The 72,089-nt window shown below is 43.2% G+C and overlaps 4 protein-coding genes and 1 long non-coding RNA gene across 5 annotated transcripts in view; 2 read left to right on the top strand and 3 right to left on the bottom strand.

Annotated features, from left to right (window-relative positions):
- Window positions 1-18,571, top strand: part of fbn1 (fibrillin 1) — a 189,769-nt gene extending 171,198 nt beyond the window's left edge. The window contains exons 61-66 of the mRNA XM_063188336.1: window positions 4,294-4,410; window positions 6,111-6,239; window positions 7,123-7,242; window positions 9,896-10,127; window positions 15,052-15,244; window positions 17,099-18,571. Of these exons, the coding sequence (XP_063044406.1) occupies window positions 4,294-4,410; window positions 6,111-6,239; window positions 7,123-7,242; window positions 9,896-10,127; window positions 15,052-15,244; window positions 17,099-17,473 (1,166 nt within the window). The 3' untranslated portion in view covers window positions 17,474-18,571. The remainder of the gene's footprint in view (window positions 1-4,293; window positions 4,411-6,110; window positions 6,240-7,122; window positions 7,243-9,895; window positions 10,128-15,051; window positions 15,245-17,098) is intronic.
- Window positions 18,572-25,497: 6,926 nt separating this feature from the next.
- dut (deoxyuridine triphosphatase) lies at window positions 25,498-29,330 on the bottom strand. The gene is made up of 6 exons (XM_063188380.1): window positions 28,976-29,330; window positions 28,766-28,857; window positions 28,585-28,629; window positions 26,144-26,218; window positions 25,973-26,043; window positions 25,498-25,641 (listed from the first exon to the last, which is right to left on the bottom strand). Exons 1-6 carry the CDS (start codon window positions 29,137-29,139, stop codon window positions 25,585-25,587), a joined length of 504 nt encoding a protein of 167 aa, XP_063044450.1. The 5' UTR covers window positions 29,140-29,330; the 3' UTR covers window positions 25,498-25,584.
- A 2,255-nt stretch (window positions 29,331-31,585) lies between these two features.
- slc12a1 (solute carrier family 12 member 1) lies at window positions 31,586-59,537 on the bottom strand. The gene is made up of 24 exons (XM_063188360.1): window positions 59,462-59,537; window positions 53,839-53,934; window positions 53,159-53,298; window positions 52,432-52,542; window positions 51,598-51,709; window positions 51,316-51,443; window positions 50,791-50,875; window positions 46,696-46,844; window positions 44,981-45,088; window positions 43,671-43,794; window positions 42,781-42,882; window positions 42,441-42,599; window positions 42,032-42,131; window positions 39,907-40,018; window positions 39,118-39,258; window positions 38,796-38,902; window positions 37,941-38,023; window positions 36,340-36,435; window positions 35,492-35,620; window positions 35,140-35,251; window positions 34,606-34,692; window positions 33,478-33,613; window positions 32,857-32,924; window positions 31,586-32,267 (listed from the first exon to the last, which is right to left on the bottom strand). Exons 1-24 carry the CDS (start codon window positions 59,526-59,528, stop codon window positions 32,132-32,134), a joined length of 2,688 nt encoding a protein of 895 aa, XP_063044430.1. The 5' UTR covers window positions 59,529-59,537; the 3' UTR covers window positions 31,586-32,131.
- Window positions 32,147-33,204, top strand: LOC134438754 (uncharacterized). Its single transcript, XR_010032642.1, has 3 exons — window positions 32,147-32,227; window positions 32,895-32,951; window positions 33,138-33,204. It is a non-coding gene; the product is annotated as an uncharacterized LOC134438754 (long non-coding RNA).
- A 9,499-nt stretch (window positions 59,538-69,036) lies between the features above and the next one.
- Window positions 69,037-69,282, bottom strand: ctxn2 (cortexin 2). Its single transcript, XM_063188385.1, has one exon. The coding sequence runs from the start codon at window positions 69,280-69,282 to the stop codon at window positions 69,037-69,039; it is 246 nt and encodes an 81-aa protein (XP_063044455.1).
- Between the last annotated feature and the right edge of the window lie 2,807 nt (window positions 69,283-72,089).

The following is a 72,089-nucleotide window of genomic DNA, read 5'->3' as shown; positions in this document are numbered from 1 at the left end:
TAGTGATAGTAGTTGGGATTTGGCTGTTATCAGAGTCATGTAACTATTATTCTCTCTATGTATAATGTATGTATATATGGCCTTTTGGGAAAGAGTTTTTCAAATACAGGGTAACAACATGTGGTTCAGCATATGTATTACGTTCATTGAGTTAACTGTTTAACTCAACACTTTAGATTTTCTTTAAAAATATATATATATTTTTTAGGGGCTTTTATGCCTTTGTTTGACAGGACAGTTGAAGATGGCAACAGGAAGCGAATGGGATAGAGAGACAGGGGAGGATCGGGAAATGACCCCGGCCGGACTCGAACCGGGGTCCCCGTGGGTGGGCATGTAAGCCCTAAGGTGGGGGGCTTAGCGCTGCGCCACAGCGCCCCCAACACTTTAGATTGTCTTTTACTTGAGACATGTATACCGTCGAAACATGTCAGATAAAAGATAAAACTCTTACATGTCTTAAGTAAAAGAAAATCTAAAGTGATGTGGTTTAGCATTTAATCAGACATTCACGGAGCAGCATAGCGGAGTGATATTGTAAATGCAGTACGGTGCGTCCATAGGCATATGATGAATACCAGAAAAGAGAAGCCAGTTCTAAAATTATCCCCTCCATTTCAAACATCTTCTGCTCCACTTGTGAATTTCATTTTAGACCACTCATTAGAAACAATTATCCAAACCAAGTGTTTCGCTCTGCTGTATTTCCCGAAACACCTCAAGGGCTGGCGTTATACAAGAGTTTTTTTACAGCCTTAATTAAAAATTTAAGACTCTGTGAACCTCCCTACTGTAGTGCTCTGCACTGCACTGTACGTAGTGCACAGGGCCGAATTAACGCACAGGCTACATATGGCTGCAGCTTAGGGGCCCCCACCTGCCAGGGGGCCCCTGATTAGCCAAAAGTAAAAAAAAAATGTAGAATTGTGACAAGATGCACTATTGAAAAATTCATCTGTCGTGTTGAGTACAGTGGGTAGACATGTTATGCTTAATTCCTAGCTCGTAATGAGGACTCTGTCTATATGTAAACTCCTGTCGTGAAATTTGCCTTCTGAGGGGGAGGCACAGCAACCTGTAGCGCAGGGGCCCCAATCCATCTTAATCCGGGCCTGGTAGTGCATGTTGTTCACATGCCGCTATAGGCACTGTTGAGTCTGTGAACTCCACAGGCCTTCCAGTTAACTAGAGTTCAGTGAGGGGTCCCTTCACTAGACGAAACCCCACATTCCCCCCCTCCCCTCCCCTCCCTCCCTCCTCCACATGCTTTCAAGGTCACCATTCGGCGGAGGTGGAACACTGCCTGGGCCCTTTGCCCAATATCCTGCTCAGGAGAGAGAGAGAGAGAGAGAAGAAGGAGAGAGAGGAGAGGAAAGAAGAAGGAGAAAGCTACACTATACTACACAATCACTCGCTTTCTCAGGGCTTCTGCACACCGGCTCCGACAAAGTGCGGCGCACTTTTGCTTCCGACAGAATTTGGACCCCCAAACCCAATTTCACCCGAACATTGCATTGATAGTCAATGGGCGGCGCCGACAAAATAGAACTTGACTCTAATTGCTATCCAACATCGGCGCCAGTGTGCGTGGTTCTATTGAAAACAATGGAATAGAATTTTAGCTGAGCAGTGCTCAGCACTTTGTCGGAGCCGGTGTGCGGAAGCCCTCACTCGCTCGAGCTGCGCCAAACCCCCCAACTGCTACAATACATACTAGCTTGCGTTACTCTCGGCCGCCTCTCCAACAACTGATCTAGAATCAGTATTCCCCAACCAACGAGTCGCTCTGTCTGCTGATTGCGAGTGAGACATGGACTACAGTTCCCACAGCAGCTGTTCCAACATGGAGAGTTATGGCACCCCATGGGAAACACGTGCCGTCCCGCCAACCCGCCGTCCCGCCAACCCGCCAAACCGCCATCCCGCACCCCTTCCTTCCACTGTTCCCTAGGTCCATCCTACCCCCAATCCCCACCTCCCTATTGGCCTGCGAGTCAAATCCCCCACCCCTATTGGCCGACAAGCCACACAGTCCATGCAGGCCGTTAGATCCCCTGCACTCTGCCAGAAAAGCTCTCTTTTTTCTCTCGCTATTAGCATTAGCATTAGCTCGTAAACAGACCTTAAACCACAGATCTTGCGCGGCCTGCAGTCATTATTTTGCTCACTGTTATTTACAGTGGCAGGCCGCAGAGGTCTGCAACCCTCACTCATTTCCGGGGGGATAGTTCAGGCGCAGGCCACGGCATTAGGGGAGTTATGTACAATTAACAATGACCCTCTGCCTATTAATCTGACAAACGCACACCCACGCATGTAGTACACACACGCGCACACACACGCACACACGCACGCACGCACGCACGCACGCACGCACGCACGCACACGCACACATACACACACATACACACACACACACACACACAGACACACAAACACACACACTCTCTCACACACACACACACACACACACACAAACGTGAATCATGTGAAGTGTTTGGGTTGTGAATCTGCCTGCCTGCAGAGTGGGGGACTGTGTGTTAGCTAAAGCAGACCAGCGCGCTTTGTGTTTCTTGGCAGCCTCACTCTCCCTCTTCCTGCAGTTCCAACCCCAGACAGTTGTTTCTCTGAGAGAAATTATCTATCTCTCTTTCTCTCTCTCTCTCTCGCTCTCTCTCTCTCTCTCTCTCTCTCTCTCTCTCTCTCTCTCTCTCTCTCTCTCTCAATATATCCCTCCCTGTCTCTTTTTATGTATCACTATATATCAATGTCCTCTTCTTTCTTTGTGGTTCTCACTGTCTTTCTGTCTGTAACTTTCCCTTTTTTATCTATCTCTCTATATCTATGTCTTTATGTCTTTTTCTGTCTCTGTCTCTCCCTATCTCCCTCCCTCTCTCCTCTCTCTCTCTCTCTCTCTCTCTCTCTCTCTCTTTCTTCTCATCCTCCTCCTCCTCTCTCTCTCTAAGGGGGATTCTGTGCCCGTGAGTGAATGAGTGCTCCCTGTTTCCTCTTGTGTGTTAGTATTGTTTTGTTTCTTCCAAAGGTAAAGTCTTTGTGTCCTGAGTTGTCTAATTGATAAGTCTAGGGTTGAAATAGATCTGAAAGAACACACCGTATGTCCCTGTTCTAGAGATCAGGACGACCTGATGTCTAAGATATGAAATGTGGACATATTTTCCTCCATAAAACTCCAACACAGGGCATAGCAGTTGGATATTAAAACTAGAAATGCACTCAGAGAGTGCAGACCTCTGCCAAGGAAGCTGTTTCATAGAACATTTAACTATGTTACACCCTACTTTTTTCAAGTACTTCTGGCTTGTTTTGTGGAGTTAGAAACTGGAATGTCAAAATTCGCCCTGTCCCGCCGGCAATGGTGAAGAATCTTTTTTTTTTTTTTTTTTAAATCCTGGATTCGGATCGTGATCCGGAAGCAATGGTCTTGCAAATGGCGTTACTTGAGTTACAGCACGTTTTATTCAAGAGACAGAACATCAAATGTAAAGTGTGGCTGAGTCACCAGGGCCCCATGTAACCGTATATAGGGGGCCCACATAGTGTCAGATTTATTGAGATGCAGTACATGGCTGGGGGTCCATTGGAACTGATGGTAAAACTTTATAATAATGTCTGCTTAGTAAAGACCTAGTAAATAACTTACTAATGATGAAGGGAACATTAACACATGTTTTTATCATTAACTAAGTTTTATTAATGCTTTATTAAATATCTACAAATAATAATACAAGATTTTACATACCTTAGAGTATTTTATTCATTTACAAGCAATTTGTAAATGTTTAATAAATATAAGATATTAGCATAACATTTCCTAGTCATTTACAAACATTTGTTAACATTTCCTAGTCATTTACAAACATTTGTTAACATTTCCTAGTCATTTACAAACATTTGTTAATGTTTTGTTCATCAATAGTTAATTATTTATTAAGTCTTTATAATGCTTTTTTTGCATCCATTATTATAAAGTGTTACCGAACTGATTGTACATAGGGCCTACAATGTGCAGCTACGCCCCTGTCTCTGACCTCTGACCTCTGTGCTCTGTGCTCTGTGTTCTATGTTCTGTGTTCTGTGTTCTGTGTTCTGTGTTCTGTGTTCTATGTTCTGTGCTCTGTACTCTGTGTTCTGTGCTCTGTGTTCTATGTTCTGTGTTCTGTGCTCTGTGTTCTGTGTACTCTGCTCTGATCTGATGTTTTCTACTCTGCTCTGATCTGATGTTTTCTACTCTACTCTGCTCTGCTCTGCTCTCTAATTTGGCCCGTATTGCAGACCTGGATGAGTGCTCAACCAAGCAGCACAACTGCCAGTTCCTGTGTGTCAACACCATCGGCGGCTTCACCTGCAAGTGCCCCCCTGGCTTCACACAGCACCACACCGCCTGCATCGGTAAAAAACACACCCGCACGCACACACACACACACACACACACACACACACACACACACACACACACACACACACACACACACACACACACACACACACACACACACACACACACACATGCGTGCACATGTGAGCGCACGCACACACACCTGCAGCAGCACACATTCACACACATGCCTGCATCAGTGAAAACATGTTTCTCTCTCACACACACATACGGGCATACATACAAGTCTACATATATACTACATACTGTATATACACACAAACACACATACCTGTACTCACACATCCACACACACACACACACACACACACAAGCTCACAGAAAACAGAGCACTCAACAAATGTTTATCTACCTAATACACACACACACACGCACACACACACACACACACACACACACACACACACACACACACACACACACACACACACACACACACACACACACACACACACACACACGCTATGCCTCTCTCAACAAGTGTTTATCTACCAAGCTCTCATCTCATCCCGCTCTCATGGCCGTTTTTTATGACTGTAGACTGTAGACTGTAGACTGGGATTAATGGATTTAGTGTGATGGCAGAAGAGGTCCAGGAAGGCTGGACTGATTTGTGGAGATGACAACCTAACAGAATCTTGTTGTGGAACATTCCGGAAGCCTATCGCCATGGATATGAGGAGTTCTGGCAGTGCCTACTCGAGCTCCCATGACCTTTTCCTAGAATGTTGGGGATTTTTTTTTTTTCGTAATCAAATATGACTTCTGTTTGTTGATATGGTGGTAGCATCTCTTGTGAAGGTCATTTCACAGACAAATAGCAAAAGGATAAACAACATCATACGTGGATCCTTACGTAAACAAGAAGATAGTATTGTGTACAGTGAATCGATGGGATTTTTTAAGTGGATATTTTCATTAATGTGATATTCTTTAGCTCATTCAAGAATAATCATCAAGAATAATGCTGATTATGTTCTGTAATGACAGAAAACCTTACAAGTTGTCATGATACACTTGGTAATCCTTACAACAAACTTGAAGTATATTATTGCCCTCCAAAATAATCATTCTGACTACTACTACTACACTACTTGTTACAAAAACAACATAAGAAAAAACTGTTGAGGTAATATAAAGATGCTAGAGACCAATGAGGGGGGGGGGGTACTTACAAATTGTGCAAATTACACACCTGAATAATGCAAAACTAAAAGTTTCAAAAAAAAGAATCACGGTTTCCTTCCAACACGGGTAGCTTATCTGAGTAGACCCGTGTACTTGTCTTACGTACGATCAGCTGACTCTGCGCTGGTTGGTTCATGTTTGTGGTGGGTTCTTGTTAGGTTTTAGTGTATTTCACTAAACACAACACAGTCTATCTACCTCATTAGGTGTAACATCTGTGCAATATCATGTGCTAGTCTTGTACTTACACCATGAATTTATTTGTACTTTTACTTTTGACACCTCTGCTGAATTATGTGTGCGATATCCGACAGAAAAGTGAGAAAAGGTCGCACCAGGCATAGATTTGTTTTATTATTACACAGACGCCGTTCTGCCTTCCTGAGTGTGCACACGTTTTCTCACTTTTCATTTTTACAATATTTTGGTCAGCACCCTAAAAAGGAGAACAACTTGTTGGGTGAAGCCTGCTCCAACCTTTATGAACTTTTGCGATTCCTGACAGACAATAACGAGTGTGCTACGGAACCGGGCCTCTGCGGCTCCAACGGTGTGTGTCAGAACAGCCCTGGGAGCTTCAACTGCGAGTGCCAGAGAGGGTTTGCCCTGGACCAGAACGGACAGAGCTGTGAAGGTCAGACAATCACCACGCATCACGCCACTACACCATGTGTGGGGAGCCTATGGCCCCTGAGGACATTTGATCTGGCCCCTGATATCTTTGAATGTTGTGCAGTTTAATCTGAAATATGACATTACTCTTTACATTACATTACACTTAGCTGGCGCTTTTCATCCGAAGTGACGGTATTGGTTACAGTCCCAGGAGCAATGTGGAATGTGAAATGAGGTGCCTTGCTAAACTGCACCCCAATCATCAGAGGCGATTCTAGGATCAGATGGGGCCCCAAGCAAAAATGCAAAAGAATGAACATTTGAACCAAAATCGCCACTACTGTGGTAAAGTGTGGGCTGTTATTCACTATCTAGGGGCTTGGGGGCCCCAAGCGGCTGCCTGCCTTGCCTGTTGGCAAGATGCGCCTCTGCCAATCATGAAGGATGGAAGGAAGGGGTCGGTAACCCTGCATAGTCCAGTCCAACCCCTAACCATTACACCACGGCTGTATTCTTTTAAACTAAACTCTGTGCTTTACCAGATTCTCAGACTATTTACAAACGAAAAGCTCTTTTCCAAAATGAGATATATCCATTTTATAGAATGTTGGGAAATTGACATTTTTGTATCGGGTATTCCATTGAATTGCATTGCAAAATGCATTTTATAGAGGTTTAAAAAGTATGTTCTCAAAACATTTGAATGGCAAGAATTCACACATAGATGATAGGACTTCTTAACAGTCAATTCCAATATTAAAATGCAAAAAGTCAAAAATGGTGGATATAGGGTTTTGGAAAAGAGCTCTTCAAACATACTTTCGATCTAAGCTTTTTTGTTACTCAACTGAAGCTTGACCCATTTTGTGTGTGCGTGTTCGTGTGTGTGCACTGTAACACAGACATGGATGAGTGTGATGGAAACCACCGGTGCCAACACGGCTGCCAGAACCTGGTGGGTGGGTACCGCTGTAGCTGTCCTCAAGGCTATCTGCAGCACTACCAGTGGAACCAGTGTGTAGGTGAGTAATACACGCACACACACACACACACATGCTATCTGACTTTGTGCGACAGACGCTCACACCCACACAAGCAGACTCAAAGACAAACACACACATACCTACACCTACACACACACCCTACAAACAACAGACATTACACACACACACACACACACACACACACACACACACACACACACACACACACACACACACACACACACACACACACACACACACACACACACACACACACACACACACACACACGTGTACACAACTGCAGACAGGCCCTCGACACCAAGATCCCCTTCCTCTCCTGTAAGCTCTTTGAGAGAGAGAGACAGAGACAGAGAGAGAGAGAGAGAGAGAGAGAGAGAGAGAGACAGAGACAGAGAGAGAGAGAGAGAGAGAGAGAGAGAGAGAGAGGCTTCCTTTTCCTGGAAGCCGAGCCTTTCCTCTCCAGATTACGCGGAGTTAAAAGGATGTCTAATCTCCGCACAGCGCTGACCTCACACTCCAACCTCCTCCTCCTGCGGTTTCCTACCAACATAGAAATACACTGGCCGCTTTACCAGAGAGAGTAGAGAGAGAGAGTTTCCATTGGCCCATTGTTTCCTGGTTCTATTATGGGCCCCCTTAGGCAGACCTAGGCAGACCTAAGGACTGTTCTATTCATTGTAGGAGCATTATGACACGCCCCTTTAGGCAGACCGGAACCTGGTCGCGTTAGGTGCCATAGAAACCTATTATGTTGGCATATCTCTATACTTAAAGAATCTCTGGCTTTACTGTTGACATGAACTCACACACGCGCCACTAATGTGATGCAAAATTAAAGAATTCTAAATGCGTGGAAAAATAACATAAAGTGCTACCCAGTGTTGTGAAAAATGTTTTTGGTCCTGGGTAACACTTCATTTCATTTTTCATGCAACAGCCTCTTACTGCAGATGGGCCCGTCGACAGGCCTATTTAAAAAAAAAAAAAAACATCTTTATTTATTCCCAAAAACATCCAAAAGGTTGTGCAACATCAGCAGATAACTAGCAAACAGCGACACCTTTTGGGAAAATATTTGCAGTAGGCCTATGTTAAGAAAGTTTTTAATGTAAGCAAAATCTGCCCCCAGTAGAATAGCTCAGATCTCGGAAAGGCTTGAGCTGAAAAATGCAGCGTCACCGGGTACGGACAAGTCAAAGGTAGTGTGAGCAATACAACAGCATATTGAAATTGACAGAACTGCTCCTTTAAGGAGTTGAAATTCTTTAATTTCAGTGGTGTGCAAGCTCATTTTGACTGGACTACTTTGTGGAATTTTACACACCCTTCAGGCCATAATTTGAAAGGCGCGACACCCTTTTGGTATATGCACAGGCTTACAGTTGAAAAATAAATATTTATGCAAAGAAACATTTGAAAGGGGGAAAGGGATAAGACTGAACAGATTTTGGGTGAAGTGAATACGACAGTGTAGAACACAGCGTGCTTGTGTGCACAATTGAGCCTGATAGGTCCTGGAACACCAACCAGTCTCATTCACAAAACCAGAGGACAGAGAAAAGTACTGCCCATTCACCCACCGGATTAAAAGTAAATTACATTATCTCATTTTGAGGGCGCTACTTTAAGTTTTTCGAGGTGTCAGAGACTACAGTTTGACAGCCGCAGTAATGAGCACTGACGTGAAGGAATGTGAGAGGAGAGGAGAGGAGAGGGGAGGAGAGGGGAAGAAAAGAGGGTAGGGGAGAAGAGAGCAGAGGAGAGGAGGGGAGGAGAGGAGAGGAGAGGAGAAGAGAAGAGGGTAGGGGAGAGGAGAGGAGAGGAGAGGAGAAGAGAAGAGGGTAGGGGAGAGGAGAGGAGGGGAGGAGAGGAGAGGAGAGGAGAAGAGAAGAGGGTAGGGGAGAGGAGAGGAGGGGAGGGGAGGAGAGGAGGGTAGGGGAGAGGAGAAAAGAGGAGAGGAGAGGAGAGGAGAGGAGAGGAGAGGAGAGGAGAGCTGAAGACAGTTGCTGTGCTGTGTGGATTATCTCACCCGATCTCCATTCTCTCCATTCTCTCCCCCTATATACCACACTGTTTATCAGTATTCTTCAACGAGGGCTCCAGGGGGTGTTAGGGACAGAACGTTTTGCAGTTTAGCATGTTTATTACTGTAAATTCAAAATGGCGGATTCTGAGAAGATTTTTATGTATGAAAAGTGTAATTTTCCCAGTCATAATCGATGCTTAGAAATTGACAGTGATGGTAAATATTCGTGAAAAAGTCAAAAGTGAAAATCAAAGTATCTCCAATCTCCTTTGTTCTCCTCTGCTCTTCTCTACTCTACTCTGCTAATACTTAACTCTACTCTACAATACTCTTTTCTATTGTATTCTCTTCTATTCTATTCCATTCTATTCTATTCTATTCTATTCTATTCTATTCTATTCTATTCTATTCATCTTCTATTCCATTCCATTCTATTCTATTCTATTCTATTCTATTCTATTCTATTCATCTTCTATTCCATTCTATTCTATTCTATTCTATTCTATTCTATTCTATTCTATTCATCTTCTATTCCATTCCATTTTCTTCTCTTCTCTTCTCTTCTCTTCTCTTCTCTTCTCTTCTCTTCTCTTCTCTTCTCTTCTCTTCTCTTCTCTTTGTCTTCTACCACTACTTTACTAGATGAGAACGAGTGCCAGAACAGCCAGGTGTGCGGCAGTGCCTCGTGCCACAACACGCTGGGCAGCTTCCGTTGCATCTGCCCCAACGGCTTCAACTTCGAGCAGATGAGTGGCGGCTGCGCGGACGTGAACGAGTGCTCGTCCTCAGCGAACCCCTGCAACTACGGCTGCTCCAACACGGACGGCGGATACCTGTGCGGTTGCCCGCCGGGCTACTTCAGGGCAGGGCAAGGGTGAGACACATCACATTGCATTGCATTGCATTACATTACATTACATTGCACTTCCTAAACTGGCTTACTGTTTTTACACACAAGAGATCATGGCCTCGGAGATACTTCAGGGCAGGAGAAGGGTGAGAGCCATCACATTACGTTACGTTGGGTTGCGTTGTGTTACGTTACATTCTGTTATGTTACGTTGCACTACACTTCCAGTTGCTGACGCTTTCATCCTTCAAGTTCAAGTCAAGTTTATTGTCAATTTCTTTACATGCACTGGTCATACAAAGAATTTGAAATTGCGTTTCTTGCTCTCCCATGCAGACATAGACTAATCTAGGTAAGGACATAGACAGTATAGACATAGACAGTACTCATACATGGACATAGACAGTATGGACGTAGACATTGCTCATACAGACATTTAAAGTGCAAGACTGGACAACAGAAGACTTGTAGAGAACATACATTAAGAGGAGGTATTTTGTTGTGCTTTTTCTAAAAGTCCTTTATAGCGTTCTGACATAGTAATAGTAGCATTTGAAGAAATAAATAATTAAAAAAAGGTTTTTATTAAATACACCAGCAGCAGTATGTGTGTGTGTGTGTGTGTTTGTATGTGTTTTGTGTGTGTGTGTGTGTGTGTGTGTGTGTGTGTGTGTGTGTGTGTGTGTGTGTTGTGTGAGTGTGAGTGTGTGTGTTTGTTTAGTGCAGGTAGAAAGTGCGGTGTGCGTCTGTGTGTGTGTACCTGTGTGTGTGTGTGTGTGTATGTGTGTGAGTATGAGTTGTGTGTCAGTGTGTGTATGTTTGGGTTTAGTGCAGAAGGTGCAGTGTGCTTGTGTGTGTGTGTGTGTGTGTGTGTGTGTGTGTGTGTGTGTGTGTGTGTGTGTGTGTGTGTGTGTGTGTGTGTGTGTATGTGTGTGTGCATGTGTATGTTTTTGAGTTAGTGCAGGTTGAAAGTTCAGTCACAGATGTAGTAGTGCAGGTGGAATGTTCAGTCGCAGATATGGTGGTGGGGATGAGGGGGGGGAGCGTTGTCAGTGCCCTGGCTGGCTAGAGGCTGACAGTGAAGGGAGAGTGGGTTGAGTGTTCAGTATCTTGATTGCTTGATGCATCGTGCTGCTTGCAAGCCTGGTGGTACGGGAACGGAGCGCCTGTACCTCTTTCCAGAGGGCAGGAGGCTGAACAGTTTGTGTGCAGGGTGGCTTGTGTCTTTGATGATCATCAGTGCTTTTCGGGTGAGGCGTGCGGTGTAAATGTCCTGCAGGGAGGGGAGTGGTACTCCAATGATCTTCTTCGCTGTGTTTCACAACACGCTGGAGTGTCTTCCTGTTTTTCTCCGTGCAGCTTCCTCCCCACACTGTGATGCAGCTGGACACGACGCTCTCTATGGTTCCTCTGTAGAATGTTGTCATGATGGAGGGTGTAGCACTTGCCTTCTTTAGTTTGCGCAAGAAGTAGACACGCTGATGGGCCTTCTTCGCCAGTGATGTAGTGTTGGTGGTCCAAGAGAGGTCGTCGCTGATGTGCACTCCAAGGAACTTGGTGCTGCTCACTCTCTCCACAGCATCACCGTCGATGGTCAGTGGTGTCAGTTGTTTTTGGACCCTCTGAAAGTTGACAACAATCTCCTTGGTCTTGTTGACATTCAGCAGGAGGTTGTTGTCTTTGCACCATCTGGCCAGCAGGTCTACTTCTTCTCTGTAGTGGGTCTCATCGCCCTTAGTGATGAGGCCCACCAGTGTTGTATCATCCGCAAACTTCCCTAGATGGTTAGTGCTGTGGGTCGTTGTGCAGTCATATGTCAGCAGCGTGAACAGCAGGGGGCGAAGCACACAGCCTTGCAAGGCCCCTGTGCTCAGGGTCAGGGTGCTTGAGGTGTTATTCCCTACACGTACAACTTGTGGTCTCTGCAACAGGAAGTCCAGCAGCCATTTTTAGAGGGAGCTACTGAATCCTAGCTTGTCCAGTTTTCTGATGAGTTGTTGTGGTATTATGGTATTGAATGCTGAACTGAAGTCAATGAACAGCATTCTCACATATGAGTCTTTATTGTCCAAGTGGGTGAGGGCTGGATGGAGGGCAGAGCAGATTGCATCCTCCGTGGATCGCTTGGCTCGGTATGCGAACTGGTAGGGGTCCAGGGTGGGGGGTAGGGTGGCTTTGATGATGTGTGACAGGATAGCCGTTCGAAGCACTTCATGATTATGGGCGTCAGTGCTACAGGACGGTAGTCATTTGAAGCATGATGGTGATGATTTCTTCGGCACGGGTATGATGGGTAGCAGCTTTGAAAAGTGATGGGATGACTGCTTGCTCCAGAGAGATGTTAAAGATGTCTGTGAAGACATCCTTCAGCTCTTCTGCACAATCCTTCAACACTCGGCCAGGTATGTTGTCTGGGCCAGCTGCTTTGCGTGGGTTGATGGTGGCCAGTGTCCTCTTCACACTGGCAGAGGACAGGTACAGGGGTTGATCATGGGGGGGAGGGGGAGTTTTCTGTGGATGAGTGTCATTTTGTGCTTCAAAACGGGCAAAGAAACTGTTCAGGTCGTTTAGCAGAGAGGTGTTGTTGTCACAGCTTCGTGGTGCGGGCTTATAGTCCGTGATGGCCTGTATGCCCTGCCACAGGCTCTGTGCATCTCTGCTGTCTTTGAAGTGTGTTGTTATTTTGTCCGAGTATTCCTTTTTTGCTTTCCTGATGCCCTGGGACAGGTTTGCCCTTGCTTAAGTGACTCACAGTTTTTACACACAAGAGATCGCGCCCATCGTGGTACTTCAGAGAGTGGTTACTTCATAACAATGTCATAACAGTGTCATGAACGAGTCATAAACATAATGCCAATGTCATAAACGTTTTATGACCATGAAAATTTGACATTGTTTGGCCTGTCTTTGTCATAACCAAATTTCACTTAAAGACAAAGTCATACAATGTTTATGACATTGACATAATGTTTGTGACTGCATTATGACTTCATTTGTGCGTTATGACAATGTTATGACACCGTTATGTCATACGGATGACGTCGGCGTCAAGTAAAGTGTTACCGATATGTCTTTAGGGGCCGTTTCTGGAATGAGCTTTAAAGGCAGAGCATGTACAGTAGGATGGTGGCCACCGTGCTGCAGATAGTGTGTGTGTGTGTGTGTGTGTGTGTGTGTGTGTGTGTGTGTGTGTGTGTGTGTGTGTGTGTGTGTGTGTGTGTGTGTGTGTGTGTGTGTGTGTGTGTGTGTGTGTGTGTGTGTGTGTGTGTGTGTGCTGTCCATTCCCAAATTTGATCTTTTCATGAACAGTTAAGAAGACGTAAACTAATATTTGCTGGTAAAATTTTAGATAAAAAAACTCTTTCATACCACCATTATAACATTTTAGATAAGTACAACCTACTGAGTTTTGACAATTTCTGTAAATTCTCCTATAGCTGTCTTTTTTTATAAAACTTTGCATGGCCTGGCGCCACCTTGTTTACAGGATTTTATAAAATATCGTCAAACACGAGTAACTCGAGCAGTGGTCAATAAAGATGTAGAGATTCCTTTCAGGAAAACCTCTTTCAGTCAAAATGCATTATATACTAAAGGTGGCACATTATGGAACTCTATTCCACTGCATATAAGGGTCTTTAGCCACCTTTAAGATGGAGTGTAAAAAGTGGCTTCGAGCCCAACAAACATGTTCACACTGATGGTCTGAGCCTCTACTCAGTGTACACGCACACACGCACACACACACTCACATAACACATGGCCCTATTTTGGGACCTTTTCTTTTCTCTTTTCCTTTTATTTACATGCATGCCTTTTGCTTCTGTGGTGGGTTTTATTTCTTTTGTTACTAACAGTCTGTTTTGGGATTTTAAATTCTATTGCTTGTAAACATCTAGCCTGCCTATTTTGGACACCAGATGGAAATTAGCCCTTGGGCTACAATCTGGCATATTTAAATACTGTATATATACATGTATGTATATGTTCATTAATGTGCAATGTCCTGAAGAAATAAAGTAAGTAAGTAAGTAAGTAAGTAAGTAAGTAAGTAAGTAAGTAAGTAAGTAAGTAAGGTATGACCAAAGTATATAGCCTGATAAACCAGCCTAAATGTGAGACCGGAGTAATTTAGTCTGGCCCCGATGAACGATACCTCGGGCGATTGCTGATGAGAACAACCTGTTGTTTTTTCAAACCGTGCCAGTGCTCTGACCAATCGGCGATCTTTGCCGTTGATGTGCTTTCCCAACGGTGTTGCGAGCTTCGTCGTCACTCCCTCAAATCCCCGCCCGCTTTGATTCAAAACAAATCACTGCGTTGTAATTGGTTTTGCCAGATTCAGGGCACAGCGTTCAAAACGTTCTCAGATCTGAGGCCAGACCACTCGCAGCTGAAAAATTTCGGCGCCCAGCAGATGGCACTGGTTTACCAGGCTACAAAGTATAGTAAGTTTTGCAGCTAAAGATGTCCATTACTGGAAATTCAAATTGTTAGACATGGACAAGATACACCTTTTTATGTATGAAAAATGTCTATACCAAATGTTATAAGGAATACTTGGAAATTGATGGTGGTGGAAAGATAACATTTGTAACGTAAACTACAAAGTAAATTACGAAGTAAACTACTAAAATTATTACATACTGTAGTACCTTTATCAGTATTGGATATGAATGATAATCGTCCCAGTTCCATCCCATGCCAATGGATGAATAGATGACTTCTGCATTTCAACCAGCATTTGTATTCATTATGCAGATCAAGTGATTTAACCTTACAGTATGGTTGAGTGGTTAACCTGTGCTCGTCCTTTGTGTTTGTGTGTGTGTGTGTGTGTGTGTGTGTGTGTGTGTGTGTGTGTGTGTGTGTGTGTGTGTGTGTGTGTGTGTGTGTGTGTGTGTGTGTGTGTGTGTGTGTGTCTCTGCGTCCGTGTATGTGTTTTCAGGCACTGTGTGTCTGGTGTTGGCTTTGGCACGGGGGTTCCACTAGCGCCGGGCCAGGGCCAGGCTGGAGAGGGGGATGACAACTCGCTGTCCCCGGAGGCCTGCTACGAGTGCAAGATCAACGGGTACCCCAAGAAGGGCAGGAAGCGCAGGAGCACCAACGGGACGCTTGATGAAGCTCTGGAAGAGTCGCAGGTAAATCCAGGCGCATTGTAAAATTTGTTGCAATATATGAAGAGTTCAGATGCAAAACCCCCTAACTCCATTTCTGAAGGCCTGCACTTCTATATTTTTAGAGAACCCCGTTGTTGGTTTGGTTTACATTCATGTACTTGATAATACACATAAATAGTTATATTACATAAATAAAATAACAAAATATGCAATTTTGATAACTTTGTATTAAATAAAAACGAATTAAGATTATTTTCTGAAATGGCACTTAGGGGTTTTTGCATCTGAACTCTTCACATATTTGTTCTGGATCGCCTTAACTAAGGCTGGTTTGGGAACCGTGGGATGTAAATATGATTCATTGCACTGTGTCGAAAGAGTTTAGTGAAGCTGTCTTGGAGCACAAAAATGAAGTGCGGTTGCTTAAAACGTCAGTCTTTTTCCTAACATGACCCGGATGAATGAGACTCGCACAAACATTATTTCAAGTGCTGGACAGGCTTTGAGCTCATTTGATGAACGAATTGTGACAAATTGTTTTAGCTTTTTCGACAAAACAAAACTGTGTATTTGAAGTGTGTGTGTGTGTGTGTGTGTGTGTGTGTGTGTGTGTGTGTGTGTGTGTGTGTGTGTGTGTGTGTGTGTGTGTGTGTGTGTGTGTGTGTGTGTTGGTCTAGCGTGTTTTTTGAGTATTTTCGGATTTTTGAAAATTCCCATTGCTAACTAGGCCAGTTTGACCATATGGATATCATCACCATATCATTGTAAACAGGCTGGGACAAATGTTTCAAAATTATTCACGTGTCAAAACAAGTGAAAAATTTATTCTTTCTTTGTCCAGCTGGTGTACTGGAAGTTAGTACCGCCCTTCTTGTTTAATCTGTGTTGCAAGTTGCATCATCAAAAACGATCTTTTCAACTTTTTTTTTTGAATGAATTATAACGCAGTAAACATCTCTTCAAAGTTTTACATCAGCTCATGTGATGCAAAAAAAAGGCATGGATCTGATAAACTGTCACAGAGCAGTATGTTAACTCATTGACGCCTAAGGCACCTGCAAAAAAGGGTGCTGAATGCCTGAGCCCTTTTTAAGAAAAGCTGCCCTCAGCCTATAAAAACCTAAATATCTCAGCTTCTGAAGCACATAAAGATATGTACTAAGTTGCATTTAAACGCTAAGACCCTCATCTTTCATTAGAATGTGGTCATTCATCTCAAATAAACAGAGATTTTTAATAAAGTTGTCTCAAATCTCATGAGACTGAATGTTGCGTAATGCAGCTCCAGGCGACAGGGCCAATGTTGCGCAACGCAACATCAGGCATCAATGGGTTAAAATTGACGATGTTTCAAAATACAAATGCATAGAAGCCCAGGTACCTGACTTACTGTCGGTCATCACCTGTATAAAGAATAAGATGCAGGCTTGTTGAGCTCAACACACTCACACACACTCAACATTTTTTTTAATACAGTTCAGACTGTGTGATTACTACAAGGTCGCTTACAGCTTTGGCTTGGCCAAGCACAATCATATGAAATTAAAGTTAATTTTTGAGATCAATAGAGTACTGTTTCTCTACTTTACTTCTGCCACCATACAAAAAGTATATATACTACTACTATACAACTACTATATTTTAGTGATCTTAGATTTTACATTACATCAGATTACCCTTTATTGTCTCTGTAGGAGAGACATTTTGTGTGGACATGAGAAGTTGTGACTTACAATGAACAACAATCAGACAAGACTTTAAGACCACAAAGAAACAAGCAAAACAATATATGTATATATATAATAATAAACAATGAAACATGTAGAATTAGACTTACATTTTAACACAAAACTTTAATCTGTGATGTGTTTTCAGGAAACGGTGAGCCTAGCCAGCGTGGACGTCGAAGACACCTTGGTGTTCAACCTGAACATCAGCGACATGAGGAGCAAAGACCACATCCTGGAGTTCATCCCGGCGCTCTCCACGCTCAACAACCACGTGCGCTACGGCATCGACTTTGGCAACGAGGAGGGCCTCTTCAAAATCAACCAGAAGGAGGGCATAAGCTATCTCCACTTAGCCAAGAAGAAGGCTCTGGTGCCCGGAGCCTACTTTTTACACGTCAGCAGTGTGCCTCTGTACAAGAAGAAAGAGCTGGCTCAGTTGGAGGAGAGCCATGACAAAGACTACCTCACGGGACAGTTGGGGGACACACTGAAAATGAAAGTACAGATAGTATTCCATTAACTTGGGACAAAAAAAAAAAAAAAAAAAAAACGACAGAAGGGCTTGACACCAAAGAAAAAAAAAAGATGAACGGGTGGGACTACTACAGTGATCGATATGATATCACCAAAGGGCGATTCCATATATCATAGGTACAATCTCTTAACATTCCAGTAAGAATTTTCAAACCTTAGTGCCTCTCTTGAAAGCGCTAGAAAGGGGATTCTGCTGACAAAACCACTTTACTTTTGATACGCATTGTATGAACAAAAAAAAAGAGAAAACGAATGTCTTCAAATAAGATTTTGTACTATGATATGTTGAATCTGGCAACGCGTAATGGGACAAGGAAGACTGCAGGAGGGCACTGATGCTGAGGGTTTTTTCATCGCTTGGCAATCAGAAGTGTTATTATTGTTCTGTTTTTGTTTTGTTTTGTTGTTTTTGTTTTGTTTTTGAAGAAAACAAGTTTGATGGACTACGCTTCATAATTATGCTTTCCCCCATCTTCTCTACTGACTACATCAGCACTAATCATATTTACTGGTGCTAGTAACATGACAACATAGATATAAGATGCACTGTAATACTCCACAGGCACAGTGGCCGTACCTATGCAGTCCCGGCTAGTAGCTAAGGGCCATTTCCCATCTCTTTTGCAACCCGATGCAGTTAGTTCAATTCAATAGCCTCTCTGTTCTCATTATATGCCTATGCTATGTGTAAATTAAGTGTGTTTATACTGTAATCATGCCACTTTTTAATCTTGGAAGCATTTGTAAAACTAGATGGAGCCCTTGAATTGAAAAGAGGGTGCCGTTATGGTGCTTATAATGACCAACTACTTTGTTTGTTTGTTTGTTTTTGTTTGTTTTTACAAAAAAAGAAAACTGTGTACACCATTCCGATGATGAATAATCTGTGACTTCAACCAAAAATGATGCACTGAGGTCCTCATGGCCACACACTTTTGCGCAAGTACAATCAGTGCTGTCATCCCCCACGATGACCACATCAAAACACCAACACCAACACCAACTAAAGTACCAGTTTCGTTTCTGTGTTCACATCAGTGAGGGGTATAGGTGTAAATTCACAATAAAAACTATTTTGGTTTTATGGGGGTTCCAGGAGTGGCTTTCCTTATTCACACAGCTGCATATTCGTGAAGAAACAACTCCAGAGTGGTTACAGCAAGAGATGCAGGACACAATGTGGAAGTGTACAATAAAGTGTCACACTAAAATTCAAAGTGAGAAGAAATCCAAATCTGGGACCAAGTCACGGGACAGACTCAATCTTTAATCAGAAATGAGATGGAATTGTGTATGCATGCGCTGGTAATACTGAAAGCTAGGCAAATTTCACAAACAGTCCCATATGGTAGTTCTAATGTGCCAGTACATTTTCTGTTGCACCGTATTTAGAGATGGGCAACCTGGTTTCAAAAGATACAGTTGAGTCCAGTGCTACAATCAGTAATGGGTAAGCGGTTAGGGCGTCAGACTTGTATCACAAAGCCAAAGGTTGCCGGTTCGACTCCCGACACGCCAAGTGGGTGAGGGAGTAATTAACTAATGCTCTCCCCCATCCTCCCCCATGACTGAGGTACCCTGAGCATGGTACCGTCCTGCCGCACTGCTCCCTTGGGGCGCCATTGGGGTCTGCCCCCTTGCACGGGTGAGGCATAAATGCAATTTCGTTGTGTGCAGTGTGCAGGGAACACTTGTGTGCCGTGGAGTGCTGTGTCACTATGACAATGCGAGTTGGAGTTTCCCAGTTGGGCTTTCACAATACGTAAACCAATAAGGACATTCGGAAGTTGTGGCACCAGATTTTGGATTGAATCCTGACTGCCCATGAATGGGAGATATCACATCTGATTAACTTATTTTTTTATATCACTGGTCTGGGCACTCTCCACAGTCCTGTGATGCACAACATGTCAAGTCATTGTAATAATATCAATGGTTTATGTGGGCCAGCTTTATATATCCAAAATGACGGGCTGCGGGCCTGATTTGGTGCCCGGGCCTTGAGTTTGACAGCTGTCTCTTAGGAGAGATGAATATGAATTCTAGAATGCTTCAATGAAATATGTTTCCAGTCTTTTCCACTGACCTTCTGCCTCGACGTCGCCCCTGCTCCGGTCGAGGGAATTGAGGAAGTTCTCTCAAAGCTTGTCATGGAGTGCGTCTTAATATGCGACCTTGCCTCCTCCACTTGCCTCCTCCACTTGCTTCTCGTCATGATGACATCACTGACAACAGCATTATATTTCAATATCTTGCAAAAGCTCAATTGTAGAGTCTTTTTCTCTTTTGCAATTGGGATGGTGAATGAAAAACAGTCCCTCAAAAGTTGTTGTGGCTAGGCTGACAGCTGGGAAACTTTATCATTTTCTCCACGGAGGAGGGGCCAGGAGGCGGGACGAGGAAACAAGCTAAAGTGGAGGAGGCAAGGTCGCATATTAAGACGCACTCATTGAATCACAAATGAACCACAGGACACCTGACACACTTTTAGATCTTCCACCTTCATCCTTCAGGCCATGTACCTGAGGACCTGATACAGAGGAAGCTTTGCTGATGACTTGAAGCATTGCTTCACATTACCCACACACTTCATCAAAAGAGACCAATCCTGTGTCCCAGAAGGTGCACTTGTGCACTACAGTCACAATGTTTTAGTGCTTAAAGGGACACTGTGCAGGAAATGGTCAAAAAAGGTACTACAACTATGCTGCTCATTGAAACTGGGCTGCCTATTGCCAAATTTGATCTTTACATGAAAGTTTACTAAGTAATAAACAAATATTTTCTAGTATGGTCCAAGTACAGTCATTTTTGCATGTATGAAAAGTGCAATTTTTCCAGTCATAATGAATATTTAGAATTTGATGGTAGTGGTAAGTATTCATGAAAAAGGTAACATTAGTGAATGGGCAGCATGAATTCTGGAAATAAACAACTAACAATCTCACACAGTGTCCCTTTAATGAATACGCCATATACAGTAAAACATGAACACTGAAGTGCACCATTTGAGATCTAGCACAAGTTATTTCAAATATAGAGTACAGTTTCTGATGCATTGTGGGATATGGACTGATCAAGGGACTGCATTTAAAGTGCATATGTTAAGAGCTTTTTCACTATAGGCTACTCAAAGTGCTTTACAATGTAGCCTTCATATTCACCCAGTCACACACCGGTGGCAGTGACTTCCACACAGTCTACTACCAGAGAGAGTAGAGAGAGAGAGGTTCCATTGGCCCATTGTTTCCGAGTTCTATTATTGGGGGGGAAATCCCCCTTTAGGCAGACCTGAGGACTGTTCTATTCAATGCAAGGAGCATTATGACACGTCCCTTTAGGCAGACCGGAACCTGGTCATGTTAGGTGCCCATAGAAACCTATTCTCTATACTTAAAAAATCTCTGCTACTACTCTGCCACTGGTAACAATTTGGGGCTAAGTATCTTGTTCAAGGACACATCAATAGAAAAGCAGAAGATCCCAGGCACTCAGAGGTGAATCAGTCCGAAGAAGGAGGTATATTAAAAAGCCTTTATTATCTGTGGCTACTCATAATTGAAATTAAAATACCAACATGTTTCGACCATCTAAACATGTTGGCGTTTTAATTTCAATTATGAGTAGCCACAGATAGTAAAGGCTTTTTAATATACCTCCTTCTTTGGACTGATTCACCTCTGAGTGCCTGGGATCTTCTGCTTTCCTAATTCTGGATTTCCCAACCCCAAGAGCACCATTTTGGACATTTTTTTTACACACCTGAGCGCCGGGTTGACTTCTCTCTTTTGACACATCAATAGAGTTAGGCAGAGAGGGCCTTGAGCCTGCGCCACCACCACTCTGGGATAAGATGAGTCTCTCAAGGGTGCTCCAGCAAAGGATGAAGATGTTGGATCCACACACTTTTTTCCTTCTGGTAAGGCATGCGAATATCTGACTCATTCAAACAACCTTCTGGTAAGGGATGTGAACCTCTGACTTATTCAAACAACTCTGGGAAGGACAAAGGGGACATTTGTTCCGGGCCCAGGGAGAGAGGAGCCCCAAAATTGGGTCGCCATTACATCAATAGTATTGGGTGGGGGTCCCTTTTTATATGACTTTTCCCTGGACCCAGCCAAAGCTGTCAGTGGCACTGGGCAGAATAATAAGGTACATTGTGGAAAAACACTTTTTCTTCTTTATTTTTATGTACAGACGCGTTTCGGCTTGTGCCTTCTATTCCTCAGTGCGCCCCCCTTTTCTTTGATTCTAAGTATTCTTTTGGGACAGCACCCTTAAAAGTTATCAAGAAACCTGAGTGAAGCCTGCTACCTACTTGATTTAGACACTTGAAGTAATCCTTGCCTTAAAAAGAAAACATTCTGTGTGCTTGTCATTTTCTCTTAATGCAAAAGTGTAATCAGGAAGTTATGCTTTATGCTATGCAGAATTCATCTAATGGGCTTTTGTTGCCATGCCATCACAACAGGTCTTTTCTAAACCAGCAAAAGGACACTGCATTTTAACAGCCCTTTGAAAAAAAAATGTATCAGAGCACTGCAAAGCGTTACACGGACCAAAACAGGTTGATAATGATAAAATCCATGTATCCATGTCAATGATGATGGGGGAAAAAAACAGGATGAAAAAATAACCATTGCTCTTGGTAAATGACACATGATCGTACTGATATGTCTGCTGCATCTGCCAAATGACTTTAATAACGTTTAATACAGACACATGTGCCGTGATGTGACCTCAACTCGAATAAATGCAAAGCTCATCCACATCCAACATTAATGTGAGTTGACACATAGTATTTTGCTGTGCGTGCTCATTAGTGTGTATTTATTCTAGACACAGTGCACAGGAGGGAGGGATAGAACAAGCAGGCAAGCGGACAAAGGGGTCAGTTGTCTCGGGCCTAAGGAGATGGTGGGGCCATAATTGGACCCTGATTTCATTTAATGTATTGGGTGGGGGGCCCTTTCAGATGACTTTGTCTAGGGCCCAGCCAAAGCTGTTAGCGGCCCTGAGAACAAGTCTATATCTTGCTGCTTAACATTGTCTAAATACCACTAGAGATGCACCGGATCCTGATTTTTAGGATCCTGCCGGATACAGGATCCACTGCTAAAGATCCTGCCAGATCCGGAACCGGATACCGGATCCTACGAAAGGGTTGAAACACATAGCCAACTTGCACACGTAGGCCCTTTTTATTACGTTGGCTCTAACTGTTTTTAAGACTCATTGGCTTACTGCCGCACTGCCTTCAATGACCGCTTCCAAAGGGCTTTCACTCCATACAGCGATTGGGGTTGTGAAAGACTGACTGAAAAGCCTAGGCTAAGTAAATAGTAGAGATGCCCCAGATCCTGATTTTTAGGTAACTGTCGGATACCGGATCCACTGCTTAAGATCCTGCCGGATCCGGATAGTCTGAAAAACCCTATTATCCTGCCGGATCCGGAACCGGATCTTGGATCCTGTGCATTTCTAAATACCACAGAACACTGTGCCTAATGTGGGATGCATCATTTTATATATTACACATATGGGATAGAAGTACCGGTACTGTATGTATGTTACCAGTGTTGAGAAGGTTACTACAAGGTTACTACAGCACCCCTGAGGAAGGTCAGTCGACCGAAAGCTTGACAAATTCAAGAACACAAAGAAAATGTAAGTGTGCAGACATTCGTCTTTCATTTAGTTTTAGTCTATGTTTGGCTCCTTTTTCAATTATTCAATCTATCCGAGAAGCGTAATCTGAATACTTTGGATAGCCTACTATGTGATAACTTGATATACATTTGTGTTCAAAATAATAGCAGTGTATTTAAAAATGTGTAAATGTCAAAAATCTACAAATAAATTGTACTATAATGAACACGTGCAATTTGTGTGCATTGAAAGCACACAGATGATGGGAAAAAAGTAATAACATTTTACAATATTTCACAGAAAGTGAGGTGTATGGAGTTGACCAACTTCTGGTAGTGGCCAACGGGTATTGTAGCACAGTACAGCTCCTCTGCGTTTCTTGGTTTTGCCACATGAACAGCATTTTCTGTCAGCCCACAAGTGGATTAAGGTCTAGGGCAGGGTTTCCCAAACTGGGGTGCGTGGCCTGCCACAAGGGGGTGCGCGAGCTGAATTAAGAAATGGCGGATACGTGTGTTTTTATACAGCATTAATGAAAATTAAGTCGTTTTTTATTTAATGGTGCATTGTATGCTTGAAGAAACATCAAGTCTATTGGAAATGATGATTTCCTAAATGACTCTGCATAATGTACAATGATTTGTGCACTGAAGCTATATTTGAGTGGCCATAAGTACACCAAAGCATTCGCTTAGGGGGTGCGCGAACCACATTGAAATGTACAAGGGGGTGCGCGAGGAAAAAAGTTTGGGAACCACTGGTCAAGGGAATGTGCTGGCCACTCCATTAGTTGGATGCTGTTGGACCATGCACCATGGATTTTGCTCACTTGCTGATGTGTTTGGGGTCATTGTCTTCTTGAAACATCCACTTCAAAAGTAAATTCCTCTTGAGCATATGGCAGTATGACTTCAAACTGATCCGTGATCCCTGGTATGCAGTAAATAGGACCAACACCATCATTCAAAAATATCTCCATATATCATGATCACCATGCTAAACCGTCTTCACTGTGCACTTCTGTGTTTGCAACCTGTGACCCTTAGACCAAAAAAAGAACCACCTTATCTAATGGTGGTGTAAGCATCATGATATAGAGATGTTTTTCATACAAAAGTGTGGGTCCTATTTACTGCAACTGTGTATATGTCAGAAAACATCTGGTGGTTTGCATCAGACAAGGAAATTGACACCAGGAAGCTTACGCTGCAAACATGAAGGCCAAGCCCACAAACCATCAGGGAATTGAAACATGATATTTTGGCTCCCCTTTGTGGCCAGTTTTAGTACTGAACTGTTGGGATTCCTGTATTTACATTAACTTCTGCTGATGTATCCATCGTCATCAACTTAGTTACAGCAGGGTATTGGTTACTGCCCCTGGAGTCATGCGGGTTAGGTGTCAAACTAAAAGGCCACTTCAGCAATGAATGAGAGGGTGCAGGAACACACATTCTACCTACTGTACTGGTAAAGCAGTGGTGGGGAACCTTTTTCATTTGAGGGGCCACTTCAAATTCCACCAAGGGCCGTAGTATGAATGCAAACCAGGATTTCCCCCTGCACTTTAGGCTTATGTTGAAGGCGGCCGAATGTAAAACAGACCCCACCCTCTCCTGGTCCCCTGACTCAACTGCATTGAAAGTGTAATTTATGATTCCTTTCCGAAATATTTCATATTTCATGTGAAGCTGCATAGGTATAGACATATACATAGGTTCCCCACCCGTGCTGTAAACCCTTGATCCAAACACCACCTACGCTTTAGGCCAGTGTTTCTCAAAGTGGGGCGTAAGCCCCCCTGGGAGGGCGCAGAAGCATCTCAGGGGGGGGGCTTGTGACATCTGATTTTGGGTTTTTTCCCCAAGGAAATGATTTCCTGTCTCGCCAATAAGTGTATACGTTTAAAGCCCTCACCAACATATTAATTCTCATGAATTTGAATAGCATAGGAAATGAACACACATCTGCATTCAACTGCAGTCCCTCTTTGTTTAACCTTTCCTTTGATTCTGCGCAGTGATCACAAAATCAGTCTGCAGGAGTACTGCTGTTGCTTGGGGATGGGGGGGGGGCTTGGAAGCATTCAGACCCTCTGAAGGGGGGAATGATGGAAAAAGTTTGAGAACCACTGCTTTAGGCCACGCTGTGCGTATACACAATACTTCTACCATCATAACAGATGACACAAAAGCATAATTAAACAGCTGCTATGCCTCCACTTAAAATTTGTGATATATGCCATTTTCTATTGGCATTTATTTTCAATGTTTTTCCTTCCAAACTCATCCAGGGCATCATTTAACTACACCTGATTAAATGATTGTTTAGCTGCATTTTAAAATCAAGTGGCAAAAATACATTTCCAAAATATGACCTTTATTATTGCTTCACAAATACAGTACATAACATTACATTCAAGTATAAAAACATAAAGAGTGCCAGTTAGTTGCGCCCAGTTGAGCCGAATCCACCTTCACCGCGCTGAGTCTCATCCAGTGACTAAAAGTAAACAAAAGACAAAACACATTCAATGAAATCTTAGAACAATCTTAGGTGTGTCAATTGTTTGCCCTTTATACAAGAAGTACATTTTCCAATGGCGTCAACACTGACAGTATCTAACAGGGATTGTTAAGTGACAAACTATAATTTCATCAGCTAAAATCTAATTAGGTCTCCTAGTTAAATTCGCCTTGCACAACAAAGCCAAAGGGCTCTCTTGTTTTGAAAGTTTTGCCACTGTGACAATCTGCTAGACTTACCATTCTCATTTACACAGGTCAGTGACTTACGGTAAACATGCTTTATGAACAATCATTGTGAGACATACCTCGAGTTCTTCCAGATCTGGATAGCAGATCCTCTCGCAGATCAGTTGAGCTATCCGGTCCCCCTTCTTAACTGAAGAACAAAATACAAAGGAAGTCTAGCGTCATTCTCTGGAACATAACATGCAAATTGCCATTAGTCAACCTAAGGACAAGACTTGAAAGTGACATACCTTCAAACGTCTCTTTGCTGAAGTTGAAGAGCACAACCCCAACATTCCCTCGGTAGTCCTCGTCCACAACACCAGCTACAACAAGACAAACAGTTTGAGACACATTTCATTCAGGGGCGGAGCCATTAGGGAGGGCGAGCAGGGCATTTGGCCCAGGGCACTTTTGTATTGGTTGTTTCGGGCCCTATTGTGACCTTGGCAGGCCGCAGGCCTATGGGGGCCTTATAATTAAGGGTCTTGCCCTGGGGCCCTGTGTGCAATTGTTCTGCCACTGATTTCATTAGAAGACAGGACACAGATGCAAATTCTTTGCACGCCTCATTTTTAACATGTGTGTAAAATCCCATCCCATCACTTTTCAAAGCTGCTACCATCATACCTGTGCCGAAGAAATCATCACCATCATGCTTCAATGACTACCGTCCTGTAGCACTGACGCCCATAATCATGAAGTGCTTCGAACGGCTAGTCCTGTCACACATCAAAGCCACCCTACCCCCCACCCTAGACCCCTACCAGTTCGCATACCGAGCCAAGCGATCCACGGAGGATGCAATTTGCTCTGCCCTCCATCCAGCCCTCACCCACTTGGACAATAAGACTCATATGTGAGAATGCTGTTCATTGACTTCAGTTCAGCATTCAATACCATAATACCACAACAACTCATCAGAAAACTGGACAAACTAGGTTTCAGCACCTCCCTCTGCAACTGGCTGCTGACTTCCTGAAGCAAAGACCACAAGCAGTACGGGTAGGGAACAACACCTCGAGCACCCTGACCCTGAGCACGGGGCTCCGCAAGGTTGTGTTCTCAGCCCCCTGCTGTTCACGCTGCTGACACACGACTGCACAACGACCCACAGCACTAACCATCTAGTGAAATTTGCGGATGATACAACACTGGTGGGCCTCATCACCAAGGGCGATGAGACTCACTACAGAGAAGAAGTAGACCTGCTGGCCAGATGGTGCAAAGACAACAACCTCCTGCTGAATGTCAACAAGACCAAGGAGATTGTTGTCAACTTCTCAAAGGGTCCAAAAACAAACTGCCACCACTGACCATCGACGGCGATGCTGTGGAGAGAGTGAGAGCAGCACCAAGTTTCCTTGAGTGCACATCAGCGACGACCTCTCTTGGACCACCAACACTACATCACTGGCGAAGAAGGCCCATCAGCGTCTCTACTTCCTGCGCAAACTAAAGAAGGCAAGTGCTACACCCTCCATCATGACAACATTCTACAGAGGAACCATAGAGAGCGTCGTGTCCAACTGCATCACAGTGTGGGGAGGAAGCTGCACGGAGAAAAACAGGAAGACACTCCAGCGTGTTTGTGAACACAGCGAAGAAGATCCATTGGAGTACCACTCCCCTCCCTGCAGGACATTTACACCACACGCCTCACCCGGAAAGCACTGATGATCATCAAAGACACAAGCCACCCTGCACACAAACTGTTCAGCCTCCTGCCCTCTGGAAAGAGGTACAGGCGCCTCCGTTCCCGTACCACCCGGCTGGCGAGCAGCACAATGCACCAAGCGATCAAGATGCTGAACACTCAACCCACTCTCCCTCCACTGTCAGCCTCTAGCCAGCAAGGCCACTGACAACCCCCCCCCCCCCCCACTGTCAGCCTCTAGCCAGCAAGGCCCCTGACAACCCCCCCCCCCCCATCCCCCACCACCATATCTGCGACTGAACATTCCACCTGCACTACTATACTTGTGACTGAACTTTCAACCTGCACTAACTCAAAACATGCACACACACACACACACACACACACACACACACACACAAAGCACACTGCACTTTCTGCACTAAACCCAAACATACACACACTGACACACACACACACACACACACACACACACACACACACACACACACATACACGCACACAACACAGCACGCACGCACACCGCACCTTCTACCTGCACTAAACACATACACACACACACACACACACACACACGCTTGTGCGCACACACACACACACACACACACGCACACACACACACACACTGCTGCTGGGTGTACTTGAAACAGACCTTTTATATTTATTTTCTTCAAAATGCTACTATTACCATTTCAGAACGCTATAAAGGACTTTTTTTAGGAAAAGCACAAAAACACAACAAAATACCTCTTAATGTATGTCCTCTACAAGTCTTCTGTTGTCCAGTCTTGCACTTTAAATGTCTGTATGAGCACTGTCTATGTCCATACTGTCCATACTGTCTTAAGTCCATGTATAAGTACTGTCTATGTCTATACTGTCTATGTCCTTACCTTAATTAGTCTATGTCTGTATTGGGAAAGCAAGAAATGTAATTTCAAATTCTTTGTATGACCAGTGCATGTAAAGAAATTGACAATAAAACCTACTTGACTTGACTTGACTTGAAAATGCAATATTGTGCAGTCAACTTACCCCCAACATCTATGAAGTGCTTTGCTGCCAGTCCGGAGCGAGGGGCTATGGACAAAGACAAAACAAAACACGGTTAGACAAGGCATAGGCCACCTGCTTGACAAGACCAAACTGGCGCCATTTGCGTCACTATTTTCACAAGCAGAATATGGTTGTTTGCAAAAAGGCGGTCATTACTTACCTACTCTTCCATAGCATCCATGGGGGATTGCAATTTGAATGTCAGTTTTCACAATGGCTTTATCCATGGGCCCAATGGAGCAGTCGTAGGCACTGTGTGGATTAAAATGTATGGCATTGTCAAGATTGCCCCATTTAAACGTCAAAAAGTGCCACCAGAAACGTAACATTTGTTGGGTCTTTCTGTAAGAAAATAAACATATTCAGTTACCTGTACAAATCATAACCAGCAGCTTTGGCGGATCCCCGAGTAGGAACAGTCGCATGTTCGGTCAACTTTGCAAACTTCAGGACAGGTCTTGAGAGGTCCGTCAGTAACTCAGTTCTGCTCTTCTTGGACGGAGACACGGCTTCTGCAACCTCTGAGCAAGGCATATTTGTGATTGAATATCAAAATATATTCAGTGAAATGGGACTTCCAATACGAAATATAGCTAAGCCCCAAACTAGACCTGCTCCACGTTACTGATAGACTGTCTATACCGACTAAGCCACTGTGCAAACTGCTTTCTTGCTGCCTGCAGCAAACATCCAGCCTGCAAAATACCAAATTACCCGCCAAAAGATTCCCGCCATGCCCAAACCGGAATATCCGGTCTAAGCGAATTGGAATTGTTGCCTTTTATATTCTTAAACACATAATTGCATGTCCTACATGCAATACAGCATATACACAACTTCACAGTTTGGTTGATAATACATTTAAAATATTTGTATTAACAACTACTGTCGCGCGCGAGACGTCTCCTCTCGCGGTACTGTGTTACACCAAAACAATCCCGTGCAGAAACATTGCACAACCGAATTCCAATGTTAGGCTACATTGTAACACAAAGCATTAATAACATTGATGTAACATGTTAATTGTCCCTGGTTACAATGTCTCGAACACCACCATTTAGCCTATTGTTTAATCTGATGAACGTAAAATGGCAAGAATCACGTTCTTGTAAGTAGCCTAACCTTTGCAAGTCGATCCAAAGTTCCTGGCAAAGTGTGTTTGTCCTCTATTTAAAGAAAGTGCTGCTGTTCTGTTGACGTTGACATTTAAATGCCGAATAGTTCTACGAACAATGTGTGCCATTTCCTCCTATCTTGATGGCTATCTACTTGGTTGACTCAATGTGCAAGGCATTTGACGAGGAGGCGTCGCAGAAACTCAATGCTTTAAGCCTGGTTTATTCTCAGAAACAAATTCGTCTCCTTGATGCTTAGCTACTAGTCGGTGATTTTATACCTAGGTTGTAGGCCTACATAGCCTAGCCTACTGCATACAAGCTATAATTCTTGTTTCTCGCTGCTACTAGCCAGACACCTACAGTTTATCATCCACATGTTGACAGTAGACCGATAGCCATAATCTCTATTATGATTCAGCACGGGCAGTCTGACATTTCCGCCCGCACGTCTGACGTTGCAGCACATACACGCCCATCAGACAGATAGGCCTATTGGTTTGTTATGTGGGACAGTCTGTCCAGTCGTCAGTGTCCATAACAGAGGCTCTATTCTTGCGATTGCAGGACGTCTGAATTGCTTGTGTAGTTAGGCTGTAATTACATAATTAGGCCTACCTTCCATTGATATTGATCTTTGTCCATTCCCAAATCACAGATTCATAGCTATTAACCCACGAGAATCATGTTAGCTCCCACACAAGCAAAGCTATCACTGTAGCTCAAGGTCTATGGTTTATGTAACCGCTGAGCCTACATCACAGAGCTTAAAGTGACAGCACATGCAGGTGCACTTTCTATTGGTTCATGATGCGGTCACTGTGTGACACTGCATTGGCTTTTACAGTTTACAATAGTAGGCCTATCAGATGGGCAGTCATGGGCAAGCAGTTAGGGTCTTAGACTTGTAGCCCAAAGGTTGCCGGTTCGACTCCCGATCCGCCAGCTTGGTGGGGAGAATAACTAACCAGTGCTCTCCCCCATCCACCTTCATGACTGAGGTACTGTCCTGCCGCACTGCTCCCTCAGGGTGCCATTGGGGCTGCCCCCTTGCACAGGTGGGGCATAAATGCAATTGACGTGTGCAGTGGACACTTGTGTGCTGTGGGGTACTGTGCACAATGATAATGGGAATTGGAGTTTCTCAGGTCGGCCTTCACGGCTTTCTTTCATGGTGCAACCTGTCCGTGGCAAACGTTTTGCAACAGCATCTCACAGAATTGATGGAACTGCATCTGTTGCATGTGTAGCCTACTAGGCTGCCTATGCCATGAATCCAGCTGTGTCTATTTATCCCCAAACCGTTGTCCTCCTATAAGCATCCAAAGTGATCATCTGTAAATCGAAGAGGTCTAGAGCCTAATATGTAGGCTATACGTAGGAGGCCTATGAGGCTACTTGAAAGTTTGCAATTCAGGAAATGAACTACAAAAGCCTACAAAATAAGTCATTTAAGACTACAGATAAACCATATATTTTTGCAACAAAGGGCACTGAAGGCAGTGTTCCCTTCTGTAATGACATTGTTATAGATATATTGTCTAGGCCTATACTTCAGAGAAGCTGAACCATTAAAAGTAGGCCTTTACAGCATATGAAGGCCATTATTCAGTCTGAAAATGTTGTTACGTAGGTTATACGTTGTGTCGATGCATATACAATAGCAACCAGCAGAAAACAAATTGCTGTTATTAAGTTAGTTAAATGAAACTTGATATATTGAAACTAGTGAGACAATTATGGCTTGGGTCACCTTACTCATTTGGAACCTACAGCCCTTTGGCAAGCGTCACGCATGACTAGGCAGTAACACAGATTCAAAACAACAAGCACATGGTTAAATTCATTTCTGATTTATTCCTTACACAAATTAAAGCAGTAGTAACAATGTTAAATAGAAAATATACAGAGAAGCATCCAAACTTCATACAGTAGATAAAACTAACAAACCTTAAAACAACAAATGTACCATCACCAAAAACAAAGAATTTCACAAAATGTACAGATTCTCAGAATTTGGCTACTTCAAGATATATACTGAGGGAGATATTGTCCCTTCATTAAAAATACTAATTAGCTTATTGGCTATTTTTCTTTACAATCTCTAGGCTATCTACATTTCACTTGTTCATTTCTGCCCCAACAAGAGGCCTTGTAACTTGGTGTTAACTTGGTTGCCTTCGCTATCTATGGATCTTACAACTGACCCCAAGAATATTTACACTGACTGAAATTTTCCACTGCCAACACCAACACTTGTCTTGTGTTTTCTCCCTAGATCCATAGGACAGTCTGCATCCACCCTACAGGGGGCAGCACAGCTGTTGATTGTGTTACTGCTCTAGTCCTTGTTGAATGAACACACAAGGGTTCTGTTGGTGAAACGGAAGGCCATGTTGCCGTTCCTTGTTCTAAGAATAGAAGGTCAGCACACTCTTGTGGTTCCCTCGGATGAGCAGGGTTGGTGGAAGGTTTTTCGACAGGATGTCCAGCCAGGCCATGTAGAGGTAGTCAGAGATGGATCCTTTGCGGGCAATAGGCAAACTCCTGCAATAGAGAAGACCCCTGGTTAGCTGCGCGGAAGTCTGCTGCCAAATCTGCCAAAGTCGTTGTCCCTCTTCATCGCAGTTTATGATTTTGACATGATAATGTGCATTAAAGGGACAGTTGGGTCAATTTCAACATGCAGTTGTAATGCTCACACTACCCTGGACTTGTCAGTGCCTGAGATTTTTTTTTCTTCTTCTTCAGCTGTTTCCGAGATCCTGGTCATTGTAATGGGGGCAGCTCTTTGTTTACATTTCAAAAAAACATTTTTATTTATTCCCAAAACCATCCAAAAGGTTATAAAACATCAGCAGACAACTAGCAAACAGCAGTACCTTTTGGGAAAATATTTGGAGTTGGCCTATGTTTCATTTTTTAAAAATGTAAACAAACGCTGCCCCCATTAGAATTGCTCATATCTCGGAAAGGGCTGAGCCAAAAAATGTGGCACAAGTCAAGGGTAGCGTGAGCAATACAACTGCATGTTCAAATTGACCAAACTGTCCCTTTAAACTATAGCCTATTTCAAAATGTACTTATCATGATTTGACTTTGATGACTGATAACAAATACATATCAAGGGACTTACACAATGATGAGTTTGGCTGTTTTTGATTTCTCTTGTAGGAGTTCATTCAGGCGGATCTGGAGATTTGTCTGGAACAAAGCAAGGGAAAGACACATGTAGGTAAACTACAATTTACAGACAATACAAGAAAAACAAATCTACTTTTATTTGCTCTCTAGGTTTAGTCATCAGTTGTCAGATGGAAGAACGTAACGCTGCTTATTTACAATTCATCAGTTTATTTTTTGGTCTGCTGGCGTTTAGTCCTTCTTCAGAGTAACCCAATATTTGTTGTACGGCAGGTGTCACCAACGTTGTGCCCGCCAGCGCCAGGTAGCCCTCTAGGAGCTTCTGAGGTCCCCACCAAGGATGTTAATAAACAGTGACGACTACCAGATTTTAGTCACAGTTAATGCTTTTCTTGATTTAAATGTGAGATTATTTATTCTTTACAACCTATAAACAAATTATCTTTCAATAATAGCATAATTTGAGAATGATGCCAAGACATCAGTAGAGGATTTTGAACAAAAGTAGCCCTCGTGTAGCCCTTGGTAGCCCTCAGGCCTAAAAAAGTTGGGGACCCCTGTTGTACGGTATATATACAGTATGTAATAGGCTATTTGGTCATCTTCACTATACCTTTTCCCGGAACGACTCCAGCTCAGTGTCTGAGATCTTCCATGGGTTCTCCTTCCTCATGGCCTCTGCCTGGGCGGAGCCCGTGTTGCCCTCGTTCAGACGGAAAGGTGCGATCATGTCATCAAACGCCTTCAGGCTAAAGCAGCGGAGAGGACCAAGATCAGAGATGCAAGCTTACATCAAACCTTACACCTTCTATACAATGGCTACGTTTACATGAGACATTTAATTCAGACTTAACTCACTTTAATTCTGAATAAAGCTTAATTCCGATTTGAAAACGGTATGTAAACACTTCACAATTCAGAATTAAATGAAAGATCAAAGTAAACTTGACAGAACTATTTAATTCGGAATTATTAATTCGGAATAAAAAATGTCATGTAAACGTAGCCAATGACTACTTCCTAGTTAAGCAGCCCTTTCATTCACTGTTTGCTGTAAAAGCTTAACTACATCATAACAACATTACTATGTCATGAAGTCTCTTGAGCAGCAGAGACATGGGCATTGCTAGCCAGGTCACACCCTCCTAGTGGCGCAAAAACTTTGGGTTGCTTTTAGTCAGGCCAAGAGCAATGCAAATATCATTTCCGTTCTCCGGAAAAAATCGGGAACTCCACCCACTTTGTCGGAAACCAGTCAACCAGTAGCAAACCTAGGGAGGCGGGTCAACCATGCCGTCTGGGAAAACGTTAATTGTTTTGCTCTTGGTCAGACCAAGTCTTGAAGAGATCTGATAATCAGGCAAGGGGGCATTGCCCTTTTGGTGACAAGTTATAGGCTGTGCGTGAAAGGGTTACGGTCAGGAGCGGATCTAGCCAATGCGGGAACCTAGGCGAAACATCAACATGGGGCCCTCAAACGTCATTATAAAGACATACAAATCTGTATTTTGGTGCAAATTCGGTGTTTTGTCTCATATATACTGTATCTTCGATTAGATACGGTGAGTGCATAAGTGATAAAGGCTTTTGTTTGTTTACTGCAAATTATGTGACAGTTGGGGGCCCCTATGGTGGACAGATTTATTCAGGGCACAAGGCAATTGCCTAGGTTTGCCTAATGGAAAGTCCGCCTCTGGTTACGGTCAAACAGACACAGACAGACAGATGTCTTTGAACTTACCTGGTAGATTCAGGTGTGGCATTCATGTCAGGAATGACATGGATATCTGTACACATGATCCTGAACTTCTTGAGGAGCATTTCCATCCTGGAAGTGGGAAAGGAAGTTGGTTTATGTATTTATCAATCTTTGTGGGGGGTTTTGTGAACAGTACATGTTTTACACAGATCACATGGCTTTATTGGTACACAGAGCAATTTTGAAAAATGTTGCTTGGCAACAACACTGGCTGGCTCCTAATTTTGTGATGGAGTTTTTAATTTTTGCTGCTGATCCAAGTACTCTTCATAAAGCTGTTATAATAGTGATAAGACAGGTTTTACCAAAAAAGCAGAACCTACTCTTCTGGGGGGCGCTGTGGTGCAGCGCGCTAACTAAGCCCCCCACATTAGGGCTTGCATGCCCATGGGGTCATTTCCCAGCCCTACCCCGTATCTCTCTCCTGCTCATTTCCTGTCTCCTCTCACACTGTCCTGTCATAATGAAGGCCCAAAAAAAGCCCCTTAAACATACGTTTTAAAAAAAAGAACCTACTCTTCTTTGTCTTGCTGCAGTCGTCCTGGCAGGCCGGCGATGAAGATGCGCAGCTTGCAGTCCTTGAACTTCTTGCGTGTGGTGAGGATGTAGGGGAGCAGCAGGGTCAGGCCTGTCAACCACAACAAAGACTCCATTTCAGCCCTTTAGTCACCACACAACATGTAGCAGTATACTATATATGTATAACATTGTGTGTGTGTGTGTGTGTGTGTGTGTGTGTGTGTGTGTGTGTGTGTGTGTGTGTGTGTGTGTGTGTGTGTGTGTGTGTGTGTGTGTGTGTGTGTGTGTGTGTGTGTGTGTGTGTGTGTGTGTGTGTGTGTGTAGGGTCTTTTATCAGTGGATTAGTTACCTCCATCGTCAAACAGCCACCACACGTCAATAGTGCCTTTGCCCATTTTCCCGGTGAACATTTTGCTTGCAGCCATCAGTTCCTGGTTCTTCTTTGCGTCTTCAGGAGACTGTGTGACATTCAAAGACACTGGGCAGAAGAAAAGGATTCTTTAGACAAGACTCAAGTCAATACACAATTGATAGTTGTAGCTGTGACGCCACAGTCTTATGATACTATATTATGTCATATTTGGTTAAATATATTATTACAGTGAAATTCTGTTTCTGAATGAAGTTTCTGAATGATGTGAGGTGTAATAGGAGAAGAGAGGCTCTAATTTGGCATTCTGAGCTCCGGGGACACTGCATTTCCTGATGCGGCTACGTAGATAGGCTTCCTAGCTCCCCCAGAGAATGAAAGTGACTACATTATATTGGATTACATCTTCACAATGCTGTTTATGGGGAACATTTGATTACTTTTTATTGTGACTGTGAGTGTGTGTGTGTTTGGGGGGGGCTCCTATTCTGTGTGTGTGCGTGTGTGTGCGTGTTTGTGGGGGAGGGGGGGGGGGGGTTGTACGCGTGCATATGTTTTACAAAGCTTTAAAAAATAAGTGTGTGCCATGTTTTTTCATCTCTTTCACGTCTTTGGGGCTGATAACACTCTGTCTACTGTGCACTCTGTATTCAGGAAGTTGAGTCTTTGGCACATTGAAAATGTGTTATGTGCCAAAGACTTACAATGGCTGATTACCACAAATGTCACAGAAAATGATATGAAATATATGTTTTGGCATATGCACATGCGATAGATAATATACATATACTATGTGGTTAATACATGGGGATGAGACATGAAAGCACCTCGTGTTGTGAGCACTTGGTCGGATGATTTCTTGGATTTCTTGGAAATGCCTCGGCCTCCATTTTGGATCGGCTCTGCCTGTTGCTGCATTCCTTCTGAGGGTGCACAGAGTCATCGCATTGTTGTAAACACTAATCATTGCATTACATTACACTTACGCAACTCAATCTATCCCCTGATACTTTTGTCCAAAGCAACATACTGGCTATAGTTCTTCAATAGTTATTACATGGTATTGGTTATGGTTTCTGTAATGTGGAGTTGGTTAGGTGCCTTGCTCAAGGGTGGGATACACCAGCCCTGTCATCTAAAGCAGTGGTTCTCAAACTTTTTGTGTGAAGTACCACCTGAGAATATATTGACCTCTCTGAGTACCACCTTGACAAACAATAGAATATCACAGTAAAGGCCTTCCATATTCACTTTTGCCAGTCAATACAGGAGAGGTTCATAATGGCATCAACTGCTACGGTCACATTCAATGCAAGATTGTTTTTAAATTTCTTGCTTGCCTAGTATTATTCTGCATTATGTTTTCAGATTCATACAATTCAATATTACAAAATGTGAGACCAAAGAGACATTTTCAACAGCAACAACTTGATCAGCCTTCAAATCAATGCACAAAAAAAAAAAATCTTCCAAGTACCACCAGAGATGTCTCAAGTAGAGATGCACAGGATCCAAGATCCGGTTCCGGATCCGGCAGGATAATAGGGTTTTTCACAGGATCCGGTATCCGGCAGTTACCTAAAAATCAGGATCTGGTGCATCTCAAGCCTAGGTTTTTCAGTCAGTCTTTCACAACCCCAATCGCTACATGGAGTGAAAGCCCTTTGGAAGCGGCCAGTGCAGCCAGTGTGGCAGTAAGCCAATGAGTCTAAAAAATAGTTTGAGCCAACGTAATAAAAAGGGCCCACGTGTGCGAGTAGGCTGTATGTTTCAACCCTTTCGTAGGATCTGGTATCCGGTTCCGGATCCGGCAGGATCTTAAGCAGTGGATCCGATATCCGGCAGGATCCTAAAAATCAGGATCCGGTGCATCTCTAGTCTCAAGTACCACCAGTGGTACCACGACTTACCACAGTTTGAGCATCACTGATCTAAAGACCACTTCTATAACCAGCAGGCCCCATCTGCCACTAAACTATTACCTTGCGTTACTGTAATACCTGCATATCATACAACTTGAGAGTCCATCAGCTTGACACAGCATTTTCATATGCTGTTGTCATTTCTTGACAGCTTCTCACTGTGCAACTATATGCACCAAATATAATCTGTCAAATCGTCTTTGCATATTGAGCTGAAACAATATAAATGTTATTTTGGTGATGTCGGTCAATAGGACTTTGGTTTTAGTCACTTAGCAGCTGACCTTTGTTTCAAGTGTTTATCATGTCACTGATATAGCCTTTATCTATACACACCTGAATATTGATTATTAACAGTTGATTGATAATTAGGAGGAGTGTATACAACTTTGGACCATCGCACGAGGTTTTTATATCTACGGTATACATGTGCTTTCATTTACAGAGCTCTCGTGTCCATCTAAAAAATGTAATGAATTTTGCGCACAACTCTGAAGAAAACTTACCATTACCCATAAGGATGTGAGAGATATCAAGACCCGGGGCGATCCTCAGAAGCACATTTCCATACTCAAGGTCAAAGGAGTCGCTGAAGGGGAAAAACAAGACAGTCGAGTTACTGACTTCTCACAGTTTAGAATGTCATGTTGGCTAATTGTTTCCTTGCATAGTAAGAATACCAGTGCTAGCCTAACGCTTTAAAGAGTTGACATTAACTTTTCACATACATTAACATTAACATTAACAATTCACATAGCATGTGGTCCCTCTCCAAAAAATAGTGTTCATTTTATTTTTTTCTCAGTGTGACATTTTCACAGTTTTTTCTACTCAATTTTGTGTAAGAGCTGTAGAATTGTAATTACTCTGGCAATCTTTAGAATTTTACACTGTCTTTTGACTCAACTGTTATTTGACTCTCTACAGTGTTGTAAATACTCTATTTGGATTCATACAGGGTAAGCTTACTTTGAAATATTGTGCTTTATTCATGATGAGTGTGGATTTACTAGCCTAGGAAACTAGCCCCACCCGCCAGCGGCAAACATTATTTTTGCCTGCAAGTGGGTCTAGCCTCAGACAATGCCACAGACAATGCCCCATGCCCTGAAACTGGCTGACCAATCACAACACAGGATATTTGTTTTGATTTGTTTTGAATCTTTGGATGCAAAGCGGAAGGGGTTTTGAGGGAGAGACGACAAAGCCTTGGCCAATAGGCACAGATACAGTTTGAAAAACAACGGGTTGTTCTCATCAACAATCTTCTGATGTGTCATTGATCAGGGCCAGACTAAATATTCACATTTTTCTCACATTTATTCTGGCTTGTCAGGCTATGGATTTACAGCAGGACTTACTGAAACACCCCGACATAGTTGTTGACATCCTGTCTGTCGACTGTCTTCCAGTCACTCTTGAAGCCCATGATGAGAGTATTGGGCTTCAGGCGGCCAAGCCCTGCAGCCTGTGAAACGGACGGCACAACCCAATGACAATGTTTATGACCTGACCTGAGGGTAGTTACTGAGGTACTAAAAAACAATACGTCGATCTGTTTGAAAAGCGTAAACATCTGATGGAACATCCTTATCACTACCTCGGTGATAGCGGAGCCATAATCTTGCCGCTGCACCGGTTTGTCATTAACTTGACAGTTTTCTTGTCACCGACCGCACTCACCTGCAGTAAAGTCGCAGCTCCCGCACGGAAGTTGTTGTCCACCACTAAGTTGTAGAAGGCCTTGCGCTTTTTCTTCTTGATCCATCCGAGGTTGCGTTCAATGGTGCTATTTATCTCCTCTAGGTTGTCAACTCTCGATCCCTGCATGGGTTGGGAAGGTGATGAGTAGAGTAGAGTAGAGTAGAGTCAGTGGATAATCATGTTGTTCACCTCGGCGGGTCTCTTAACTCTTTACTGAAAAGACTCAACTGCTACAACATAACATGTGATTTGATACAGAGAGCCTTAACCAATAGTTTAAAACTTGGTTATTACACTTTTGGGTGTGAGTAAGGTCATAACAAAGGCTCTGCACAAAGGGCCTACAGCATGCTTACAGTAGTCTATGTGAGAAACATTGATGAACAAAGCATGGGAAAGTCCTACTACATGTTCCCTTCTGCTTGTGTTTTTGACTCATTTGATTTCTCTACGTAGCTTGACTATCTGGCTGAAGAACTGAGCCAGCCCACTAGGAGGGAGCAAATTGGCTGGAACAACCACGTGGTAGAACGATTATTTCTAATGTGAGAACATGCATCTTTGATGAGGAGGAACGGGTAAAAGGATAAATCTTGTATTTAGCACTTTTATCCCATTTTCTGAGTTGCCTTGTCTGCAATGTAATAATAGACTGGTTCAAACTAAAGTGTTTTAGGTTTGCTGCTGTCAGCCAATTTGGATTTGTCTCGACAACATGCATTCGCAATCATCTGGTCCGTAGTAGGGGGGGAAAAGAGAACCTCTCACCTTAAACACTTCGCCTGCAACACAGAGGCCAAAGTTTTTGGAGAGGCAATGGGCTATAGCCAGGAGAGAAGGCCTGTGCATCGGCGAGCCTGTCATCACCAGACACTGAGGCCTAGGGAGGAGAGGTAGAACAAGGTGCCATTAGACAGATTCATTATCGGAAGCTATCCATGATCAAATGCTCTTGTAGACCCTTAATGCACACCGTAGTACATCAGTGGCACGCTGTAATAGTCATTGAAAAGTGAACTACAAACCCCAACTCCGATGAAGTTGGGACGTTTGGTAAACAGTGAATAAAATCAAAATGCTATCATTTTCAAAACATTTAATCTATTCATTAGATGGAGAATAGTGAAAAGACAACATATTAAGTGCTAAAACCGATAAAAAAATATTGTTTTGGGGGACATATGTACTCATTTCTAATTTGATAAATCCAACACGTCTCAAAAGAGTTGGGACGGGGACAATAAATGGCAGCAAATGTCGAGGAAGACTAAAAACAAAACAAAAGACAATACTTAACAGTTAAATACATTAACCGATGAGATGATTTTATATAAAAAAAACCATGTTAATTCCTATCTTGGACATGAATTCACCAGCTTAAATGGTGGGTGTATTCCTTGTCATGTTTTGCAATGTTTTCCTTTCCGTAGTGCTTACAGTGTGACAGGTCTTGACCAAAAACCCACCATTTTATCACCTGCTGGTCCTTATGATGGAGCCAAACTGTTAAAACATAGTAGAGAATGCAATTTGACCTTACTATGTGGCAGTAATCGAAGATCTCCCTTCAAAATATAATGCATGAGTGGCTTTTCATGCTGTTTAAAACCCATTTATACCATTCAGCACTGTATTTAACTCTACAGATGAGTGAGAACATCTTAACCAATGCACTACTGCACCCGCATGTCATCATGGAGGCTGACTTTTGAAGCTAGCACTAACACAAGTGGGATGGTCCATTTTCACTGTAGCACAGGATGTGCAATGCTCTATTATTGTCAAAAAGAATGGACTTCTACAACTTCTGCTGACTTCTGTAAGCAAAGGACAGTTTCCCATGTCGTCTGGGTCTATTTCAAGTGAGCTCAGGTGCTTAGGAGAATGTTACACCCCTGTATCATTTTCATGCATTAAGCATTCTTAATATGGTCAATTTTCAATAGCTCTAATTCCTGGAGTGCTAGAGAGAGACTACAGCCAATATATATTTCATGATGTCATGAACCTATACAATGATTTTATTAACAAAAATATGTCTTATATACACTCAATCGTGGTAAATCAAAGGGAATTCAAAAATGTATGTAATAACTATGGTAATTATTCCCTTTGCATCTTTAATTCTGAGTGACTCAGCCTCTCTGTGATGATCTTATACCTGGACACCTATATTGTCCGTCAGTACAATTCATTTTGAAATGTTCTTCTTTGTTGTTTTATCTTATTTGGATGTTTACTAAATTTCACTGATCCCCGTCCCAACTCTTTTGAGACGTGTTGGATTTATCAAATTAGAAATGAGTACATATGTCCCCCAAAACAATATTTTTTCTCGGTTTTAAACACTTATATGTTGTCTTTTCACTATTCTCCATCTAATGAATAGATTGAATGTTTTGAAAATGATAGCATTTTGATTTTATTCACTGTTTACCAAACGTCCCAACTTCATCGGAGTTGGGGTTTGTACCATTGTACTGAAATACTATGACAAAACACAGGGCCTTTAGTAATGCACTGCGACTTGGTAATTGCCATTCTGGTAACAGCAAATTTATTACGCTGTGTCTTAACGGGTGAAATTAGATATCCCATAGAGTTTAGTGGATAGGGCAGTGAAGAAGTGGCAGAAAACAAGTGGGAGAGATACAGAGGCATGACCCCCCCCCACACACACACACACACACACACACACACTCATGGATAGGTGCAAAGCAAATCAGGTAAAAAAAAATCAGGTAAAAAAGGTATCATCTCGCTCTGTTGATAAATCACTGAAATCATTTTTGAAACACTGCTTCAAGTTTGAACAGTAAAAAAACAAAGTAAAACAAAACAAAAATACTTTGTGTTGTTGTTTTAAGAGAATGCCGAGTTCTTTTGTGCCCACCTGAAGTTCTTTACGTGGTCGTCCACACCAGCCAATGAAAGGGCACCGTTCACTGCACTGACAAACTGCACAGCCTGTGTTGAGGAGCCCCAGTTGACGTCTGTGGAAGAGAGAGAGCACCTGCCTTAGAATGCATTCTACCACAGGCAGATATCATTGGTACACAAGAAAGACCCTGTTTGCACGCACATGGATATTTCTGTAAATGCTTGAGTTTGGCCTTGTACACGTAAATGGAGTATCAGAAACCTCTTCTTAAAACTTAAAAAAATATCTGTTTTAGCAAGCTAAAACACACGTCACAATGGAGTTTTCAATTTTAACCACATGCCATGTTTAGAAGTAACCAGCTCAAAAACATCCACCAATGTGTAACCAAGGCCTTAGTATCACAGGGGTTGTTTCTTACCTGGCTTCCTAATATACGTCACGTAGATGAAGAGGATGATTTCTATTCCATATGTAAGAAGCGCAGCCCACCAGTTGATGACGAACATCACAGCACAGCACAGCACGGCTCCAAATAGGGATAGCCACATGTTGTAGTACTTATAGGCAGGCCGCCATCCTATTGAAAAGAATTGATGTATTCAAGTTGTATATGTAATATTTAACAAGGAGAGTTCACTCTCCTCACCAAAATTAGTAATTGTATAATTTTTGTATTTGTGTTTTCATATAATTCTATTTCATTAAATTAGCCTATTTATTTATTTATTTTTTTATTTGAGCATTTGTGTACAACTTACCCGGCGACTTGGCGATTGAGGCGTGGAAGCATGAGAAATTGATGAGAGCATAGGAGGCCAAGAAGAAGTTGGAGATGATGGGAGCAATAACATTCAGTTCAGCTGGAAAAAAAACCCATAAAATGCATATTTTATATACAGTGTATATACATATATATATATATATATATATATATATATATATATATACATATATATATATATATATATTGTCTTATTTGTGACTTTATATTATGACAAGACACTGAAGGAGTGACATGAAACGAATGGGCGAGAGACCCGAGCCGGAATCGAACCCGGGTCGCCGGCACAGCGGTCCAGTGCCCTACCGTACGTCTAGCCACGGTTGGGCCAAAATGCAATTTGTAATGTACAATAACATAACATCACAACACAATGTAATGTGATGTAATGTAATGTGATGTTATTGTATATTACAAATTGCATTTTGTACACAGGCATCATTTAGTTAAGAAAATGAGAACTCCAGGCTCTTCTATTAGGTATTAGATTTACCACTACCAGAAGGTTAACTTAACCTGGTTTACTCCTAAACCAGGGGCCTGTACTAAGAAACTTTTTCAGGAGTAAACCAGCTTAAGAGGTACATCTTCTTAAGAAAATGAGAACTCCTGGCTCTTCTATGAGATGATTTATCTCTTAACCTAACCTGATTTACTCCTGAACCAGCTTCTTGGTGTACCCCTCTCGTTTATTAATGAACCAGCTTCTTATCATACCATCTCATCTCAAGACAAAAATCTGAACACTAGCATCTACGCCTATCTATGCATTTTAAAAATGACAACACATTGTAATTCATTGCATAGGCCTACAATAAATTGCATTACAGTACTGTATATGAATAATACAATAATAACAACACCTACCGATGATGATGAAGGCCACAGAGATGATGAAGGTGAGGACGTAGCCTGGAATGGGCTCATTGTTTTTGCCATAACCTTTGGCAAACATGCCCAGGCCTGGGTAGATCTTGTCTTTGCACAGAGCCTGCAACAGCAACAAAAAAAACAATTCAGGGCACGTTTGAAATCTGTGAATCCTGCATGGTGTGCTTATTTTGTTGTTGAAAAGAATATATGAAGAGCTCTTTTCCAAAACGCTATATTCACCATTTTTTTAAAAAAAAATTAATATTTTAATTTACTGTTAAGAAGTCCTATCATCTATGTGTGAATTCTTGCCATTCAAATGTTTGAAGAACATACTTTTTAAACCTCTATAAAATGCATTTTACAATGCAATTCAATGGAATGCCCAATACAAAAATGTCAATTTCCCAACATTCTATAAAATGGATATATCTCATTTTGGAAAAGAGCTCCTCATATTATTATTATTATGTGTCTTTAGCAGATTGTAAGGCATGGCCCCGTAAGACTTGTTGTTTCCAGAATGGCTCTAAATGTGCAGATGTGCTGAGGTGCTTAGGTCTCCATATGGTGCTCCCCCATCATTGTAAGGCATGAGACTTTCCTCCCTCACCTCTCCTTATGTTGTTATTATGCTTCCTTAATGCCACTTTTTTTTTTTACCATTGTCCATGTCTACGCGCCCCACCCTTCCCTCGTCTTACTGTATTGATTCAAGATTCAAGATTCAAGATTCAAGATTCAAGATTTTTATTTGTCACGTGCTTCCTTGTGCAAGCACAATTGGCAGTGAAATGGGGATTGCAACTGCTCTGTGCTGTGTTGGATGGTAAAAAATAAAAATAATAAAATAAAATAAAATAAAAAATAATTAAAAATAGTTATTGTCTTAATTCAAAAAGCGGATGGCTTGAGGAAAAAAACTCTTACGCAGTCTCTCTGTTCTACATCTTATGGAACGTAGTCGTTTCCCTGAGGGCAGCCTTTCGAACATGGAGTGACTAGGATGGAATGTGTCTTTCATAATCCTTTGTGCTCGTGTCTTTGCCCTTCTTGCATATATATCTTGCAGCCCTGGAAGGATGGCGCCAGTGATTTTTTCTGCAGCATGCACTACTCTGTGCAGGGCTAGCTTATATTGTGCATATGTAATGTAGAGTTGGGCTGACAGGTCTGTTGGGTTGACAGGTCATGACTAGGCAGGCGCATGCTCAAGCACACATGCACGTGCACCCGCCTGCCCGCATGCATGCGCGCGCGGCGCACACACACTACTAATACACAGCCCTATGATGGAAACCCACCTGGAAGACTTTGGGTGCGCTGACAAGAGAGGCGAGAGCGGAGGACAGAGTGGCTGAGAAGGTTCCAGCGATGATGAGAGGACCAAAGCCGGACACCATGGTCATGACCTGGCAGAGTACAATGGGACAGTTCAGTTGTAATAAGGGGGAGATGCTGAGCGCTCTTCTTTGTTAGACAGTATACTCCAATGCTGGTGCTCTTGAAGTTAAACGACAAAGTCCATTCTGAAAAAATTTGTTGGCCGTTGGGCCTACTTCAGGCGACTCTTGCATAGAGACAAGGAGTTGTATGGTGTTTAGTAATTTAAAAACCCTTTATTGGTCACGCCCTGATGAAGACCCTGTGAGGTTGAAATCGGTTGGCGTTTTTAGTTATGTACCCCAGTTAAAATAAAGGGTTTTTAAATTACTAAACACCATACTACTCCTTGTCTCTATGCAAGAGTCGCCTGAAGTAGGCCCAACGGCCAACAAGTTTTGAAGTTCAGTTGTAATACTTGACTAAAAAGAAACTGATGTTGTACCATCTAATTATGCCCCAACTTGTAGAAGTAGGCTACTAGTGGAATATTACGTTTTTGATAGCCAGCTGGATATCTTTGTGATTCATTCTAGGGACTGGGCTCAATTCAATGAGTTAGTTCGCTCCTGTTGTCACGGAGGTGAATTGACGTCATCGACGTCGTTGAACTCTCGGCGGGGGAAAAAAACACCACGCCCTTTCCTGCATTCACACGCAGGACGACTGAGGAATATACCCCCCGCTGACAGTACGTCTATGCTTTACCCCAGGTCTGCACAGTATGACTATGTATCCCCCTTGAGTCTGCATTGAACTATACTACTGCACATTTGACTTGTTACTTTGACAGGGGCGGGGTAGCAGTGAATTTTGGGGTGTGCACACTAGAGCATGACACGGGAGTGGGTTTTCACTCCTGTCCCATCCCGGTCCCAGAAAAAAAATCCCATCCCGTCCCATCCCGGACTGGAGTAAAAGAAACAAATCCCATCCCGTCCACTCCTGAAAAGAATGTTTCCCAATCCTGCCCACTCCCACTCAAAATCAATCCCACTCCCGTTTCGTCAAAAAACAAGGCTTTTTTAATGAAAAAATAAGCCAGCATTCCAGCTCCCTTTCATTTGTATTCCCGCTCCTGCCCGCTCCCATTCATCTTTATTCCTGCTCCTGCTCGCTCCCGTTCATCTTTAAAATTTTGACTCCCATCCCGCGGGAATCCCGCAGGACCCGCGGGACCCACGGGAATTCCCAAAAAATGTCATCCTCTAGTGCACACCTTACCCCCAATGCGTGTGTCTCTGATAACTCTGCTCCTCCAACCCCCCCCCCCCCCCTCCTTTCAGTGTATTATTACACTATTTATATTATTAAGCCTATTTGTTATATCACATTATTATTTATTACTATATTGTTTATATCTTATACATTTACATCATTTGAATGGCAGGTATGTATGATAATGTGCTAAACAAATCCTACTGCTACATTACATTTTGTACAGCCAGGTGACATAAACAAGCTAGGCCTACTACACAGGACCACAGAGAAACATGAAGGCATAGCTGCAAAGAAAGTGTTGGCGAGTCAATGTTTGGTTTGTTAGGAAGAGGTAGGCCTATACAGTACCAACATGTTGGCGTGTACTCCCTGTCATGCATGTGTATATAAATATGTGTGACAAACCAGTCATTACCTGGAAGTTGTTCATCAAGCCATATTTGCACTTCGTAGTTGCACATACTGAAAAGTCATATCCAAATTCACACGCTGTGCTGAAGTTACAGAACTCCCCTGGTCCCAAGGTGACATTGAAGCCAGTTGCATCACGAACGGTAGTGGCGGCTGAATGGGGAACACAAAAGGGGCAGCATATTTAGTGAAAGTGAAAGCCCATTGGGAAACTTCAACTCCCATTGTCATTGTGACACAGCACTCCACAGCACACAAGTGAACAATGCACGTAACAAAATTGCATTTATGCCTCACCCGTGCAAGGGGGCAGCCCTCAATGGCACCCCTGGGGAGCAGTGCGGCAAGATGGTACCATGCTCAGGGTACCTCAGGCAAGGAGGAGGATGGGGGAGAGCACTGGTTGATTACTACCCCCACCAACCTGGCGGGTCGTCGGGAGTCGAACCGGCAACCTTTGGGCTACAAGTCTGACGCCCTAACCGCTTACCGATGACTGCCATGAATGTGCTTTTGAACATTTTATAAAACAAATGAATTCTACAACAATTCTATAGAACTTTCATTGTCTGAACAGTGTCTGTCAATGATTAGTTGCAAAATAGCAATGATATGATGACAATGTGATATTACTATTTAATGCATTGAGGTACACGTCAGGTCCGTACTCGTATTAAATGTGTCCATGTCCAGGCCTATTGTGATATTACTATGTAGATTTGTTACGGAGGGATATATTGTGTTAGTTGCATGTAGACTAGTCAGCACACTACCACATCCACACCACATGGGGGCACTGACTGGCTCTGTGCCTTTAAGAACAGTGGAAGCCATCTTGAAAGGGGAGCGGGAGAACCATAGAGGTAGAAAATAACACTAGAGAGGACCCCGCCCCCCTTTTTACGGCAATCTGTAGCGGCCATTATCTGTAGGTAGATCAGAGAAATGGAAATTAACGGAGAACGAGGCTCACCTCTGTCAAAAATGGCTTAATCATGTGAAAATGTCCATCAACACACTGTACAAGGACAATAGTTGAAGTGTGTTGCTAACTATGTTCATAAAAGATATTATTTGATTTTTAAATGTATTTTATCGACTCATATGATTTAAGCAGATATTTAGCCTGACATTTCAAATCTGGTCTTTGATTAAAGTGTTACTTCATATTTACACAGTTTTAGTTAATTTCTTGACAGGGGTGGGCGTGTTCTCCATTGACTTGCATTGCCTGAAAGTACCTACACTACCTACGGAAGTTGGGAAGCTCCAGCTGCCATTTCCCAGTGCTGTCGCAAATTGCTGTGTCCTCTCTAGTGTTATTTTCTACCTCTATGGGGAGAACACCTGGGAAGTTTGCTAGTGAACTGGTGAGCAAGAGGCATCTGCTCGCACGCGGAAGCTGTTTGGCCAGCGTTGGAGCTACCCTGCTCAGAAAGCTCGCAGAGATATGGACCCTGAACGTGTTGGGACATTTGAACATTTGACATTTGAAGATCGTGGGGTTTCCCTCACAATGATGAACGCTGGAGGAGAGCCAGCTGGAGAATGGCTCTGAGGATTGAGCTGGCCATCAATGAAGACATGTGTTTGTGTTTGCCCGAGGCTCAGAGAAGGTATGTTTGGTTGCCCTTTCACCACATCCATGCACTTAGTATCTTACATACTGACGTACACGTTTTAATGCACACATAATGTTAGGAGAGTTAACAGGGATAGAGTTAACTATCATAATAGATTGTATATATTATGATTGGGCCTTTTATGAGCCCTGGTATTTATTAGTTTTTAAAAGGCACAGTGAGGCTTTGCAGAAATCCTGTGGTAAAGTAGCATGTGTAAAATATGGATCTATCTATCTATCAGAGTATGGGCTGGACTGGGGAAGCAATAGGGCCCGTGCACTTTTGGCTTAAAGGGGACCTTCATAATTAGCAGCACAGAACTGACTCACTAGTGGACCCCACACTTACATTTGAGGAGTTCAGATGCAAAACCCCCTAAGTGCCTTTTCAGAAAATAATTTTAATTCATTTTTGTTTAATACAAAGCTATCAACATTGCATATTCTTTTATTTTATTTATGTAATACAACTATTTATATGTATTGTCAAGTACATGAATGTAAACCAAACCAACAACGGGGTTCTCTAAAAATATAGAAGTGCAGGCCTTCAGAGATGGAGTTAGGGGGTTTTGCATTTGAGCTCTTCGTTTACATTTTACATGAAAATAGGAGCCCACGAGGGTGAAGGGCCCACCGGGAAATGCCCGGTATGCCAGATGGCCAGTGGAGCCCTGCAGAGTACCCTGATGTAGAGTGAAACTAAAGTACAGTAAGGTCGCCAAATTCCGCCCACTTCACTGATCACTTCACTGAAAACGTGATAATGTCACTATTTCAAATACTATTTAATTATGCTATCGTATATTTTTGGATAGCGGCAACTGTGTAGATGAGGTAATGAGCAATATTAGCTAACATTGGTAGCCCTTTCTATCGTAATTTGGCGATAACGTCCAGCATGTCCAAAATCTAGTTTCAGCACAATTCACTGGCGAAAGGCTCCCAATTCCGACCGCTTGATTTCAAGTCACGTCGGTATTTCCGTTACTGTTTATTATTCCTTCATGCTATTGTGCTGATTTCGTTCACACTTGTAGTCCTGGCTTTACCGATGCAGGAACTGTGATTAGTTTGGTCGTTACTGTGGAAACGGTTGAATAATTTTGGTCCTAAAGCGAAACAGGGAAGCGGCCAGGGCGAGTTTTTAGCCAGAATGTCGTCGTGAAATTAAAGTTCCATGCTGCCGTTATGACACCCTTCATTACAATGCTGTTTATGGCCGTTTGACTCGGTTTTAAATGTCATCACAGTCTCAAATTGTAAGCATACAAACTCTGTATCATGCCGATATCCATTCCTGACTTAAACAGTGGATAGATAATTAACTATCATCACTTATAAGTAGGCGGGCGGAATTGGGGGACGGGCGGAATTAGGCGACTTGGCTATAAGTCCGCTCCAAATAGGGTTGCCAACCGTCCCTTGAAATATGGAATCGTTCCGTATTTAGAGATAAAAGTACGGGTTCCGTATTGAACAGAAACGGGACACGGGACGTTAAAATGCGTTAAAATGCCGGAAATTACATCTAAAGGGGGATTCATACTTGGCGTGACTGGTGTAAGTCTCCTTCATACTTCACTCGCGACCTCACTCGCGCCATCACGTGACCCAAAATGACGTCACACGCCGTGGCGCGAGCTGCCGTGTCGCGACGTCGTGCACCCCACATTTTTTGTAACATGTCGTGCGCCACCAGCGACCATGCAGGTAGGCAGACAAAGCAGGAGTTGCGAAGAGAGGCTACAACTACTGTAGGCTACTACAGAATGGATCCTGCACCATTTTAAGGATAATAAAATGTCATAGAGAGTTATTTTATCTTCTCTCTTAAATGTTGTTCAGTGAAACAATTGTTTACTTTGTTCAGAAGCACGTTGTGTTCGGCGATCTATTTATAAATTCTGCCGCCAGAACAATGCTCTCACATGGTCTTGGAATGATCAGGCAATAGGCTACAACAAAAAATATATGTTTCAATGTGGTAAGTCACAAGTCAGATGTTCAGTAGCCCTACAGCAGCCGTGTTTGGCTTTCTATTTTATACATCCATAGAACTCACGCTGCGAGTTGCGAAAGATACTGCCGTTCACAGACCTGTATTGCCGTTTCTCTCATGAACAGCAGAGGGCACTTCCGACAATGCGAGCAAGGCGCTTTTGAAGTATGAATAGTCTGTCGCAAGTGATGACGTCATTAATGGTTCTCGCGCCACTCGCGACAAACTGCGCACGTGAAGTATGCAGAGCCCTTAAGACATGCTACATTTTCTGGGGGAGGACCCCCCAGACCCCCGCCACGATGACGTGCCCCGTAATTTTTTCACTGACAGTTGGCAACCCTAACTCCAAATAATCTATTTGAAGGCAATTACGCAGATGGCTGAAATGAAATGCACATGCATGTGTAGAGGGAAAAAGGATTGACACTGTTCTGTTTCATTTTGCGTAAGGAAGAAAGAGATATGCTTACCTACACAAAGTGCCACACCCAGGTATGTTATTCCAGTGATTATAATGGCCAACAGTGTGCCTTTAGGAAGAGCTTCATTGGCATCCTGAAAGGACAGATGAAGATTATGGACAGGAATTTACAACACAGAACACGGAACGACAATTAAAACAGAAAAATCAATAGTAAAAAGAAGGGACGCAAAATAGAAGGCACAGTTGTAGAAGGCAAGAAAAAAAACAAGATTATTTTGATTTGATTACACTCTATACACTCTCTTATTAAAAATGATTGTTAACTCCATGGGTTAAATCTGGGATGCTTAGCAACACTGGCATCAATTCTGACCTGACTTTGTATGAGTGCCTAAACAAGTGAAATCCATATAGGCTACTGGATCTCAAATGGTGCACTTGGGCACTTTGGGCACTATGTTTTAGTGCATCACCAATACGCCATTCGCTCTGAAACATGAACACTGAAGTGCACAAGTGCACCATTTGAGATTCAGACACAGAATCATGATAGGGAAATAGATTTCTATACCCTAAGATCTCCAGATATGTTGGCTCCTGCCAAAATTCCTGTGGCAGCTGGGAAAAAGATGGCAAACACCGAAAAGAAGTTCTCGTTGTCCCGGAAGTCAGGCATGAAGTTTTCTTTCAGAATGGATACTGTGAGGAAAAAGAGGGTGGATCACAATTTAGTAATATACTAGTTTGGTTGAACAAAAGCCATTTTCTGTGTTTCACAGCAGTAAAACTGAAGTGGTATTATTAATTATTATTATATATAATAAATTATAAATTATTAAATGATGCTACCCACAATGGTAATTGAAAAATCCTTGTGACTGTTTGCTTGGAGTTGCGGGAATGAACGTGCCGACAAACACGTTGACGATAGCAACCAGTAGGATCACCAGCAGGACAAGCTGGGCCTGAGCAAAAAAAAAATAAACGAAAAGAAAGAAAGAAAGTTAGTCCTGACACAAGCTATATGTCCATGTTGAACAGGGTGCTATTTGGGTGTGCCCCCCTTCTGGTCTTCCTCTACATTATTTGTCCCATATGGAAAGGATATTGTAAAATCAAACACAAGTTTTACAAGGTTTTTATGAATCTAAAAGATTTTTGGTTAATTTACTCCTGAAAATGGCCCCTTTTGGTGTGAAACTTGTGAAACTTACTTTCTTTGTATCCTCCACACATATAATACATAATAACATGGCTGGACTGGCCACCTGGCATAGTGGGAATATCCCGGTGGGACCTGCACCCTTGTGGGCCCCTATTTTCAGAAATGTTAAAAAAAAAAAACTTTTCCCCCCACATTTCTGAAAATAGGGGCCCACGAGGGTGTAGGGCCCACCGGTGAGTCAGTTCTGCACCCCTAATTTTGAGGGGACCCTTAAGCCAAAAGTGCCCAGGCCCTATTTCTCCCCCAGGCCCCCAGTCTGTGTAATAATTCTGCATGTCATTAAGCAATCTAAAGATAGATAAAGCGTAACATGTACATTTCAGTACGTTACAATACGTTTCAATAGGCCTTGTATCATCAAATACAGTATATCGAAATATGCCTGCCCTGCCCAATGTATTCTGCTGTGTACTGAAGGAGTGAGCGTACTGTACGTGGAGCTTGGTCATGGTCCCGCCTTACCTTGGCCTCCCACTCCATGCCTGCCACCGAGATCAACAGAAGTGCCACCACAGTGATGCAGCCGATGATGCGGATGTCATTGACCTCGTCTACCATCAGGGCATCATAGTCCTGTAGAAGAAGCTGCTTTCAGTACATGCAAGAATAGCATACTGTATGTCGTGTCATGTGTATATGTGTAATGCAAAATGTATGTTGTAGACTATGTAAGTACATATGAAGAGTTCAGATGCAAAACCCCATAAGAGCCTTTTCAGAAAATAATCTTAATTCATTTTTATTTAATACAAAGCTATCAAAATTGCATATTTTTTTTAATTTATGTAATATAACTATGTATTATCAAGTACATGAATGCAAATCAAACCAGCAACGGGGTTCTCTTAAAAATATAGAAGTGCAGGTCTTCAGAAATGGAGTTAGGGGGTTTTGCATCTGAACTCTTCATATGTATGATGCAAAACGTTGGTGGCTGCCAGAGGTCCCTGTAGGGGCCATGACAAATTGAACTCTCTCACTCCACACCCTCAGCCCAACACACACGTGTGAGGCATAAATGCAATTTCGTTGTGTGCAGTGTTCACTTGCGTGCTGTGGAGTGCTGTGTCACAATGACCAACCCCAATTAAGATTGCTAGAGTTAGCAGCCCCATCACTCTACTTATGGTTGCTTTTTTTACCACCAGGGGCACTCTATTCATATTGGTTGAGGCGGTTCATATCTTACCACAAGAAGGTCTCTGACTGTCTCAGCAAAGCCGACCACATACATGGCCACGGCCACCGCGTTGGCAAAGGCAAAGATGAGACCGATAGAACCGCCAAACTCAGGTCCTAAACTGCGGGAGATCAGGTAGTATGCCCCTCCTAAAAAAAGAAAAAAAAAATCAAGTCAATGTTTGGCTGTCGCCTGCAACTCACAGCAATATCTTTGGCAATATACTGTATATAGGCCTACATAGCCTACATAGTCCGTAATCCATAATTCTTATGGTAGTTATCAGTAGCCTGGCATTATGTCATTTAATTAGACTAATCATCAATTGAAGATAGAACAAGTTATGATGTTTGTAGAGGATTTTAAACCATTGATGCCTACAGCACTTACAAAAAAGGCTGCTGAATGCCTAAGCCCTTTTCAAGAAAAGTTGCCCTCAGCCTATAAAAAGATTTTAAAAAATCTCAGCCTCTGAAGCACATAAAAAGATGCCATGAGTTGCTTTTAAATGCGAAGACCATCCTCTTGAATTAGAATGTGTTCATTCAGCATTAACGTACTAAGAATTTTAATAAAATTGTCTTAAATCTCATGAGCCAGAATGTTTCGTCATGCAGCTCCAGGCGCCAGGGCCAATGTTGCGCAAAGCAACATCCAGCACCAATGGGTTAATATGTTTGTCTCCTCACCTCCTCTGACGACTCCGTTGGTGCAGATGGCGGACATGGACAGACACGTGATGATGGTCACCACCATGCTCAGCAGAATGATGCCGCAGCCCAGACCTAAGACAACACAACATTACACAACACCAGTCAGGCACACGGAGCTGAGATTTAGATGTGCTAACTGCATGAAAAAGTGTGGTGTTGTAAGAAGCATTAAATGGTCCTGACAAAAAGGGACACTGTGCAGGAAATGGTCAAAAAAAGTACTGCAACTATGCTGCTCATTGAAACTGGGCTGCATATTGCCAAATTTGATCTTTACATGAAAGTTTACTAAGTAATAAACAAATATATCCTAGTATGGTCCAAGTAGAGTCATTTTAGCAGCTAAAAATGGCAATTTTTTTTATTCAAAATGGCGGACCATGGAGAAGATCCCCCTTTTCATGTATGAAAAGTGCATTTTTTCCAGTCATAATGAATACTTAGAATTTGATGGTGGTGGTAAGTATTCATGAAAAAGGTAACATTAGTGAATGGGCAGCATGAATTCTGGAAATAAACAACTAAAAATCTCACACAGTGTCCCTTTAAGAAAATGTGTCAAATTTAAATAGGCAGCAATAATACAACCAAAATCTTCACATTAAAAAAAAATATATTTCATAGCATGAATATACTCCATAACCATAGACATAACATAGTTCGTGTGTCTGTACATCAACTGTATACGTAGTACTGTACATACGTAGATGTAGTGGTTTGAATTCGACTGCAATACTAGTTTTGGCCTCAACCCTTCATGCAGCGCTATAGTATCACAGAATGAAGAATGAATGAAGGGCTCTGACTGACACACTGTGAGAGAAGAAAGGTCATAACGAACAACCAGAGACGTGCGGTCAGGGTAGGCAGGGTAGGCAGTGCCTACCCTGGGATAAATGTCTTAAAAATAAAAACTAACACGTGTTTAAAAAAAAATTCTTCAGAGTTCACATAGGCCTACACAACAATAACATTGATTCAGCATAAATTATGAGCTGTTTAAAGTACAGTATACACAGGACAACGATCAAAAACCTAAGTAATCGCACGAAGCAAAGCGCTCAGGCTTGGGCAGGTTGCCGTGGCAACGCGCAGTCCCGGCTGGTAGCAGAGACAGGCTGAAAGCAGAGCTTTCGAATGCCAGCCAGGCAGCCCGGTAAGGCTCGCTTTTCCTCTGCCTACCCTGCCTTCAATGCTGTCAATGTAGAAGTTTGCGCATGCGTATTAAGTTGTCACATAGCTTGTCAATGGGACTAAAAGCAGAGCCTTTACTCTGTGGCGGGAGTATGTGAGCCAATCACAGCGCCCAAAATGAAAAATTGTTACAATTCAGGTAGTAGCCAATTTCTGCCCTACAGGCAGCTATGATAGCAACAACTAGCAAGGCAAGGCTTGTTCAAATCTCTAGCCGTATCGGAAAGGAAAAACATGGCAGTCTTTGGCTTTTTGTCTTTATTATTTTAAAAATGCCGAGAAGTAGCAAGAAAGACGGTTCAAGTGACAGACAGCTGAGCCGTTTGCAATCGCTGCATTGTGGAAATATTCAACATCAGATGGGTAGCAGCTTCAAGTAGTTTGCCCTGGGACAAAATGTCTTCATCATGTCAACCACCCCGGGCTTTTAATAGAACTAGCTTGTATGAAAAACACAGCCTACTTGTGATTCTGCTTTAAGGTAAGATTCATTTAATTATTATGCTGCGGGTAGCCTTTTAACATGAACATGCTCAAGTTTTTTTCGTGGTGCCTTTTGTTGTCACCGTTTTGTCAGGGTGTTGACATTGAAGATTGGTTGTGCGGTGGTTGGACATGAATAGACCGTGTGTGTGTTATTATGGACGCGAGATTGTTTTTTGAGCGTACGACATGACTCCATTTCCCTAATTTATTATGATGATGACTACGCAATGCGTGAGTTGTGTGGAGCCTGTTAGCAAGTGCAGCTGCGTTCTTTTGAAGTGCGCGGTGTGCGAGTCGAGATCAACGTGGAACAGGACGATTGACTGGGGATGGTTTCTCGGAGTGCTTCCGCACTCACAAATTGACTTTATTTGAAACACCTTGCACAACCGTAGCTGAAGTGTTTGAGAATACTATCACGCACAAGAATGAGTCTCAGAAGTGGTTTCGTTGGTTTACTCGATACTGTCTGAATGCACGGGTCATGTTTGCAAGCAACCCGCCCCCTTGCCTACTTTCCTTCTTGTCTGTGAGTGTTTGATTATCAGCACAAAACGCGGCAGTGAGGCAGGAGCTGTTACCTAGGTTGGTTTATTGCTAAATGTTAATCGTTTCCCCCTCACATGCTATGGTGTGATTCACAGTTGGTGAACTAGACATTTTATCTTCAAAAGTAGGCTACACTGTGCCACCCTCCATCCATGTGAAACACCCTGGCATGTGCAACAGAATAAACAGAAGAGCAACAAAATCAACTGCTAAAGCCAAAAGTTAAAGCTTTCCCCCAAAAATGTTGTAGCTTTCTAAATTATTATTGTAAAATGTAGGCCTACAGGTCCTTAAAGGTGTACAAAGTATGGGTCCTGGAGCTAATTTGGCAATTTGGCAAAACAAATAAGTGTAGCTGGCCTTTTCAAGAAATTGAAATTATGTTTTCACTTATTGTTTCAGATTTAGGTCTACTGACAATGTCCAAATGTCTAAATAGTGTAGCCTATTTACTTATTTAGTTATTAGAGCTGTGGTGGTTAAGCACTGATGGCATCTTATAGCCTACTTTATATAGTATTTAGAGAAACATAGGCCTACTAATTTGTTGCACATTAAAGACCATATCAGCATGTTTATGTGAATAGGCCTATTTGCCTATTCAAACCATACCTTGTGGCATAAGGCCCCCCCCTCTCTCTCTCTCTCACACACACACACACACACACACACACACACACACACACACACACACACACACACACACACACACACACACACACACACACACACACACACACACACACACACACACACGTTACATTTCAGATCTGCATGAAAGGGGACTATTTGTTCAAAGTTTTTAGTCTTTTGTAAAAGTTTTTTAGCTGATAGTGACTCTCCAGATTTGGTTAAAATACAGGAATTGCATCTAAGAAATTACATTTTTTTCTGGGGGAGGACCGAACCCACCGTTAATATATATATATATATATAAATAGATATATATTCTATATTTACTGCCTACCCTACCATACCCTTCACTGCACGTCACTGCGAACAACTAATAAAATCATTTCAGCACCTTCAAAGGTAAAGTTACGCTATAGTGGCACTCAAGTACCCATTTTTTTCTTTTCTCAAGTCAACTAACGCCTTGGGGCCCTGTTCTCTTACTCGAAGTAGCACGGTAGCCTGCAGAGCCCTCGGGGGGGCCCCTCGCCTAGTCATTAGTCACAGGCCATAAAGGACATTAGCACCTGCCCACTCATCAGGAATGCACTGCCGTTTGCACAACACTGCATAACAGAGTACTTTGTATACTACTCCACAGTGTTCATTCAACAGTAGACAACGAGACAACTAGCCAACACTATCTGTGTTTAAAGGGACACTGTGCAGGAAATGGTCAAAAAGGGTACTGCAACTATGCTGCTCATTGAAACTGGGCTGCCAATTGCAATTTTGATCTTTACATGAAAGTTTTCCAAGTAATAAACAAATATTTTCTAGTATGGTCCAAGTAGAGTCATTTTTGCAGCTAAAAATGACTATTTTTGGAAATTCTAAATGGCGGACCATGGAGATGATCCCCCTTTTCATGTATGAAAAGTGCAATTTTCCCAGTCATAATGAACACTTAAGATTTGATGGTGGTGGTAAGTATTCATGAAAAAGGTAACATTAGTGAATGGGCAGCATGAATTCTGGAAATAAACAACTAAAAATCTCACACAGTGTCCCTTTAAATTCGACTCTGTGAGAGTGTGGAATTAATACGGACAAATTGAATGCAAACTGTACGTGGACGGACAAGAGGTGAAGGAGGACTTTGGTGGCCCGAAGACTTAAAAAGGCTATCGAGTTTGCAGGACTCCGTAATGGGTGCGCCTGATGACTGTGGCAACCAATGCGATTGGCCAAGTGAAGTGCCCCCTGCCATTTGAATGGGGATTACAAGGCCCGCTGCGCAGTGCGCACACACCCCATGTTGTTTGACCTCCAGCTGAAGGGCGGGTGGGAAAGCAAATAATGTAGCAGGCCATGGCCCCCGCTGTTCTCTCCTACCCAGCAGCATACAGTCCAGCATACCAACCAACCGCGCACCGATGTTCTCATACAGTCCAGCATACCACCCATGCACCAATGTTCTTCCCCAGCGTACCCCCCCACACACACACACACACACGCATCAATGTTCTTCCCTAGTACCGATGCCCACCCCCCTACCCTCCACATATGCACACACACACACACACACACTCACACACGCACGCACACACACGCACGCACACACACACGCACACGCACGCACGCACGCACGCACACACACACACACACACACACACACACACACACACACACACACACACACACACACACACACACACACACACACACACACACACACACACACACACACACACACACACACACACACACACACACACCTCCCTGCTGTTCTTCCTCTCCAACAAATCCCCCTCACTTGCTTGCTACACACACACACACACACACACACACACACACACACACACACACACACACACACACACACACACACGCGCGCGCTTCCCTTCTCTACCTGACTCAGCGCTGCATGCCTTCTTCCCTGTTACTTCACCTCTCATTGCCTTCGAGTGCCCCAAAGGGAACTTCTCCAGCTCTATACTTTGCTTGTTACGTGTAATTAACTTGACATTGTCACCGTGTGGGGTAGAAGAGATGATGACGGTCTCCTAATCCTCAGTTATACATGTGGATGTGACTTGCAGTGGGGAGGGCAAGCTCAGCATGCATACTTAAGCAGCCGTGCCCCCTTTTTAAAGAGGAGGTTGAAGTGATTACTTGAAGGAGGTTCGCACACTCCTTTGGATTTTTCATTGGCAATGACGTTTCGACCTCAAACGTCATTGCCAATGAATGAATGAATAAAAACAAGAAAAAATAACTTAAAGAAGAAAAAATCCAAAGGAGTGTGCGAACCTTTTTTTAAAAAAATACGTAATCTTTGTGTTCAGCACCAGGGATTGTGCACAAGTAACTCTCTACAAGTGGATTACTTGAAGGAGGCCATTGAAGAAGAGAAGGGTGTTGAGGAATCTAAGGAGGACGGGTACACTACACAGTCATTTGTATCTATCTGTGTTAATTCACCAGTGACAGAACCTACTTCTCCCTCCGTGGTCATTAATGTACACTGAAATGTAGAGGTGTGTGTGTGTGTGTGTGTGTGTGTGTGTGTGTGTGTGTGTGTGTGTGTGTGTGTGTGTGTGTGTGTGTGTGTGTGTGTGTGTGTGTGTGTGTGTGTGTGTGTGTGTGTCATACTAACAATGAATTTGGACGTTTACTTATTTTAACATTGGAAAATAGAACAGCCATCTTCACAAATTGATGACTGCATAGATCTGATGGAAGACAAGACACTCACCTGCCCCCGCCTGTCCAAACACCCACGACAGGCGGATGAAGAGCATCACGCCCCAGATGTTTAGCATGCATCTCACCTGGGAGGGGAAAGACATGTGCAAAATATTACATTACATTACACTTAGCTGACTGACGCTTTCGATTTATTCAAAGCGACTTACAACTTTTTTTTTTTTCAGGGTATTGGTTACTGTCCCTGGAGCAATGTGGGTTTATGTGCCTCGCTCAAGGGCACTTCAGCCATGGATGGAGATGTATGGAGAGGTCAGGGGGGGATTCAAACCGGCAAGCCCTAGATTGAAAGACCAACTCTCTAGCCACCAGGCCACGGCTGCCACTTAATATTCCTTATTTATAAAGGCCTCCATTTAATGTTGTCAGTTAATTTCACCACTGGTTAAATAACCACATAGTGATAAGTGTCTCAGCTGTACAAATTAAGTTCATGGAGGTTCCATTGCATTCCATTCCATTGCACTCTCCACATTCCACTGTAACTCACCAAGACTCCTTTGATCCATCCGAACTTAACGCCGCTCTGCTTGGCGGGTGGACCCTTAGCAGACTCTGCGTCGAGAGAGGGTGTCCCCACGCTGCCATCATCATTGTCATCCACTGTGTCAGGGATGGAAACGCCTCCCTTGGAATAAAGGTAAGTAAGTGAGTACAGTATGCCCTTTATCATCCCACAGTGAGGAAATGCATGTGTTGCAGCAGTAACATACGCATATAAAACTTGTGCAAAAGTAGACGACATACATACAGACACAAACGCATCTCAAGTTAATGTACAAACAAGCTAATATATGCGTCATGCAGGGTGTACAAATATTGGTTTATAGTCCACTTTAATGACCTTTAAAAGGCAAATTATTGTGTGTTGAATATCCCTGGATTATTTCAACAAGCTTTGCATCAATAGTTTGTTCTTAACTTTAACTTGAGTCTAATCCATGCTCCATGTATGTAGTAACTGTTTTCCATTTCAAAGCAAAATATTAAACTATATTTCTCATATAGCCTTTTTATGTATTTATTTGGAAAACCATGAGAGCACCGAACAAACACAGCTTCACAAAGTTGACAATGCGTAAAATGGATTCATAAATTGCAACATAATTAGTCAATATGGCAATTAGAGGTGTTATTTGTCCAGTTTACACTGGTAAAAAAAGTAATGTTCATGCATGGGGTATGATTACTTATAATGCAAGTTTTGTTTGCCCTTTTTTTTGGCAATGCAAAAAGGGGGCTCTGCTGACAGAGGACGATTTGAAGATACTTAAAAAAAAAAAATCAGTGTGGGCCCAAAACTGCCTTGCTTTATAAGTGCCAATACTGACAACAGACCCCCCTACAGGCGTTATATTCAGAATTTAAGTACGCTTGCCACAGCTGTCCTGCAGGTGTACATTATGGGCACATCCCATTAAAGCTATGCCTACATTTAACAACTGATAACTATGACCCAGAGATGATGTCAGCCGCATGACTGTTTCTTCAAGTATCTTTGTGCAATATTGTACTTCACATAGATGCCTTTTCTTATCAGACATATATTTGCATGTTCTTTGACTATAGGTCTTTTACACTGCCTCAACGTGTAAAATTTCTATTAGCAGTTCTTTCCACTGAGCGATTTCATCTCTGAAAAACCAATCGTTCCATCACGGCTGTAAAATGGGGACCAAAGTAAATAAGTAAATGCTTTAATGGGCCATAAATACCACGCTGCTTTGCAAATACTCTCATTCCCAAGCCCTGTGTTCAAACAACTGAAAACTGTTTGCCTTCAATGGTTAACTGCCCTTTTCTCGTGGCACTGCAGCAGAGACAGTAGAGACTGATCACTCGCTCTCTCTCTCTCTCTCTCTCTCTCTCTCTCTCTCTCTCTCTCTCTCTCTCTCTCTCTCTCTCTCTCTCTCTCTCTCTCTCTCCATGCTCCCCAAGAGGTGATGGGTGAGAGGAGGGGAGTGAGGGGGCCCCAACTACTGCTGCTGCCACAGCTGCTGCCAGTGCCCATTGCTGCTGTCACTTGTGGTGTTGGTGTGCTCCTACCTTCTGGAAGACATCATGCAGCTCCTGCAGAGAGGGCCTCACAGCCCTGTGGCCACTGACGCTGCCGGCGTTGCGGTAGAAATCAATGTTGGGCACGCGGTCCAGTGTGTCGTGGCCAAAAGCGCTGATGACAGAGGGCCGAATGTCCCTGTGCTCAGACTCCTCGTACACGGGAGGCTCGAACCCCGGATTCTCCATTTCAGCTCTTCAGAAGGACACGCTGATGCGTGGCACTGGGGTCAGCAAACGTAGTTAAAAAAAAAATTAATCGAAATGGTCACAAAAATGGAGTAAGGACTTTGAAAAAAAAAAAAGTCTGTTACTCTTCTGGATGAATGATTCGTAAATGTTCAAATTGCAAAAAATATTCTGTCTTCTCAAAACACAGCAGTGTGTTCTTAGTGCAAAGCCATGGTGCAGGTAAGGTGTGAGCAGGTAAGCCTTTATTCCTTGTGCAAGGTCTTCAAACAGGTAGCTCTGACCCCCTTGTGGATCTATTTATATACCCTCTCTATCTCACATACCCACCGAGAGCCAAAGCCATTGGCTCAACCATAGGATCTACCCTTAAAGTCTTGAGCAAAGGCTTCCAAAAGTGTCCTTGCTCCATCAAAGAGGACACACGGCAGGAGATTGAAAATTAACTCGGCCATTAAGGCCAAGGGAAGATAACAGCTTTTTACAGCCACACTGGGAAGTATCGATTATTAATGCCATTGTCTGAAGTGCAACGGGGGAAGGCACATGTTGTTCTACGATTTAGTAGATTTTATTACCTGTATTTTAGTTTTGGAACAGGTGCCATTGACATTGCCAATGAATCATCATCAAGTCACTGATTAACAGTCACGTGGATGTGGAGTATTTTTTTTTTGTAAAGGAAATGCATTGATTACAACACTGGTTACAGAACTGGTAATTTCCATGATGTATACATGTGGATTTCTCGAAACCAAAGTTGCTTACTACATTAGCTACTTTGTTGTTTTCAATGCATTTTCCCATTGGCAACTACCGAAGTTGCTAACAGGCTAGCAACTTCTCTTTTGAGAAATGCACCCCTGATGTCATTTAATTTCACTCTAAGGTCATATTTTCATGGGAGGGGCAACAAGTGTCACGAGGAGGAGTGTTTTCTGTAAAGGAAATGTTTACATTGATAACTGCACCAGTCAGAACAGTTACTGGCATAATTAATTGATGTATACATGATGATGTACACATGTAACTTGAGGGATATACTACATCATACAATATTGATACAATCTAATCCTAAACTTTGAATGCAGGTTTAATCGATTCAATATTTCCCAGATTTTCTAAATTAGGTTGAACTATACCCAACTTCAGCCTTTTATATAATATAAAATAAAGTCAGCACTTTTGCTTCCCAGTCATTTCACAGGACTAAATAGTGAAAGCATTGTCACAGCTTTACTCCTGCCACATGGCATTTGCAATATAATGATCTCATGCTAGTGAGAGTAGGTAGAGTAGAGTAGAGCAGTGGTTCTTAACCTGGGGTGCGGGCACCCCCTGGGGGTGCGCCAGAGATTTCAGGGGGTGCACAGAATTTTGATTGTGTTGAGGTTGTGACCAAAATTCTGCAAGCAAGCATTATAATCAGGCCCTCATGCAAAGTAATTAATCACTTAAATCATTTTTAGTGAGTATTGAAGTATTGGTTGGCGGTGCGCAGCTTGTCTTGAGCGCAGGTAAAGGGGTGCTTTAAGAAAAAAAGGTTAAGAACCACTGGAGTAGAGTATAGAGTAACTTTATTAATCCCCAGCGGAAAATGAAGGGTAAGTGGCTACTGCTCAGGGCAGCGCCCCCAACCAATGTGTAATGGTGTGTAGATGTGTAGTGGTGCACAAAAACAACAGTTTACAGAGACAGTGTTGGTTTGTCTGCAGGATGTTGTTTGATCTGTTTGAAATCTCACTATACCTTGTATAATGTCAATAAAAGGCTTTGTATTTGTATTTGTATTTGTATTTGTATTTGTGTTTGTATTTGTATTTGTATTTGTATTTGTAGGTGAACCCTTTTACAAATTTGCTGTTACCAAGAAGGCAATGATCAAGTAGCAATGAAGGCTCTGTGAGCTGTTGCAGTAGTCTAGTTAAGTCTTTTCAATCACGATAATGGTGCTCTTTTGGCGGAATGGTGTGCATACGTCAGATAAGGAAAGCTGGTTTCTTACAACAGTTTTGGCCGGGGCCTGATATTATGCATACAATCTGAACGTCCGCTCAACAGTTAGTTCATCTAAAATGTGCATTTGTGCAACATGACAAAAGACCTTTTTTGAGTGCTCTTCATGGTAATCAAATGAACAAAACTGCAGTGACTGGATATTAGGAAATTATTGGATATTAGGTGTTAAGAACAAGTTAATGTGTAATGTAATGTGTTAATGTTGCCAAGTATACTTAAAAACATGCTTAGGGCATTTCTCGCCAAGCCACGACCTCCCATGCCTCTTCTGGGTAGGGTCGTTAAGAAAACGCGTCGTTAAGAAAACACTTCCTTATGACCTACAGCAGGGATGGGCAACTGGAGACCCGGGGCCGGGGGCCACATGCGGCCCGCCTCCCCACTCAGTGTGGCCCTTAGATAAAATATAACCTGAAAAAATTATAATAATGACAACAACATTATTTTAAACCACTGCTACTGTAAATTAATCTTTTGTAATACTTATACTGATGGTCGAGAGAGAACACTCCTATTCCTTCCAAACAATGCGCAGTCAGTGAGCAACCAACTGCACCTCGAACTCTGTGAGTTGCAGTCAGGTCCGTGGTCATGTGGCCCTCCGATGGAGGCAATGAAAAAAACTGGCCCTCAGTCCTTATCATGAAAGTTGCCCATCCCTGACCTACAGACCGTAGCTTGCCTATAACTATGGGGCGCATGCACATATGAGGAAAAAACGAAGTGTCCTTCAGCTGACCTCCTGCTTCCATACACCTGAATTGTGTACATTTCTGAGAGATAGTATTCTGGGAAATACACATGAAATATAGGCTACTTCCTGATCTTGCTTTAAATGGATTGCAGATTGTTGCTCCCTTTTGTTGTGACATGTCACATGTAGGCTACGTATAGCATTCAGATAACACTGTCCTCAGACTGAGAGTACTGTATTTGAAGACCTTCATTGCAAAAGTACGTATGTGCAGTATATCCATTTTGGAACATTTTGGGAAATTGACATTTTTGTATTATGGATTCCATTTGTTTTGCATGGTAAAATGTCATTTCCAATAATAAAATGCAAAATTCAAAAATGGTGGATACGTCGAAACTCATTTTTTTCTGATATAGGAGCAGAGTGCAAGGTCACTATCACCTAGAGGCTGAGGAGGATCCAATTAAGATATTGCAACAAAGCTAAGGTGCAAGTCCACAGTACACACACACACACTAATAATTGAGCAACCAACTACCAACGCTATTGTATCTTTCACAACCAGGGCCAGCTTTGGCTGTCCCCCCACCCAATACATTAAATGTAATGATAACCCAATTATGGGCCCCCCATGTCCTTGGGCCCGGGACAACTGACCCCTTTGTCAGCTTCCCTGCACAACGCCCCCACCACTACCACCACCGTATATAAAGTATCCTCCTCTCTCTGCACAGTCACAGGAGTGACCCCTCCAGTCCACTAGGGTTTGCCAGCCAGGCTCCATACTGCCTGCACTATAATTGCACTCGGGTGGAGTGGCGACAGGAGCTGTCATGCCGTACGCTGCGCTCCTGAGAGGACTACAGTGTAGTGTGGTGGTGGTGGCGTGGCGACGACATGTGTACATGGGGGCCGTGAAAAACAGCCAGACAGGAAGCGGTGCTGACAGTGGCGGCAGCGGCGGCGGCGGTGACAGTGGCGGTGGCCAATCGGTGATGTTGTGCATGGTGTGACAGACAGACAGGACCCCAGCTGAAGGCACTCTGAGGCACTTTGTTATCAGCCTGTCTGGCAGCACTGCGCTGTCTGAGCCCGATGCGGAGAGAGGGAGGGAGGGAGAGAGGGAGGGAGGGAGAGAGGGGGAGAGGGAGAGAGGGAGAGAGGGAGGGAGGGAGAGAGGGAGGGAGGGAGGGAGTGAGAGAGGGAGGCTATACCCTGTGGATCAGGCGCTGGCAGGGCGGGACTGGGGGAGAAATAGGGCCCGGGCACCTTTGGCTTAAAGTGGCCCCTCATAATTAGCGGTGCTGAGCCGATGGGCCCCACACCCTCGTGGGCCCATATTGAAAATAGGGGCCCGGGGAATAGCCCAGCCCTGGCAGGGAACAGCGAGCAGCGACCGGGCCCCCTTTGCAACTTTGCATTGAAAACTAAAATAGGGGCCCATGAGGGTGCGGCAGAGATTCTTTAAGTATAGAGATATGCCAATGTAATAGGTTGCTATGAGCACCTAACATGACCAGGTTCTGGTCTGCCTAAAGGGCTGTGTCATAATATTCCTAGCATTGAATAGAACAGTCCTTAGGTCTGCCTCGGTCTGCCTAAAGGGGAATTTCCCCCCCTCCCCCTTGCAATAATAGAACCCAGAAACAATGGGCCAATGGAACCTCCCTCTCTCTACTCTCTCTGGGTGCGGGGCCCACCGGGAAATGCCCACTATGCCAGATGGCCAGTCCAGCTCTGGGCGCTGGGAGTGTCAGACGGCGGGTGCCACGGAGGAAAACACATCACTGGCTGCAAGACTGGCTGGATGACTGGCTGGCTGGCTCTGGCTGTCTGTATTTTCCATCTCTCCTCATATTTTTTAATATGCCTGTCTTGTCAGAAAAAAAAGAAAGGCGGATAATGGATTATGTTTGTGTGCAACTGCATGGTGTGGTAGACTGACTGCACCCCGTATTGTTGTGTGGACTGGATACCTCCATTCCATATTTAATATTCTCTCGATAATAATAACATTCTAACTGAGGGAAAATAAGGTCAAAAAGGTATAATTAAGTCAAGAAATAGCTTTATTATTTCTCAATCAAGTCCAAAAATATCCACTGGTGGTGACCACTGAATGCCACAGATGTGGACAGTAAAGAAGCAACACGACCATCATGTGTCACCAATATACACACATATCACACAGCACTTCAAAACAATTGGTCAGGTAATCTCTACAAAGCTAACGGTCATGTAAGTCATGAAGGCACATAACCCCATACAAGGTCACAGTATAATAAGGCAAAAGCACAGCACAAGTTTCACTGTACACTTTGGACCACAGTAGAAGTAGAGAAGAGGGTGGGGCTGTTTAATAACACGTGTCAGCTCTTGGCTCAGACTAACCGGTGGTGTGGTGCTAGCTGATAGGGGTGTCAAACAGGGAGGTAAAGGATGCGTTCCAATATGCGACCTTGTGTCCTCCACTTGTGCTTGTGGCCTAGTACCAGGAAGTAATACGTCGTGATGACATTACTGACAACAGCATTATATCGCAATATCTCGCAAAAGCTCAATTGTAAAGTCATTTTCTCATTTGCAAACAGGATGGTAAATGAAGAGTAGTCCCCCAAAAATTGTTTTGGCTAGGCTGACAGTGGGGAAACTTAATTGTTTTCTCCACAGAAGTGGGGCATCAGGAAAACGTGAGGCCACAAGCACAAGTGGAGGACGCAAGGTCGCATATTGGAATGCACACTGAATTACCAGGGCACCATGTATATAGGGGGTCCACACTCTGCCTGATTCATGTAGATACGATATGGGGTCCATTGGTGCTGATTGTATTTTGGGCCCAAAATTTGCTGCAACGTTCCTACTAGCTACGTATAGTCCTGCAACAATGTTGCAACCTTTGCCAGTGTAGGGATTACACTGGGACATGACTCTTAAACATATAATAGGCCTACGTGTATAGCATACAACTGTACTGTATGCTCAGTGTGGATGAGGTTTAGAGTGGTTAGAAAACAAAGAGGAAGTTAGAGAGCAGCAGGGTGTTCATCTTTTCTCCTTGGTGCTCATCGTTGTAGTAGGGACGTCGTCTACCTCTATTACTTACTTTAAACTTGTGCAAGATAGGAAATCTAAGAGATCACTCAAGGTGTACATTTTTACACTGTATTTATAGACGAATAATAGCAGTCTTCTTGAGTCCCTCTGAATACCCATCTTGCACAAGGTTCCGTATGGATTGATAACATGACAGGTCAATCTGTTATTGATGTAACCTTTTCTTTTTGTATGACAATGATTTTTTTCCGCATTACACTTTGATGACAGCACCCCATCAATTCTGAAATCCTATTTTCATTTTCAGATGAGTTCTGGAGGAATAATGACCTGCCACGATGTTACGCAACATGTATTAGCCCAGTGTCATCTGTTGTAAAGGGGAAGATGATGTGTCTGAGACATCGTATGTATTTGTACACAAGTCAAAGATTGTTTTCCTAGCTGGCACATACCCCCACAAAGGACAACAATCGTAACTCATAAATAGTCCTTCACGTTTGTTTGGTTCAAATGACCACAGTGTTCAACAGTGCCGAACTCATTATCACAATCATCTCCCAGACTGTAACTAACTACAATCACCAAACAATGTGACATCACACAAAAGGTTCCACATTTCATATCACCATAGTGCACAGCAGCTACTTGGATGAAAGATGCTGGAGAAATGTCACAAATTTGCACTTGGAATGATCACAAAAAACACATAGACTTCAACCCTGTTTGCCTGCTTGCTACATGTCATGTGCAAAGCGATGCAGTCATATGTTCAGTACGCATCCTTCATTCATGTCCCTGAGATTCTGCTTCTTCTTCTTCTTCTGCTGCGTCTTCTTCTTCTGCTGCGTCTTCTTCTTCTTCTTCTTCTTCTTCTTCTTCTTCTTCTTCTTCTTCTTCTTCTTCTTCTTCTTCTTCTTCTTCTTCTTCTTCTTCTTATTCTTCTTCTTCTAATTCTCTCCCCTTTCCACATGACTGGATTTTTGGATTCACCTCCTTCACGTGTCTTCCCAAAACAACAACAGTCAAAGGGGAGGATCATGTCTATGCCAGAGACAAAAGTGCTCTGGTGGTGAAGTTCACTGAACTCAATGCATATTCATTCATTCAGGCGGCCCACCATTCTCCCAGCCATCATCTTCAGTTGGCACACAGCAGCTTGCCAAGGCTCTCTGCCTGGGAGAGCGAATGCTTCCGATTCTGTAATGGCATGTATTGACAGAGACTGAGCGAGAGGGAGATAGAGGCGGAAGAGAAAAAGGGAAAGAAAGAGCCAGAGAGAGGGCGTGTTGCAGTGGCGGACAAACAATTGCACACAGGGCCCCAGTGCAAAACACTTATCGGGCCCCCTATATGGCCTGACAAGATCACAATTGGGCCCCCACCACCAATGGAAGAGTGCCCGGGGGGCCCAGGGGCAAATGCCCAGCTCGCCCTCCCTATAGCTCCTCCGGCCCTAGTGTTGGTGGCTCACGTCAGGGCATATTCAAAGTTCCCTTTTTCCAACCCCTCGCCCTCCCTATAGCTCCGGCCCTAGCGTTGGTGGCTCACGTCAGGGCATATTCAAAGGTCCCTTTTTCCAACCCCTCCACTCCGTCTCCCCAGTTGGAGGAGGGCATGCTGCTGTACGGGTCCAGTAGTATCCGGAAGCAGCGCACGATCAGCAGCCCCAGGAACACCAACAGCATGCCCACGAAGGCAAACGCCGTCTTCTGCTCCAGAGTCAGGGCGTGGGCGATGTGGCCGTGCCCACTGATGGCTGCCAGAGAGTGGTTGTAGTGGCTGCTCATCATCGGGACCTCAGGCTACGGACAGCAGCCTCCAGCAGCAACTGGCATACTACCCTAAAACACACAAAGAGAAACATATTATGTAGATAGCATACATAAGAATATATTTGACATTCAACCTCGAGCAGCAACTGGCATATTACCCTAAAACACACAAAGAGAAACACATTATGTAGATACATAAGAATACATTTGACATTCAACCTCGAGCAGCAACTGGCATATTCCCCTAAAACAGAAAAGAGAAACATATTATATATGTAGATAAGAATATATTTGACAGCAGCCTCGAACAGCAACTGGCATATTCCCCTAAAACAGAAAAGAGAAACATATTATATAGATACATAAGAATACATTTGACATTCAACCTCGAACAGCAACTGGCATATTCCCCTAAAACAGAAAAGAAAAACATATACCTATAGTATAAGAATATATTTGGCATGCAGCCTCGACAACACTGGCATATTGCCCTAAAACTCACAAAAAAAGAGAAACACATTACACTGTAGTACGTATAAGAATATATTTGACATTCAACCTCGAGCAGCACTGGCATATTACCATAAAACACAAAACAAGAGAAAAACAGTACGTACAGTATAAGAATATATTTGACATGCAGCCTCCGCAACACCTGCACATTACCACAAAACACAAAACAATTGAAACAAATAAATAAATAAAATATATTAAGAATATAATTTGATATAGGCTACTGGATGATGACTGGATGACATGATTGTGATGATTAGTTGTTTCTAAAAAAACCACAAACCCACAACATGCTGTTAATTTTATCAAAGAAAGGCAGGTCACATTTGTAACCGGTGCTGTAATATGCTAAATGTAAACACAATTATAAATGTTACTTGTTCCTCTCTTCAAAAATAAAACCCTCAATATGTCTGTTCACGTTTTATGACAGCAAGACATGCCACATTTTGTAATCTGTGATATAAATGCAGACGATGCTGTAGATTAAAATCTGATCATTTCCCTATTATCAAATCATAAGGGTGAACCTTGAAAATGTTATCGGCAGCGGGTTGATTAAGTGATTACAGTTGGCCCAACATATGAAAAGGATAATTTATGGTTATGCAATCACACATCAACAGCCTTTGGCAACATTACAATGGTTTACAGTGGAAGAGATGCAACTGCAGATTTTACCAAAAAAAAAAGAAAAGCACAGCAAGCGTAATAACAGAAACTGACAACACAAATGGATCGACAGGGATGAACGATGAACACATTTTTTCAGTCTTCAGTGTGATTAAAAAAAAAAAAAAAAGATATTAGCTCACATCCGGAATGTGAAAGCAACCCCAAATGAAATGTCTGCTAGGCAATAGAGAAAGACTCCCGGTTATCTCCAACACACAAATATATCCTCCGCAAATAGCTTGTGACAACACAAATGCATGGAGGGGAAGAGGGAAGGAAAGAGCAGTTCCCGTACAGTACCTGTTGCTCAGGAGCAGCACTCAGATGCATTATGTGGATTCATGATGCCCGAGGAGGAGGAGGAGGAGGAGGAGGAGGAGGAGGAGGAGGAGGAGGAGGAGGAGAGACGTGGACGAACCGACGGAATGCCTGATGACTGGAAATGATATGAGCAGACATAATGAATGAACGAGTGACTCCCTTAAAGGCAGAGAGAGAGAGAGAGAGAGAGAGAGAGAGAGAGAGAGAGAGAGAGAGAGAGAGAGAGAGAGAGAAAGAGAGAGAGAGAGAGAGAGAAGGGAGCCATGCTTTGGGTGCTCAGGCTGCTCAGAGCAGCAGGTGGTGAGAGAGAGAGAAGCAGAGACGGATGCTATGTTTACAGATAAGACACATGTGAGAAATGAAAAAAAAAAAACAGAGAGAAAAGAGAATGCAGGAAAGGTGTGGGGATGCAATTCGCTTGCCACTCACCTCCATTTTTCTTACTTCATCCTCACGCACAAACCTGTTGCTGGCAATTTGGCTGAGCTGCACCAATATTTTGTCAGGAGACGATGCCAGAAGCTGTGCACTGACTCCTCATAAGCCCTCTCAATTAATTGTGAGAGACAAGACCAGAGCTCTCTCTCATCCCCTCACTCCCTCACCCCCCTCCTCCCCTCCCGCTGGCTCAGCCTCAGCTGTGGTCAGCTTGCCTCACACATTCCTGACAGGGTAGCCAGGGGAACGAGAGGGAGAGAGAGGGAGAGAGAGAGAGAGAGAGAGAGAGAGAGAGAGAGAGAGAGAGAGAGAGAGAGAGAGAGAGAGAGAGAGAGAGAGGGTCGTTGTGCAGCCCAGCTCAGCAGTCATAGATGTCTATATGGTCAGAAATACCAGCCTCTCCCTCTCTCCCTCTGCCTCTCCCTCTCTCCATCTGCCTCTCCTTCTCTCCCTCAGTCTCTCCCTCTCTCCCTCTGCCTCTCCTTCTCTCCCTCTCCCTCTGCCTCTCCTTCTCTCCCTCCGTCTCTCCCTCTCCCTCTGCCTCTCCTTCTCTCCCTCCGTCTGCCTCTCCTTCTCTCCCTCCGTCTCTCCCTCTCCCTCTGCCTCTCCTTCTCTCCCTCCGTCTGCCTCTCCTTCTCTCCCTCTGTCTCTCCCTCCGCCTCTCCATCTCTCCCTCTGCCTCTTTTTGGAGAGTCACATTGGATTGCTCACTCTCCCTCATCTTCATTATCATTCCCTCTCTCCATCTCTGTCGGTTGAAGCGCACACACATACACACACAGAGTCTCTGTCATTTTCCCGCACATGCACATGTGCACGCAGGACACACATACACACACACACACAGTCCCTCTTGCTGTGTTTCCCAACACTCATGC

This window comes from Engraulis encrasicolus, chromosome 22 (genome assembly GCF_034702125.1).
Source record: "Engraulis encrasicolus isolate BLACKSEA-1 chromosome 22, IST_EnEncr_1.0, whole genome shotgun sequence".
NCBI lineage: Eukaryota > Metazoa > Chordata > Actinopteri > Clupeiformes > Engraulidae > Engraulis > Engraulis encrasicolus.
This window is presented reverse-complemented; position numbering and strand designations above follow the sequence as displayed.

What these genes read in the sequence shown, in the direction of transcription:
- dut (XM_063188380.1), bottom strand. Translation starts at nt 29,139, where the DNA reads ATGCCTTGCTCAGAGGTTGCAGAAGCCGTGTCTCCGTCCAAGAAGAGC. An exon ending in GCTGGTTATGATTTGTACAG is followed by an intron (nt 28,858 to 28,975) that starts GTAACTGAATAT and finishes TAATCCACACAG; the next exon opens with TGCCTACGACTGCTCCATTG. An exon ending in GCACTTCATAGATGTTGGGG is followed by an intron (nt 26,219 to 28,584) that starts GTAAGTTGACTG and finishes GTCTTGTTGTAG; the next exon opens with CTGGTGTTGTGGACGAGGAC.
- slc12a1 (XM_063188360.1), bottom strand. Translation starts at nt 59,528, where the DNA reads ATGCTAAACATCTGGGGCGTGATGCTCTTCATCCGCCTGTCGTGGGTG. An exon ending in GACCACGTAAAGAACTTCAG is followed by an intron (nt 40,019 to 42,031) that starts GTGGGCACAAAA and finishes TCTCCTCCCTAG; the next exon opens with GCCTCAGTGTCTGGTGATGA. An exon ending in GTGGCTGTTTGACGATGGAG is followed by an intron (nt 35,252 to 35,491) that starts GTAACTAATCCA and finishes TGTGGTTGACAG; the next exon opens with GCCTGACCCTGCTGCTCCCC.
- ctxn2 (XM_063188385.1), bottom strand. Translation starts at nt 69,282, where the DNA reads ATGATGAGCAGCCACTACAACCACTCTCTGGCAGCCATCAGTGGGCAC.